The sequence below is a fragment of the Vicia villosa genome, linkage group LG3 (genome assembly GCF_029867415.1).
Source record: "Vicia villosa cultivar HV-30 ecotype Madison, WI linkage group LG3, Vvil1.0, whole genome shotgun sequence".
Lineage (NCBI taxonomy): Eukaryota > Viridiplantae > Streptophyta > Magnoliopsida > Fabales > Fabaceae > Vicia > Vicia villosa.
The window spans coordinates 40697496-40769584 of NC_081182.1; the positions used below are offsets into that span (position 1 = coordinate 40697496).

At 32.6% G+C, this 72089-nt stretch overlaps 3 protein-coding genes across 5 annotated transcripts; 1 reads left to right on the plus strand and 2 right to left on the minus strand.

The window, feature by feature from the left end:
* Window positions 1–2302: 2302 nt before the first annotated feature.
* Window positions 2303–17525, plus strand: LOC131661101 (DNA polymerase delta catalytic subunit-like). 3 transcript variants are annotated; one of them, XM_058930521.1, is made up of 31 exons: window positions 2303–2726; window positions 2847–2957; window positions 4731–4837; window positions 4949–5108; window positions 5402–5597; window positions 5699–5834; window positions 5923–6060; window positions 6387–6464; window positions 6604–6695; window positions 6946–7012; window positions 7105–7176; window positions 7547–7633; window positions 9086–9205; window positions 9299–9397; window positions 10705–10812; window positions 10945–11040; window positions 11164–11229; window positions 11379–11435; window positions 11603–11690; window positions 11799–11878; window positions 12123–12236; window positions 12360–12474; window positions 12545–12717; window positions 12865–12936; window positions 13760–13834; window positions 13928–14017; window positions 14087–14247; window positions 15447–15520; window positions 15621–15708; window positions 16010–16115; window positions 17136–17525. In XM_058930521.1, the coding sequence occupies exons 1-30, from the start codon at window positions 2480–2482 to the stop codon at window positions 16095–16097; spliced, it is 3255 nt and encodes a 1084-aa protein (XP_058786504.1). In that variant the 5' UTR covers window positions 2303–2479; the 3' UTR covers window positions 16098–16115; window positions 17136–17525. The 3 variants fall into 3 exon arrangements, with proteins under 3 accessions (XP_058786504.1, XP_058786505.1, XP_058786503.1); XM_058930522.1 differs by having other exon boundaries at window positions 17240–17524; XM_058930520.1 differs by having other exon boundaries at window positions 17150–17523.
* Window positions 17526–18192: 667 nt separating this feature from the next.
* Window positions 18193–21220, minus strand: LOC131661102 (E3 ubiquitin-protein ligase RGLG3-like). The gene is made up of 12 exons (XM_058930523.1): window positions 20992–21220; window positions 20587–20883; window positions 20389–20473; window positions 20166–20306; window positions 19977–20090; window positions 19802–19899; window positions 19620–19699; window positions 19437–19542; window positions 18964–19091; window positions 18744–18882; window positions 18606–18662; window positions 18193–18422 (listed from the first exon to the last, which is right to left on the minus strand). The coding sequence occupies exons 2-12, from the start codon at window positions 20872–20874 to the stop codon at window positions 18339–18341; spliced, it is 1320 nt and encodes a 439-aa protein (XP_058786506.1). The 5' UTR covers window positions 20875–20883; window positions 20992–21220; the 3' UTR covers window positions 18193–18338.
* A 9331-nt stretch (window positions 21221–30551) lies between these two features.
* On the minus strand, window positions 30552–31902 carry LOC131657927 (uncharacterized). Its single transcript, XM_058927273.1, has 3 exons — window positions 31159–31902; window positions 30724–30863; window positions 30552–30615 (listed from the first exon to the last, which is right to left on the minus strand). The coding sequence occupies exons 1-3, from the start codon at window positions 31900–31902 to the stop codon at window positions 30552–30554; spliced, it is 948 nt and encodes a 315-aa protein (XP_058783256.1).
* Window positions 31903–72089: the final 40187 nt, after the last annotated feature.

The window sequence follows — 72089 nt, forward strand, 5'->3', positions numbered from 1 at the left end:
TCATAAAGGTCAGAAGTGATCATGGTGGTGAATTTGAGAACAAATTCTTTGAGAAGTTCTTCAAAGAAAATGGTATTGCCCATGATTTCTCTTGTCCTAGAACTCCACAGCAAAATGGAGTTGTAGAGCGAAACTCAATAAGTTGATTTTTTTGTTGGATCAAGAATAACACCAAAAGCCAAGATAACATTATACTCACTCCAATACTTGTCAAAATTTTCCCTCATTTTTTTAGTCATGTCTTAAGATAAAGTTAGTAATATTGTAGAGTGGCTTCAAAAGTTCACACATTATTTTGGATCTTGTCCACTCTTCATTTGAAAGGACAACACTTGAAATTTGAATCTCGTAAACTCAAGCTATAAAAGGCACGACGACAATTAATCACACTCTTGAGCATTATAAAAGTGGAGTTCTATCTAGTAACACAATTGGATCTTAATCAAATTATTGTATCGATCTCACCAACATTACTAACACATTCATGAAATTGTAGTGTTCTACTTTCGGTTACCTTTACATAAGCCACACTTTGTTTAATTTTATGCAATGCATCACCAACCACCTTCAATCCATCTTGAACAATGAGATTCAAAATGTGCGCGCAACAACAAATATGAAATAACTTTCCCTTAAATAACAAGCTATTTGATAGTCCTAAGTGTTCTTTCAAGAATCTTTGCATGCTATCTTTTCCAGGGGCATTGTCCAAAGTGATGGAAAAATCTTTCTTCTTTATACCTCAATCACTTAATATTTCCAACACCTGAAAGGCTAATTCTCGCCCAGTATTGAGGGTGTCATATGAACAAATGCTAAAATATTATTTTGTGACTTCCAATTCACATCAATATAATGAGCAATTAAAGAAATATAACATTAATTAGTGCATGCAGTCCAACAATCAGAAGTCAAACAAACTCCCTATAATTTGAGAAAATTGTGACTTAAGCTTTCATTTCTCCTCATAAGTTTTCATAACCTCGCTAGAAAAAGTATTTCTAGTAACAAAAGTACAATCGTCATTCAAAAAAACTTTTGATATTTCCTAAAAACCCCATATTCAACAAAATTAAAAGGTACACCGTGTGTAATTATCATTTCAGTTAAGATATCACGATTAACCTCATGATCAAATTTTTTTCTTTCTCAATCTTCCTTCGGTATCAAGTATCATATCACTCACATCATAAAATTTTAGAATAAGCCTACAATTGTTAACATGACGAGTTAAATGAGAAGTTTCATTTGTTGCAACACAACTCATGAATTTTCCACAACCCTTACATTTACATTTTTCTTTACCATATACAATCCCAACCTTTAAAAAATGTTTCCACACTTCAAATGTAAGGGCCTTTTATTTGTTGGTAGTTGGTTCAGAAAACTCTTTTTTATTAATCTCAATGTCATCAAGATCAATTACATTAGACTGAGCGAATAGTGGTACATGTGGAGTTGGTCTAACTTGCCTAGCATTAACCTCACTATCATTATAATTTCCATAACTGAGATCAACACAAAGTTTCAATACCAAATGTGAAAAATCAGAACAATAATAATTAGAATATATTCACAATTTGTGCAAAATAGTGGTCAAACAACATCCACAAATCTTTTGACATAATTTTCTCTTAGTTTGCGAGTAGTTCGCACTTGACCATAAAGAAACCATTATCAACGTTCATGATCTCAAAACCTTTGATAAGTTTTCACATTTTCTTCAACCTATCATTCATCAAATCGCCCACGTTCTTCCCAAGGAGTTTAATGACTAGCGTCTCCTTCCAAGAATTGCATTGTTTTTGGAAAAGCTTCTCATCCATCGCGACCTTTGGTAGAAATCGATTTCCTCCTTAAAGAGAGACTTTCATAAGTCCCCTTTCAACCATATCCACTTTCTCCTTCACAATATCAATTCATTGACCTTCACTGAAAATATCCTTGAATGACGGTCTAGGATACTTGGGTGCACCTCCATCCTTTGGCTTGACTGACAGTGGCAACGTGAAAGCGGCAAAAACAAAGGGATCTAGTTAAACAGACTCAGTTGATAGCTGTGTAGAGACATCTGATTATAAGAGTACGAGTTCGAACTCGAAATATTTCAGTTATTCACAAGTTACAAAATTTGAAATTAAAATTTTACTATTTTTTTTTTTTGACAATTTTTTTTACTATTAATATAATTAATACGTTAATGAAAAATTGAATGCATCTTTATTTTTATAAATTAGTTTCTTAATTTGTGCTCTAAAACCACAATATAACATTTTCCATATTATATTTCATTAAGCAAATTTTCTGGATGGGTTTTGATTAGAGTACCATATAGGTGAGATCACGCCACATGACCCGCAAGCGGGAAAATCATTGGGCTCTATAAACTCGACAAGAAGTGGCGGGAACCATCAGTAACCTCTCACACTCAAACTCTCACACTCAAACTTTCTCTCTCTTCTCCAATCCCAACTCTCCGATGAACAAAAGCAACGCACGAAAGCGTCCGGCGCCGCCGTCGCAACAACCGCCGACAAAACAGGCACTAGCACCAGAAGATGAGTTCGTCGACGAAGACGTGTTCCTGGACGAAACCCTCATCTCCGAAGATGAAGAATCCGCAATCCTCCGCGACATGGAACAACGTCAAGCCCTAGCTGCTCGTTTATCCAAGTGGACGCGTCCTCCTCTCTCACAGGACTATGTCTCTCAATCTTGTAGCATTCGTGAGTGATTCTATTGCAGTGATTTCTGTTCAGTATCCCCTTTGAGTGATGCTAGGGTTTTGAGTTTGTATTTGTTTTTTTGCTGGAATTTGATTTTTTTTACGTTCTTCATTTTAATAGTTTTTCAGCAGCTAGAGATTGATTACGTGATTGGAGAGAGTCATAAAGAGTTGCTACCTAGCTCGTCTGGACCTGCTGCCATAATTAGAATATTTGGAGTGACGAAGGAAGGTTAGTTCGTGTTTCTTTTTTCTTCGATACTGCTAAATGTTTAGTTGCTTACAGAAATAGAACTCGGCAATTTAGGATTTGTTTGTTTACAGTGTTGAATTTTAGTAAAAAAATACTGTAGAGAAGTAAACCTAAATGTCTATCTTAACTAGGGAACCATTGATCAGTGTAGTTCAACATTTGAGCATTTCTGAGTGTAGTTCAACATTTGAGCATTTTTGGTTTGGTAGGGGAAAAGGCATCATATGTTCCCAACAAAAGTAATATTTTTGAGTGTAGTTTTCTTTGTAGGCTCAAAGGAAACAGGTAACAGGTTTTCTTTGTAGGCTCAAAGGAAACAGAAAAAGTTATCCATCATAAAGTAAAACACAAATTTATCCCTGGTCTTGAGAGAATATGAAAAGCCTTCGGAAGGATTTTCCACAATCTTTGTTTATTCTATTATTTTTGTCATGTCTTGGGTTCTAATGAACTGAACGTTTAACACTTGATAGCTAGCCATAACTCTTGATAGCTTACAACTCTCACATTCGAGCAAAACACTACTGTTCTTTTTGCTACAATTGTTTTAAAGGCAACATCTGAATGTAATAAAGAACATTAGAGGTAGAGTAATAAAGAATATCAGAGGTAGCGGAGTGCCAAAATATTCAACAAAACATGTATATCTAGAAAAGAAGCTTATTCAACAAATCAACATGAAGAAATCCAATGAAATTAAATGTAGATGTCATAAGTTATGGTTTCTAAGTTCTTGGAGCTAAATGTAGTGTAATTAGCTAATGTCTTCTAAACTTTTGGAACTGAATGGGAAGGTTTACCATCTAGTGTTGGGTCGTGGTATCCCTTATCTCAGAATTTGGTTTAGGCCTAACTCATCCCTACAAAACCGACTTAAACCGGTTTGTAGGGTGAGAATTGCCCCCACTTATAAACACAACACAAACTTTATCTCTAAGCTATTTGGGACTAAATCCACCCCTTAATAGCAACACAATGAAGGTGTTGGGGGCTGCAATGAGGCAAGCCAAAGTGCTGCAATTAAGGCGACTAGGGGCGGACTGCAATTAAGTCCAACACCTAATATTTTTGCCTGATCTTGTAATGATTTGGCAAAATAAACATCGCTTGCTTCAAAAGCTTTCCATTCTCTCTTTTAGGTTATTTCCAGTGCTTATGTAATTTGGCTGAATACAAAGTTAAACATATTTTCAAATATTTCTAAAATTTTGACCCATGTTTTATATATATTGAGAATGAGAACCTATCGGTTTGGTTCTGGTGAGGGGGTTTTGATCATCCTCTATTTTCTTTAATAAATCCTGATTTGACATTGCTTTTGTTCATTTCCCTGACTCACCCAACAAGTTTGCCCAAACATTTTACTGAACATATAATCAGTAGATAGATAGAACAAACAAATCAAAAGAGTCTAAAAAAAATGGAAGTTTAATAGTCAGTAAATATGTAAACGATACATGACAGGTTAGTATATAACTAATATATGGTCTGTTCAGTTTGCATTGCTTCCGCGACCAAATTAAGATTTACCAACTTACAAGATAATTACCTTTCAGGCTTAGTTTACTTTCTCACATGCAATTTCTTTCTAATGCAAATCACTTTGAGCCTCCATGACATATATCAATATAAGTGTCCAGAGATCACCTTTGTTTCAAGTGTTTACTTGAAAAATTGGTGCGAAAGTATATTCTATGCAATGCTTTGCAGGAATTCTATAATAAACTTGTATTTTGTTTGTTTCTTTGTTAGGACATAGTGTTTGCTGCAAGGTTCACGGGTTTGAACCATATTTCTACATCAGCTGCCCTCCTGGAATGGGACCAGATGATATCTCCCATTTTCATCAAATTCTCGAGGTATCCCGCTTAGTACTTGAAAGTAATTGTTTTTAATCAAGAAAATGGATTCTTTATTTAGCTTTTGGATTTGCCTTATTGTACTTACATTTACATCTTGTGATGCTTTAGGCTAGGATGAGAGAAGCCAATAGAAACAGCAATGTAGGAAAATTTGTTCGTCGTGTTGAAATGGTGCAAAGAAGGAGCATTATGTACTATCAGCAATTAAAATCCCATCCCTTTCTCAAAATTGTTGTTGCACTCCCAACGATGGTTGCTAGCTGCCGTGGTAAACTTATATATTATAGACGTTCTAAGTCCAATATATTATTAATCTTATTCAAACTCATTTTGCCCGATCAATATTTAAGCTACATCGGTAGTTCTCATTTGCTGTATTTTGATACAATATTATGTCTGGGGAGTGACCATGAAATGCACCACACTGTGCTGTGTTAAGTTTGAGATTTTTGCATCTCCTAAGTGATCCCAATGTTAGAGTTTTGTTTTGACAATTGTACTTCTCAACTGCATTTTGTTCATGCTTTAAGTTTTTCTTGCTAAAATTTGAAAACATGGCAGGTATTCTTGATAGAGGTATTCAGCTTGATGGTCTTGGCATGAAAAGCTTCATGACTTATGAAAGCAATGTACTTTTTGCTCTTCGTTTCATGATTGATTGCAGCATAGTTGGCGGAAATTGGATTGAAATTCCTGCTGGAAAATATAAGAAGGCAACAAAAAGCTTGTCATACTGCCAGTTAGAGTTTGATTGCTTGTATCCTTTTTCTCACGGTAAAATCAGAATTCTTTGTTTAAGATATTTATTGGAATGCCAAACTTTTAGATTTTTCTTTTATCCCCTTAACAATCTCTTAGGTATTCCGACTTGACTAGTCATGCTCCAGAAGGGGAATATTCAAAGATGGCTCCGTTTCGGATTTTGAGTTTTGACATTGAATGTGCTGGTCGCAAAGGACATTTCCCCGAACCTACCCAAGATCCTGTGATCCAGGTCCATCACGCTATCTTTTCATATATGGCTATCCTTGATCATTGATCGGTATTATTGTTTTTGAGCTGAAAAATTCATTTTCTTATAGATTGCGAATCTGGTAACTTTACAAGGAGAAGACCAGCCATTAATTCGTAACGTGATGACTCTTAATTCATGTTCCCCTATTGTTGGTGTTGATGTGATGTCATTTGATAAAGAAGAAGAAGTCCTGCTAGCTTGGAGGGTACATTTTTTTTGCCCGTGTGCACACTATGTTACTAGTTATCTTGAATTAGAATGTTAATAACACCTGGAAATTTGACTTGCCACCCCTGAACAAACTAGTCAATAATATATGATAATCACATATCTGACATCCTACCTGTTTGATATATGATGATGGTTTGCAGTGCTTTTAACTTGATTAATGGTTATTGGTATGAAACATCATCATCTTTATCTCGAACATTAGATCACGAGTTTATTTGATAGCATGCAACTGTTGAGTGAACCCTCTTTCTTTTATCTATTATGCTCTTATAATATGATGGAGTGTTTTTTTATGTGCAGGATTTCATCCGTGAAGTAGACCCTGATATTATTATTGGATATAACATCTGCAAATTTGACTTGCCGTATCTTATTGAGGTGTTGATTTAACTTAAACAGTACTCTTAGAATTAATATTTGACAGGTTATGTTTTATAAATAATAAATAAATAAAATTTTGCATTTGGTTATGATTACTTTGTTAATATGATGTAATTTTTTCCTGTCTTTATTTCAGAGAGCCGCTGCCCTAAAAATAGCTGAATTTCCAATTCTAGGCCGTATCAGGAACAGTAGAGTTCGAGTAAAAGATACAACTTTTTCATCAAGGTAAAGGGATATAATCACCCGATACATCTTCTTGTTATTTTTGCAGTAGTTGACTTTATGGTATTATGGTGGGTAGGTAGGTTGCATCGTCAACCATCCAAATAGGAATGCAGTTCCTAAATTGAGTACATTATTCATTATACACCCTTAACATTTTCTTTGAATTTTGGAGTTACTCAGTTTGTCTTTTTGGATTTTGGTTTGTCAATCATTTCGACTATCGACCTCAGTGTTCTTGATGGTCTTGTAGGCAGTACGGGACCAGGGAAAGTAAAGAAATCTCCATAGAAGGGAGAGTTCAGTTTGATTTGTTCCAGGTTCTGTCAGAATTTTTTGTTTTGATTATCGTGTACTTGAACGATCAAGATCTATTGCTGAATAAGTTAATTTGTTATTTTTTTATTTGCAGGTTATGCAAAGAGACTACAAATTAAGTTCTTATTCTTTGAATTCTGTGTCGGCACATTTCCTTTCTGAGCAGGTACCGTTGCACTTTTGACATTATTTCAAGCAAGCATATTTTTTCCTCTATTCTTTTCATTCAAATGCATCTGGGAAATCATAAATATATTTATAGATTTACATTCATAAACTTCATGACTTGATTCAAGGGCTTGCCTCATACTATAGTGATAACACATTACAAATTTACAAATGTGTTGTAACTTGGGAAAATTGATTTAGATTGTTTCTGTTATGCGCTGTTTGTAAATTTGTGTGTAAGTTTGTGTTTGGGGCCTGTTCTTATGACCAACGTTATCCAAACAGCTTTTAATGAAATCTTGTTTTTATTCTCGAAAGTTTAAATGAACAACAATTATTAACAGTCACTGCACTCTCTTCTACTGCAGAAGGAAGATGTTCATCATTCAATTATATCTGATCTTCAGAATGGAAATGCAGAAACACGAAGGCGCCTTGCAGTTTATTGCTTGAAGGTTCATACTCTAGTTCCTTTCTGTTTCGGCTGTTTTTCATTGCTACATTGCTTTTTGTTTAAATGTTTATTGTTCAGCAGTTTTTTTTTAATCTTTTCTTCAGCAAGTTCTCATTGATAGGTAAACTTTATGAAAACAAAATTAGAAGTGAACAGTAATTATCCAAGATTAAGATTTTAGTTGGAACTCTTGATTGGTGACAAGAGTTATCCCTATAGATATACGGTTTACCAATTCATCTCTTGATCTGACTATGATAAAGCATAACATTTTTGGTTTGCATTGTCAATTGCATAGATACTTTTGTTACAGAAGGATTTATCATGTTGCTTGGTGGCCTTTGACTTCTATCATTAAAGTTGTAAATTAAGCTCTATCATACGCTTTTTTATTTGTATAAAATGAGAATTTAACCGCGTCATTTTATTCTGCATTTTTGCTACCTTTTATGAAACCTATTTTTTTTAAGATCAGCTTAGTGTTAAAATCATATTGAATGTTTTCTTTTATGGTAATATATTCATCATTATTAGGAAGAACCCAAGCCCCCCATTTAATAGAGATACGGTCTGAAACGAGTTATTAGAAGTGGCACTTCTCTCTCACCTTACAAGTTAGTTTTATACGAATGAATTATGTTTAATATAAAAATCTATGGTATTAGAGCCTCAGGCCACCTATTTTTATATACACACATGAAACCCAATTGTTTGGGAGTGAGGGGGGAGTATTGGCAAACCGAAGTCCCATGTTGAATAGAGATACGGCTGGAAATGAGTTCATAATGAGTGACATTCCTCACTCACTTTACAAATTGATTTTTTGATATCGAGTTATGTTGAATATAAAAACCTAATAATCAAATTTGAAGTCCATTTTGGAACCTCTTTGCTCTCTGGTAATTTTTTTAGTGAAATTATTTCTAACAATACACTATGAATATTGAATATCAAGGATTTAGATGCACATAGTTCATACTTTCATACTATTTAATCTTAAAAATACGTGCAAAAGAGCTAAATAGAGTTAAGGCTTTAAGGTACCTTTTGACACATGGGCAAAACAAAACAGAACGAAATGGAACCACATGTTATCTTATGTTATTTTTGGTTCCGCCACTTCTTTTAGAGAAACCCAAATATATCACTTTTTTTATCATTTCTCTTTTTGAATTATACTTTTAATATGCATCAATGGTAAAACATGATTTATATAACTCATGTTTTGTTTTGTTCTGTTCTAACTTGTTTACGAAACACTGCCGCAGTATTTATAAAATCCTTAACAATGTCCTTAGGATATTACTCTAAAAAGTTTATATGCATGTTCTTTTACCTATAAATTTTTGTGAACCAAGTATAGTGAATCCATTATGGGTATCTTACTCATGAAGGAAAACCCAATGCAAATCATATTTACCAGTTAAAGTTCAGCTAGCTTGGCTGTGTGCAGGATGCATATCTCCCCCAGCGACTTTTGGATAAATTGATGTTCGTTTACAATTATGTGGAAATGGCTCGAGTTACTGGAGTTCCAATTTCCTTTCTACTTTCCAGGGGCCAAAGCATAAAGGTAAGCCTTATCCTGATTGGTCAAATATAGAAAATGAATGCCATGTTTAATTAGTCACAATAACAACAGTTTGTTTTTATTCTTCCTTTCTAGGTGCTTTCTCAACTTCTTAGGAAGGCAAAACAAAAGAATTTGGTCATCCCTAATGCCAAGCAGGCAGGGTCAGAACAAGGAACATTTGAAGGCGCCACTGTAAGTTCATTCTTTTCTTTCAGCTTCTTTATTTTGGATGATCAATTGGAGTTTATTCACTGGTTTTCCTTTCATCTATAAATGTTCCACATGCATGTTTGCATGTTTGGAGTTTTCTGAAGTGATATGAAAATATGATGCCTGCATGGGTCTTCTAGGAGTTTTACTTATATTTTCCGTCTCCATAGATTAGATTATACACTATTGATGCATGGATGAAGAGATCTAGAAATTCTCATGCTTAAAGCATCTTGACTCCAAAATTGGTTTACATGAATTTCTTATGTCTCAATGTACAATTTTTTGGTGGGGTTAGATATGAATACAGATATTATATTTCCATATTACAATTGGAGCACAGTTTGATGATGGCGCTGCAGATTATCATCACCTTTTGATCTAATGAGTTGGTTAGTTTTTATGAATCTGATATGAAGTAAATAGCCTGGTATATTGTCAGTGGGTCTTTCTAGTGACTACATTCTACGGTCATATTATTTGATGACTGTTTTCTGCCTTTTTTTTGAGAGAAAGTTCTGGTGTCATTTGTTGCAGTAAGAAATGGGTGTACTCTGAGAAGTTCTCTACTATTAGTTTCCAGCTATTAATAGTCGAGTAAGCTGTACTTGGAGTATCATCTGTTGTGTGTATGACCATATGTAAGAAGGTCAAGAGAGTTTTGACAGAGCCTTAGGTTGCGCACTTGCGCCTTGGTAGAGGAACTGATACTCGGTGTTGTAACTATTTATTTATCTATATTTTACACTCGTCATATGACATGCTTTTGCATTTTAAGGTTAATTATATTTGCTGAGCTTTATTATTAGTTAACTAAATTGTTTCGTCTGTGGTTTAGAGAAACTAAATTATTACAAAACTGTGTCACTTTTTCAGTATGATGCAGAACTGTAGATTTGTTATAAAATCAGATAGACCTTGTACTTTAGCCAGAAAAGCCATTGTTTGTGCAGAGTATAATATGAATTGTTTTAGCTACTGAAAGTGATTAATGCTGTTGTTAAAGATGGTTCATATATTATGCATTGTTCTTGCAAGCCCTGCAAACAAGCATTCTCATTTGCCCTTTGATATTCTTAAATATTGGTTATCCTTTATTGTTCTTTTTCTTCTTTTAATACAAAAAAGTTTAAAGCATGTTCAAATTGAAGTATCTTTATGCATGGTGATGTACATAGATTTTAGAGAAATTTATGATGCTACACCTTTTCCCTTATTTCCCCTTTGAATGTTTTAGTTGTCCAACTGGTTCCTTTCAATGCGTGACCGGTGAACTTTAAAACTTGCAGGTTTTAGAGGCAAGGGCTGGATTTTATGAAAAGCCAATTGCTACTTTAGATTTTGCTTCCTTGTATCCGTCTATTATGATGGCATATAATTTATGTTATTGCACACTGGTAATTCTTCCTCTACTAGTAGTTTCAACGTCAAGCTTGAATGCTTATATCAATACAATTATATACATTAGCTTAATCCAACTGTTCTTAGACAAAAGCTGGTAGACAATTTTATGTCTCTTGTTTTTTAAGGTGACCCCTGAAAATGCTCGCAATTTCAACATCCCTCCGGAGTCAGTGTACAAAACACCATCTGGTGAAACATTTGTTAAATCTAATTTACAGAAGGTATGTTGCTGGTTAAACTAACTAGTAACTACTTCACTCTCTACTGTTATGCCTAATGCCAATTTCATTATGATGTTAATGCTTATATGAAGTTGAGCACTGATTTAATGAAAATAAATTTAGGGCATACTTCCTGAAATTCTTGAGGAGCTATTAGCAGCACGTAAAAGGGCAAAAGCAGACTTAAAGGTATCCTTTCAGTTGGTATTAATAATATTACATACTCTGATTATATTGTTTTATTGTCAGATGTAGATTTTGATTAATTCAAAATTTATTGAGTTCTATATCTTATATCAGCTTATAACTATTTATTCTCTAATATTCTTGCACTACAGGAGGCAAAGGATCCCCTTGAGAAGGCTGTTCTAGATGGCAGACAGTTGGCCCTGAAGGTAAGATGTCACTGATATACGTGTTAATTTATGTCTAAGTCTTACTCTCCTAACCTTGCAGTTTTCTCTCTTGAAAGATATTTAGTTCTTTCTACCGTATAGTTTATACTAATTTAAAAATACGGTTAACAATTGAAATCCGTTTCTATTCTTTTTCTTCTTTTCAGATTAGTGCAAATTCTGTATATGGGTTTACAGGGGCTACTATTGGTCAGTTACCTTGCTTAGAGATATCGTCGAGTGTAACAAGCTATGGTATTTCTCCCAACTAATAATTTGATCATTTTAAAAAAAAATTATCCTAATGTTGGATTACATCTCCATTGCGTTCTTATTAATACACGGGTTGGCTGCATTGTAAAGGTCGACAAATGATCGAGCACACTAAAAAGCTTGTGGAAGATAAATTCACAACAACTAATGGCTACGAACACAATGCTGAGGTACAAATCTGTAGATTTTTTTCTTGTTTTGATGCCATCCATTTTGATTCTCTAGTTCTACAATGCTGTATTTTGGCATGGGAAATTTATAAATGAACAAACAGTGTCGTCCATCCTTCCCTGTATTTTTAGAATTGAACAAATAGTCTTGGTCTAGTTTTATGCTTTTCTAACACAATCAAATGGCCATACGTTCTGTCAGATTTTCATATGACTTCCAATGTGATTTTATTCTTGCTGCTAGGTAATATATGGAGACACAGATTCAGTCATGGTACAATTTGGTGTTTCTGCTGTAGAAGAGGCTATGAACCTGGGGAGAGAAGCTGCTGAATATATTAGCGGAACTTTCATAAAAGTAACAGTTTAAATTACAATTTCTTTAGACATTGTTCTTATTTTAACTGTGTTAGAAATTAATTGGTTCATTTATTTGGCATGTTGATTTTCCTTACGATCTTTTGTCACTTTAATTGTGAAGCCTATCAAGCTAGAATTTGAGAAGATTTACTATCCATATCTTCTGATTAGCAAGAAGAGATATGCTGGTTTGTTTTGGACAAAACCGGACCATTTTGACAAAATGGACACTAAAGGTAAACCTTAATCTTTCTCTTTCTGTTGCTTTTTTTGAAATACCTCACAAACTACATTTGCATTTTACAGGTATTGAAACAGTCCGAAGAGACAATTGCTTGTTGGTCAAAAACTTGGTAACAGATTGCCTTCACAAAATACTGATTGACAGGGACATTCCCGGGGCAGTCCAGTATGTCAAGAATGCAATTTCAGATCTTCTCATGAACCGTATGGATTTATCACTTCTGGTTATTACGAAGGTGAGATGACTATGAAGTCTGCAGACCCTATATTGATCTTTATCTTGCTATTTGTATTGTGTGGAGCATTCGGATATTTGATTTTAATGCCTTACTAAAATATTTCTGCTTTAGACTTTCAATTAACATGCATGCTTGCTTTGATAGGGTTTGACAAAAACAGGAGATGATTATGAAGTAAAGACAGCTCATGTTGAACTCGCTGAAAGAATGCGCAAGGTTGGCTGTGATATTCAAATGTATTGGTTGTTGTGCTTTTTTCCTTTTTATTTGTGTAAAGATGAGACTTATTTGACAAGAGAAAAATAATTTTATCCACCAGATGATCATAGGCTCATATGTGCCAAAAACAACTTACTGGTTTTAATGATAAAACCATTTCTCAGACTGTAAGATGACTTTCCTATTAGCTAAGTCATTTGTGGAGCTATGCAGTTTTCTTGTGTATAGGGTTGTATTTATTGTTGTAGGCTTATTGAATATTAGTCTTTTATATTGGGCCTAATTCATCCTTACAAAACTAGCCAGTAAGGTGATGAGTGCCACTCTTTATAAACTAATTTCGGGCCTTCTCTCTTTTCTATGCGGGATTTAGGTTTTTCCCAATACAACCTCCTCACGCCCAACGCTGTTGGGCTTGATGCGTAGATTTAAATGGCGGGTGAAACAAATATCCTTACAAAACTAGCCTGTGAGGTGATGAAGGCCACTTATAAACTAATTTGGGGCCTTCTCTCTTTTCTATATGGGATTTAGGTTTTTTCCCAATACAACCCCCTCACGCCCAACACTATTGGGCTTGGTGCATGGATTTAAATGGCAGACGAATCAGATCATTAGGCTGTGATACTATATTAGGTTTTTATATTAGGCCTAACTCATCCTTACAAAACCGGCTTGTAAGGTTAGGGCCACTACTCTTTATAAACTTATTTCAGGCCCTATCTTTATTCTGTGCGGGACTTGGGTTTTTCTCAGTATTGAGTGTCACGTTTCTCTTTCTTGGCCATTAATGTATTCAATTGGATTTTATAATTGACAGCGAGATGCTGCTACTGCTCCAAATGTTGGAGACAGAGTACCTTATGTTATTATTGAAGCTGCCAAAGGTGCCAAGGTAATTTCAAAATACCCCCTATGTCCTTTTATCCGTTGGCAAGTTTTGTAAGCATTGAAATTTTCCCGGGACTAACCTGTGCGAGTAAATCAGGCTTACGAGAAATCAGAGGATCCTATCTATGTGCTAGAGAACAACATACCAATAGATCGTCAGTACTACCTTGACAATCAAATTAGCAAGGTTGGTTTTATTAATGTTTATGATTTCTCCAATGTCTACTATTCTTTACTGGATTCATTCATGTTGCAGCCAATTCTAAGAATTTTTGAGCCAATTCTAAAGAATGCCAGCAAGGAACTTCTCCATGGAAGCCACACAAGATCTATTTTTAAATCTACTCCGTCAAACAGCGGTATAATGAAATTTGCCAAGAAACAGTCTACTTGCATTGGTTGCAAAGCTTTACTTAGGTATTCTTTTTCCTTCAGTCTCCATATTGTATTGACACACTAAGATTTTCCTGGTTGATTTTATTTTATGCATTCCCTTTCTATGGGTTACTTCTTTTGGTTATAATAAAGAAAAACAGAAAATAGAGAGATTTACTATTTATTCACATCATAATTTTTTCATTGGTTACAATGTATATTGAGGTGCTATTAATCCGTGTTATTATGAGATCTTAAATTCTCTTCTCGATCTTGCATCTTAAGTTTTCAAATGAAAACAAGATTCTTAGGATGATACGTATTAATCAATTTTTGTCTAGTAATTGAGATGAATTACTTTGCACTTTGAACACTCAGTTATAATTTGCACCAGTAGTATAGCTGATAATACTTAGGTCTTGCTTTTTATGATTGTTTTAGCACGTTTAAAAACACCTTTGGATTATGCAAATAAGAGTTTGAGTCTAAGTGTTGGTTTAAAAAACTAACACAATATTTGGTAAAGCTTTTAGAACTTTGATTTTTCTCTTCAAATTAGAGTTTAAGCAGAAGCAGGGGTTTGTTTCTTTTGTAGTGGATTTTCCTGGTTGCTTTTCATTCAACATTGATAATTTTTTACTTTTTTACGCATCTAATAATTTTTTTACAAAATAATTTACAATTTATACCTTTTGTACATACTCATCAAAATCATAACTAGCGAAACAACTTTACTATTTTAAATTTTATTCACTTAAAACTTCTAATAAAATTAAGTTGACATCTCCGTTTCTAAGTCTAATTCAACCTATCAAAACTGATTTGTAAGGTGAATATTTCTTACGTTTTATTTGATCTATCTAGGCCTAGTCAATGTGGGATTTAGATATTTCCTAATAACCCTCATGCCCAAGAATATTGGGCCTAATGCATGGGTGATACGAGTGGCAGGCGAACGGATTTAGGATAGGGTTTTGTTTAAACTTAGATTTTGGGCCTAACTTTATTCCACAAAATTGAGTTGTTAGGTAAGGACTGCATAGGTTTTGTAACCTCTATTTATGCCTTATTATCTCTAGCCAATGATGGACTCGGGTGTTTCCCAATATTACAAAATCAAGTTTGCAAGTGCTCACCCAAGCACACATTTAATCTTTTGGTTCATTTTTGTATATCTTGATGCTTATGACAGTTATTCAAAGGCCTAATAATAATTTTTTTTTCTGTTATATTTGAATCAGTAATGGAGACCACACTCTCTGCTCACATTGCAAAGGAAGGGAAGCTGAATTGTACTGTAAAACTGTAGCTCAAGGTAGCTTCTACTAAGCTCCCTCTGTTTAATTTCAAATGGTACTAGCTGTTTTTTATTGGACAAAATAAGTGATGGTGTGAGTGTATGGCTGCGCCTGCAGTGTCGGATCTTGAGAAACTTTTTGGGAGGTTGTGGACACAGTGTCAAGAGTGCCAAGGTTCACTTCATCAGGATGTTCTCTGCACAAGGTATTTTCATTGGGTTTGTATTTCTGTGAAACTTATGTTAAGGGATACTTAGGTGGCTTGAGTTTCTGAATTGTTTTGTTTTAAGAGCCGCCATTTCTTAATGTCAAATAATCATGTCCTTGAGTAAAGGCGGCTTTTTTTCTCCTTCTCCCTTGAGTTGTTTACTATTCATGTAATATTTGTCAAGTAGTTGTAGTGCCATTATTTCTATTTACCCACTATGAGTTTTGCCGAAGAGCTTTAAATTTATTTGTAGTTACTCATTGTCATCACTGATTTATGCTTCATGACTGTTTTGTAGTCGAGATTGTCCAATTTTTTATCGACGCAAGAAGGCACAGAAAGATATGGCTGAAGCAAGGTTGCAATTGGACAGATGGAACTTCTAACTTCTAAGGCTTTTCTAGGTCGGTTATTTGGCTCTCAGCGCTTCTCTCTTTATCTTCACAACAAGCTAGTCAATACACTAATAAGGCCCCTTTATCTTTCTCAAATCTCAAGAAAAGGGGTTAAGTTTTGCTCTATTTTAGATCCCGTACCTTCAGATCAGCATGTAAGCTGATGGAAATAGGGCTAACCAATCTAGGGTTTAGGTTTTTTTTCTCGTATAGAATAAATAACATTTTTCTTGCATATTCTATGGTGACTGATTTATAAAGACAAAAATTGACGTGATGAACATTGCCCCGAATTATTATATCAGTAGGCTACTAACTACATCTTTTAAATTACAACTCTTTTTTAAAAGAAAGAAGGGTCCCCATGTTTACCCTCTAAATTTGTGTCCAAAATGTGTATGTCATTTTGTGACAACTTTTAAGCATTCATTTTCTTTAATAGGCATTCAGTAGAGATTTATGTTTTTAAGACTTTGAATTTGAATAGTGTATTCAAATTTCTTTTCTAAAGTATAATAGCGTTGAAGGTTTCAAATGCATGTATTTTCTAATCTTTTATTGCTGTACCATTAGGGAGATGTTATTTAATAATTGAGTCAATATTTCTTAAATATTTTTTCGTTGTATATGTTGAGAGGACTTGAGCTATATGTTAATGGGGTCGTCACAATATTTTGGAGCTCAATACTTGGGAAAAAAACATGAGGTTGCTGCTGCTTTGAGCTTATGCTTGGGACAATATGGAGTTGACCTTTCTTTTATATACTTCGTAACTATGAACCGGTTTAATAATGAATTAAATTTTTTTCTCAGTGTATTATTTGTTAATTGCTTGTCGAACGAAATATAAACTATCCAACATCCATCGAGCCACATAAGATCTGTGCTTCTTTTTGACTCTAATTCTACAAAACAGTTCATTTGCTGTACTGTCATAACAGTTGTATCTACAATACTTGTGCATTGTATGCCATAATAGGCAGTATATGTAAATATGTGCTAAGTCTGGTTATCTGGGGTTGACACCAGTGTTACACTTGTAGGCTTATTTATGGGAACTGACAGAACATATTTGGAGGTGGAGTCCTGGGACCTGCACGTGTGACTGATTTCGTATCCCCTTCATGTTGCAGATGGCTGAAGTTTTTGCATAGTAGATATTAAGAGAAGCCATTAAAGAAGAGGTGTGGTGTTGTAGATTTAGGATTTTCGAACTTAGGACTCTAGTAAGATTGCTCTAAAGTTGAGAATTTTGTTTGCAATCTTTAAAAAGTTTGTAATTTGTAATCTTAATCTGTTGCATATAGTAACTATATAGTTAAATATATTTAATGAGAAATGCTTCTTTGTACTATTTATCATGAAACTAAATCAAAGAATGAGTTATATCTACTGATTTGATTTAATATCCAGTTGGCCCATGTATTCGTCCAAAAGACCAAATGTATAATTATTTATTTGCTTAAGATATTCTGCAACGTGTTAATTCTTGTCATTCTTGCACAAATCCCTTTGTAATGTATAACAAAGATCATATTTAATGGTGAAAACTATTAGTCAACATTCACAGCCTTTGTAGGTGGTGTATAGCGCCTCCAATGAGTTTAATATCAATGTGTAAGCATATAGTCAACTGCCTCACCCACAATATGGCGCAAAGATTGACCAGCTGTTATAAGGAAAAAAATGGTTGGCGAAGCACATGTAAAATGGATTCTTCCTAAACACTTTTCAATTGTAGTATTTTTTGACCATCTAAGTCCACGACTTAAACATGTTTCAATGTTTATATAAGACTTTTGAACTTTGCTACTGTTGTGATATTCTATCGATAGTACAAAATGTTGTCAAATAGTGCTAATTGCATATTAAAATTTCTACTATTTTTACTATCCACAATTGACAACAAATGTAAGTTAATTAACACGTGAATTCATGAAATGTATAAGTGCATGACTGATGGCTCTCAAATTTAAGGGAAATTTCAGAATGTCAAAATGTATAGCAACGTTAGAGGATTTTTTTTGGGTTAGATTTATTCTATACACTAAAAATAATCAACATATTTTTTTTTTGGGTACAAAAAAATCTACACATTAAGCATTACATTTACACTCAACATTTCTATACATCTCATTGCTAGGCTGAACTGTAAAGAAATAATGGTACTATTTACTACTATAACCATCAATGTAATATACTGTTATAGAATAAATTAGCAAGAAATTTGACTCAAGTGTATAATCTCAAACGAGTTGTAATTTGTTGCCTGCACATAGGGCATGAAGATAATGTGGCTCCACACTCCTTGCAAGTCTACACAAAATATAAAAGCAAATCAACACTTGGCGGGTGAAAATAGAATCTGTTTTCAGCCGTTTTGTTAAATAGATTTTTCAAAAGAACTGTGCTTAATATAATGCAATTATTTTACTATTGTATGTAATTCCACACATATGACAAGGTGTACTATTCAGACTAGCATATAAACAGACTTACAGTATGACCGCATCCAAAAGCCATGTCCTTCGGATTGGTTAAGCAAATGGGGCATACCTTCAATAAGAGAAAGATGTTAATCTCATAGCTTGGTTATTATGGCAATAGAAAGATAAATGGAGTAGCAAGAAAACATACCGGTTCTGCACTGGCTGGAGCTGCTGGTTCAACCAGATCGAAATTTGTCACGCGTGGAGTCGCTATGAATGCATTATCGTGATCTATTACTTCCTTTGGTGGAGGGAGGGGTCTTTTATGCTGATGACGAACATGTTCGCTACAGTATGAAGAGGATTTTACACTCAGTTATGCTTGAATGTAGTAAAATAGAATCCTGTACTTGAAATCTAGAGCTTACTTGGAAAGTTGTATACTTTGAGCTGCCCGGTACTGAAATGGAATCTCCATTAGGGCAGCAAGTGCAAATGCTGTTTCCTTCTTGGATGCTTCTGTGTTCTCAGACATGATCTTTGTGAAGTTTACAAACTAAAGGAATGAAAATGGATAACAGTTGATTAGTAATCAATTTCAACAGAAGGAAAATACGGAATGCGGAATCTGTTGCAGCATATGATTCTCCTTAATCTACCCATGAACTAGACACTGGGTAACACAATTGTAAGTCATTTTAGATTTTTATAAGGTAGAGCTTTATAGATTGTCTGTCTCAAGTCTCAACCATGAGAACAACTTCACAGAACAGTTCAAATTAGCTGATAAAATGTCGTATTTGTTATTTATTCGAGGTCCCGACCTTCTAATTTCTTACTATCAAAAGTAAAAGCTACCATATACTCGGATGATATTGAATGTTCAAATGCTATTAAGTACCTGAAAGTTGTCAAATAAGCGTCCAGTAATGTTATCATCAAAGTGCTTCATCTCGTCCCATGGACCATCTCCAACTCCAACCAAAATAATGGAGAGAGGATAATGACTGAAAATCACAATAGCTCGACATAAAAGATAGATACCACAAACAGAAGCAAAAAGACTACAGAAAAGTTACTTTACCTTGCAGCAATTATGGAACTAATCGTTGCTTGTTCTTGCGGACTAAACTTTCCATGCGGTGTACCAGGATTTCTAGAAACCTAATGAAAAAGAAAGAAATTTCAAAAAAAGAAGAGAAATGCAGTAAATGAAACAAAGAAAGCATGTTATGAAAATAATGCGGAAAAAAAAGTAGTTATAACCTGCCCATCAGCAATAATGACAAGAACATGATATTGACCGTTGTTACTTTCCACAATGTCAATTGCTGCATCAATTACAGGGGCAAATGATGTTGGCCCTAAAACAAAAAAACGAGGCATTATGTGACTGATATATACTTCTAGTAAATTTGATAGAGAATGTTGCAAAGCAAACCTGACAATTTCAAGAGTGGAGCAATCTGTCTATAGCGCGCAAGTACTTCCTCAAAACCATGACAGACTCTATTCCCCGGATAAAAACTGAACACATTCTTCTCGTGCGTAGAAGCTACAAAACGAAATGCACTGAAATCAACAAAACAGAAACCACAACATTCTTACAAACTCAGAAACAGATACTCACCATCACCAAACCCAAAACACGGTATCAAATTATCTTCATCAAAAGTAGACAGTGTACGCCCAATTATCGATATTGCTTGCTCATATGGATTAGGACTGCTTCCGATATGATGAAGGCTCTTCCGGTGAAACGCATACTTACCTATAATCATCGAAGTGAGAATTTTCTACAATCATATTTATACATGAATGTACAATAATTTCAAGTTTAAAAAAGGAATAACCTGTCCACTCATTGCTTTTGGTGAAATCAATACCAAGTATTAAATTCGAGGATTCCAAACCAGCTTCTCTCAGAGCAGAAACAACCTGATAATAACATAAACCTTCTATAATAAGCATGCAATTTCTATGATCATTGAAGTCTAACTACTGATTATCCTTTCTAAATTTAATCAATAATCAAAACTAGCAGTAAAAACCTGTTCCAATGAGCTGAAATTGTCAGCTATATATGTGGGTTGCTTGTTCCGACGATCGTAAGTATTCGTCGAACTCGTAGCAGCAGCATATGAAGACGGTTGATGATGGTTAGTAATAGTATTCCCTGAACTTCCAGTATAAGAAGAGGGTTGATCATTATCCAAACTTCCAGCATAAGAAGAAGGTTGATGAACGCTATTACTCACAGAACTTCCATCATAATTAGCAGGAGGGTGTTGATAGTAAAATTCATGTTGAGGTTCAGACATTGATTCTGTATTTCCCATATTACAAACCTGCTTTCAAAAACATCAAATCAAACCGAATTAAACTAAAAACTACATCACCAGTTGTAATAAAAATAAAAATCAAAGCTAATACAATTTATGATAAACAAAGTTCACCTTGTTGAATTAATTTTCTTTGCTTGATTTTGAGATTGATTGAAGTGATAAACAGAAAAGTAATTAGTAATAGGTTCTCGGTTCTTTGAAATTGAATACTATATTATAATGTTTTTGTATTTATTTGCGTATGTATGATTTGTTGTCAAACGTGGTGGTTTTTTTATTTAGATGCGTGCACTCCACTCGTTGAAAACTCGTTGTTTCTATTTTCAAACCCAAAGCTTTCTTACCTTCTAAGCTGTTTCCATATTGTTACTTGCACCTCACTTTTTCTAACTCGGATCCAGTTGGATTGAGATCGTTATTATAAACTAATCATTGTTTATGAGTGCAAGAAATCTTTCATTTTATTCAGCCATGCATTATTTGTGAGGAATCAGGATATTGTATTATATTTAAATCTCCTAGTTTTACTTTTTTGCTTTTATATGGAGACAATGATAATGGTATCATCGTGCTTCTCTTTAAACGTTTGTTACAACAACAAACGACAAGTATAATAAATCTGATAATGCATTGTTCCAACGTCAGAATTAATCTGTCACCCCCTTTTATATGTCACACCCCACTTTATTTGATAATTCTATAAGTATTCCTGTTCAAAATTGCATTCAAAATGTATGTACGAAATTTCCGGTATATAATTCAAAATTTCTGATAAAAACAAAATTTTCGATAGTGTATTCATAATTTTCGATATGAACTAAATTTCATGATTTTTAAATATTTCTGGTACGTTTGAAATATTATCTGTATTTTCAAAAAATACCATGTTATACCGGAAATTTCAACAAATGTGAACTTTCCGGTAGTGCAATTTTATAGAATTTTCAACTATTAGGATTTTACCGATAGTTTTATACATATGTGATTGCACCGACTGTTTTATGTGGGTCCATAATAAATTCAAAGTTATATAAATAGGGGTCATCAGTTGTTGAGAAAAACATCTCAAAATGTCCTTTGTAGAGTTTCGACTTTCGGATGACACCACATCTCTCGCCGCCTTGACATCCATCTAAGTTAAATGAATTATTGTCTGACACCGGCGATAACATAAAGGTGAGAAAGATTGAGTTTCGTGAAGATTGGATTGATATTGATGGAAGGGTAAAATACAACCTTATTGAATTGGATACCAATGAAGATTTGACGGTTATATAGAGATCATTTCACCGTAGGCTAACTAAGGGGCCGACCGAGTTTGGTGCGAAGATTTCAAGAACTGTTGATGACATGATTAAGACGCTGAAACGTCCTGAATCATCTGGTAGTGTCTAGGTCTCATGTTTCGTTATTGCTAATTGTAATGTCTTAAGTTATGTTCATCTTCGAAACATGTAATTGACAAAATATTATGTAATAAAATGTATGATGTTAAATAGTCTGATCGCAAAATATACCAATAATACAACTATAAAATCAAATAGCTAAATAGGTGTCCCACGAACTATGTGTGCTGCCCGCAATAATCTGGTAAAGACCTCACTATTTGTGTTTACCCAACCCATGAGGTTATCCATAATAACAACGATCATCTACAAGTGCTGATGGTCAACAACATCAGGTGGAGGTAGCAGTGTCATGCCATCGGCAGGTCCCCAACATCGGATACACAACATCATCCGTATGCTCAAAAAGTGGGATGATGCGAGGATGTGATACAATGAGGTATCACTCAAGGTAACCATCCCCACACCACAAGTCGTGATGCCACATGGTCAGTATACTCGGTAAGCAGTGATCGGTCACCGGGTTTTCCTGAGAGCTCTTCATCAGTGTGCACAAATGACTCGGTCGTAGCAGGAGTCGTAACATCCATATCACCAGTAGTAGTAGCCTCATCAAAAATAGGGACTGAATCTGTGGCAGCCACCTCATCAACAATAAGGGCATCTGTGGCCACCTCATTAGAAATAAGGACCACATATGTCTCGACCACCTCATCAGCAACATGTAGCGCATCTGTATCATCCCCCTCGTCGTAAACAGGGGCCACATATATCTCGGAGACCTCATCAGCAACATGCACCACATCTATCTCGACCACTTCATCGGGGTCAATAACAACTTGAAAATGTACCTCATAAGCATGAGCAACCTCAATATCATCTCTGGGACGCTCGTCTAATCTCATCGTTCGGCGCCGGGTGCTACGCGGTGTGCAGAACTGCACCTACTTAATCAACCATTTCTAGTGAGAACCGACCCGAACTACTCGTCCAGTCCATAGCAAGGAAAACTCTACTTCAATAGCCCTAGCCCAGGCTGCCACTCTATCCGTAGTCCTTCCTGCAATGGTGTCGTCCTTTCCCTTGGTTTTCACAGCAAAATGAAAAAACACAAAAATCAATGAACTACCGCCAATTTCAAAATTTCTTACATATCACCGGAAAATTTTGAAATTTTCGGTATGATTTTCAAAATTTAACTACCGAAAATTTTGAAAGGTGTAAGTTGTTACTAGGTCAAAGTCTTCATCTTTTGGGTGTTAATGCCTACACATAGGGTTAGGTTTAATATATGCATAATACATATAATTGGTAATCCATGTCTGTATATCAAAGTTGGAACATAATGCTGTTATATTTAATAGTGTAAGACATCCACTATTAGCTGATACAATTGATCTCACGTCATTGAGTAAAAAATGAGATACAATGAGAGCAACATGCAATAATATTAATAGCTGAGTAGTGGATTATATTACGAATTAAAGAAATATGCATGGGTATAAAGATGATGAACTCTTTCCCTATCAAGTTTTGTTAATGTTAACACCAAAATCTCCACTTATTTTCTGTCATTTACTTTTCATTCATTTACTTTTACACAACAAAACAACTTAAAACCTTGCTTAGAATCATAAAAGTTATTGAAACTATTTTTAAGACCAACCAGTCTTTGTGGATACGATAATATTATACTTGTTATTTGCATTCGAGGTATTTCTTGTCTTCAGGAAAATGACTAAGGTATTTCTAACTGGTCATCTTCGATTCACCAAGCCGAGCTCAGACACAATGAAATGCTTCATTGTCCACCTAAGTTTAGACCTAGTCCTCTCTAACTCATCAAAAAATTTCCCCTCCCTTAGCGTGTGAGTACCACTAAGATAAAGGACATGACAAATCAAAGTCGTTATTTTAGCCATAAATGGGATGCATCCCACTAGTACATATTGACGACCAATATGCTTCAAATTTGCAACCTAGGAAGAATCCACCTTAGGGATCAGAGCATGTAGAACATATGTGTATGAAAGTAGGGTCAGGTTGAATGTAGTAGGAATAGATGAACCACTCGATTTTCATGAGAGACAATGACCAAAGATTTCTTAGTTGTCGAGGAACCATCCGTTTGATCCTGCTTCAAAGATGATGCAACCTCTATCAAGAATTCTTGCCTGACATTTTTACAATTTTTGAAAAATATAAAATTAATTCGACTGCCTCGAGGAAGCACCATATCCAAGAGGGTCATTCCCACGCTACCTACCACCGACCATCCTTGATTTTAGAAAAACAAGAGAATGAGTAACAAATATAAAAATAGGTACAACGTGTCATATTATTAAAAAAGGGGACAACTTCTCTACCCATCATAAAAATATGGGTAGTGTACCTTCAGCCAATCACATAATACCATTTAACTATTACATATTTAATTATTTATTAAATAATACATTTATTCATTGTTTTCAAGATATTTTACACTAAGGATAATCTTACCCAATTTTTTGAGTTGGGTAAATAAGAATTCACCATTAAAAAAACATACAATAGGAGGCTAAGGTTTTCTCTCGAGGTAGAAAATAATTACAAATGATCAATAAGACACAAGTGATTACATCTAACTAAAGAGTCAGAGTAACTTTTAATTTTTTTTATAAAAAAACAAGAAATAACCATCTAAGTTCTCCGGGCCAAGGTAAAATCCTAAGAAAGAAACGAGAAGTGATCATTGGACCAACATTGAAGAAAATGAGGCCAACAAGGGTCACCGAAAACATATATGGACTCATGAGCAGTATGAGACAAAGGTTAAAGTACTAGGAACCGACATCAAAAAATCTTCAGCACGCGAAGAAAGATGCTTGAAAAGAGAGAAATTAGGATCCAAAGTCACGAAACATTGGTAATTACCTGAGAAGCTCCCACTTGATATGAAAGATGGAACAGAACACCGCAACCTAGGGCCTTATTTAAAGGTGGGCGCACAAGTGTTAAAAAGATTGAACAAAACTTCAGGAAGAAGGGAAAATCATAGAAGAAGCCAACCACAAATTTGACAATAAATGATGTCAAACAAGGAAAAAGGCAGGAGAAAATCGTAGTCCTTGAAATTTATATCATACTTAGGAAAATGTCATGAAGGAAAATTTTCACATATTCCATCATTAGGTTTTGGAAGGACCACATCCCATTCCTCAGCCTTCCAAAAGAAGTCTAAGAATCAAAATGGCGCAAACCTCTAGAGACTGAACTAATAGACCAATACTCTATGTATATTTTATTTGTGTTATCCCCCAAGTGAACCAATTCTTTAGGAACGATAAAACCACCAGGAAGAAAGCATAAAGAGTCACCCATGATCACTTGTCCAAGAAAGGGAGAGTGTCATTAAGCATTTTCCTAGAAATTTTCTCACTAAAAGTTTCTTGCAACACTTATTACGAACAAATACCAGAACATGGCCACATTGCATGGCAAATTAACTTGCCTGTCAAACGTAAAAGAAAAAAAAACTGCTGACAAAGTCATACCCTCACAAAACCCTAATCTTATGATTGAAGAAAACACCCTGACAATTAAAGGAACCACCTTCCTTTAAAAAAAGTATTTCAAAGGGGAACATCAAGTTCATATTAAATTAGTATGTGAAAGAAACTTACTAGAACAAAATAGCTCCGCAAGCAACGAAGCAACAAAAATGGAGGAACCTCACCCCTACGCCCACTAGAGAAATGATTAAAGTACATTACAATAAAAAACAAAAGAAAATAGATGATCCAGACTAAGGGAAACACATTTTGAATCCAAGGGAGAACACGAAAATTAAGACTGACATCCAAAGTTAAAATGCGACATAGAAAAAGAAGCCCAGACCTAAAAGACGAGGAAAGACAATCACAAACCGGTAGAGATTTAAGAACTATAGACTCTAAAGACATATAAACAATGTTGTTAAATTTTCAATTTATAACCTAAACTTTATAGATTTCATGTTTCTAGGTCACCATTTCGTGTTAAATCGCAGGTAAACACTTTTTTTTTTATGTAAAACCGTTTCCCGGGGCGATTTTAAACGATTTAAATCACTCTAAAATTGGTGAAATCATGTATAATCATTGGATTTTACTCTTTGACTCAATTTTACCTTTTTTTTATAAAATTTTTAAAAACTATTTTATTTTTTGACCCATGATTTTGAAGATCCTTTATCATATGGAGATGAATTTGATCAAGTTGAAAATTAAGACACTAATAAATATGATGTTGTAGAAGGATTGAACTTTCGATTAAGTTGAAGATGAGGATGAAAACACTTGTTTTTTTAACTTGAGAATCTTATGGAACTCTTGTTTTTTGGACACTCATTTGAATGTTACTTTTTATGATTTCAAGGATAATTTATGTATTTTGATATAAGTTTATGAATATTACACTTTATTATGGTGATCGTAGTATATTTTTTCTTTATAATTAAGTTAAAATTTTAAATTATTGATACATCTATAATATTATATAAGTCTAAGTATATTTTGTGTATATAAATTTAATATTATTTTAATATGAGATAAACTCTACGGTTTTACATTCCATTTTACCTATGCAATACAAGTTAAGGTAAAAACTCGATCCCGACAACTTTACATATAAAAATATTATGAAGTCACAAGACTTGCCCATACTATGCCAAAACAGACTTAGGAGAAAATTGTTCCTACCCGTTCTCACCCCAAAGTTGACCTACTAAAAAAAAAGCCTATAATAAATGTAGTAGAAATGATATGCTTACACCAAAAAGTATACACTACATTGTAAAGTTTAAAATATACACAATACAAAAATGATAAATGATAAGGTTCACATTTTTCAAAAAGCTGTACTAATTATCCGGTTTGTTATCTTGACACCAAAATCCTACACTAATACTTACGGATGTGTACACTGTTCACCGTATTTATACGGTAAACCGTGTTTTTTTAATAAAATAATATTATTTTTACAAAAAATATTTATTTTATAAAATTTATTTTATAACACAAAATAAGATTGTGTCATTAACCAATTTCACAATTGTATTAACTACAAATATGTACGTCATTAACCAATTATTTTACTTATAAATTGTATTAACCAAATTTTAATATTCCATTAATCAAAGTAGTTTTAAAAAAAAATTAAAAAGTTAAAATAATAAGAAAAATACTGTTCACTTATTTGTGAACAGTGTATACGGTGTAGTGTCAATTTTTGATGTCAAATATATCATTTTTCATTAATTATTTTTGTAGAAAAGAAAAACTTTATAAGGTGTAGTGTATGAAATAAGTGCATTATAGCAAATCTGTAAATATAAATACCAAAGATAAATATATTTACGTCATGAATAACGTCAACTGAAGGTTCTAAAACCTAAAGAACTAACATATACATTGTCTAAAAAAACACCTGATCTAAACATGAAACAAGACAAAGCCGTTAGATAACAAAAATATTCTGATTAAAAAATGTATAAAATTTTCAATAAATCATAATGATTTTATTTGACTTTAATCAAATCAAAGTTAAAAGGCATGTAATATGCACAACTTGAGATTGATTAACTAGAGACATATTTAGTCAATATCAAACGCCCTAAAAAAAATAGTAAACTAAATTTTAATCAGGTTTGGCCTTTCACACCTATAATATTATTTTGATTATTAAAAGCACAACTCAATATCACATACATCCTTGTAAGACAATTTACGTTGTGGTCAGTAGGGAGTGTAATCAGATTGGTTTGGACTAATTTTTGGTCGAAAAAAGGTCCAAGTTAATAATATCTTCATCGGTTTGGTTTGATTTAATTTTAATAATTTTTAAATATGGAATCAAACTAAACTAACCGATTTAGTTCGGTTGATCAGTTTACAATATTTTTTTAAAAATTATATTCATCAGTCTATTCTTCACTATCATGTTTTTCAGTGTATTTTATGTCATTTTAAAAATAAATAAATATATTTCATGTAATTTATTTCATGTTTTATTTTTCAAACAAATTACAAGTTGCTCTTAATTCATACGAAACAACGTTATGATTTTTATTGCATCAATAAGTTCAATATCAATTATTAAAATTGACATTTGACATCATAAAATTGGAAAAGAATTTGAAAGCTTAACAAACATAACACAATAAAACACATATCAATTAACATGTTTCCCAACTCAAACACACATAAAAACCATTTTTTAATAACAAACAAGACTAGAAGGAATTTTATAGAAGAAGAATCAAAAGGTAAATAAAATTATGTGTGAAAATTAACGAAGATAAATTTAACATGAAAAAGGTGGCCATAACATATAAGAAAGACAGTAGAGAGAACAACAGTTGTGGCAACCAGTGAGAGTAGCAGTTCAGTGATTTTTGTTGTTGTGATTTATAGTTTCTACTTTCTATGTCATAGAGTTTGGTTCTAGATGTGTGTTTTATTGAAAGGAAGAAACTGTAAACAAAGATGGCGAATGTTTGAACTAGTACAAAATTTAGGCTTAATTGTGGGTGAAATTAAAGATTAAAGCGTAATTATATCCATTGGTTCGGTTCATCGGTTTAGCGATTCCTATAAATTAAAATCGAGAACTGAATCAAACTACATCGATTTTCATTGATTCAATTTTATTTCAATTTAGTTTAGTTTAGATTGTCGGTTTCATTGATTTTTTCTGATTTATTTACATCCCTAATGGCCGAATTCTAATCACCAGATTTCCATTATTGACATTTTTACTTATATAGTAGTGTTGGTCGCATGCCATGCCAGTACAAAAAATAAATCATAAATACATTTATAAACAAGTTATAAGCATATGTTTTTAGTAGCCACTTTGATCATCAAATATATTTTTAGATAATCACTTTAATATTTAAATTTATATTTAAATGATCAATTTATTTCATAAACTATGGAATTAAGAATATTTTAGCAATCTCCAATTAAATCAACTTAATTGATAGTTATATAGAGACATTATATATAGAAATGCAACTTTGAATCATCTTACTCATTCATCTTTATAACTTGAATTCCAGCAATTAAATTACTTAAAAAAAACTCTGTTAGCAAATTCAATATATTTAAAATCTATAATATTAATAATAATACTAGTAATCATAATAATAATAATAATAATAATAATAATAATAATAATAATAATAATAATAATAATAATAATAATAATAATAAGAAAATCTATCATCTCATTTCTTGGGGTTCTCACGCACCATGCATGTTTTCAAAAATACCCTTTGCTTCCGTAGGTGTATCTACGGAAGCATTTTTTTTTACGTTGAATTCTTCCGTAGATACATTTACAATTTTTTTTACACGTTGTTTAAATGATTTAGTAGATACATCTACGAAAGAATTCAATGTAAAATAAAAAAAAAAGTGTGTTCGAAGATACACCTACGAAAGCAAATGACAAAAATGAAATTTCGTCAGGTGCCCAAGAGTATTATGAGGTGGATTGAGATATTCTCAACAATAATAGTAATAATACCAATAATAATAAATAATAATAATAATAATAATAATAATAATAATAATAATAATAATAATAATAATAATAATAATAATAATAATAATAATAATAATAATGTGTCACATACTCCTCCACCACTACTGTGAATTCTGTTTAAATTTTTTCAGTATAAAATGTACATCTGATTGTTTTTAATGTTATACAATTATTTAGTAGTATTATTTAACATTGTTATATGGTTTCAAATTTAATACTACTTCGATGACTACTCGCAGGAAGGGAAGCATAAGAGTCGAGATTTAAAAGGTAAGGTCAGAAGGAAGGAGTTTGAATTTAATGAAATTTTTTCCTAAAATACCATCAACTAATCCGCCAATGACTAGAGTCGAGATTTAAAAGGTAAGGTCAGAAATAAGAAATAAGGAGTTTGAATTTAATGAAAACTTTTCCTAAAATACCATCAACCAATCTGCCAATAACTAGAGTCGAGATTTAAAAGGTAAGGTCAGAAGGAAGGAGTTTGAATTTAATGAAAACTTTTCCTAAAATACCATCAATCAATCCGCCAATGACTAGAGTCGAGATTTAAAAGGTAAGGTCAGAAGGAAGGAGTTTGAATTTAATGAAAACTTTTCCTAAAATACCATCAACCAATCCGCCAATGACTAGAGTCAAGATTTAAAAGGTAAGGTCAGAAGGAAGGAGTTTGAATTTAATGAAAACTTTTCCTAAAATACCATCAACCAATCCGCCAATGACTGCTGTTAACATTGTAATTACCAGGAAGAATCTTCATCACATTGATGGAGAAGATAAGAAGAAATTAGACAAGGCAAGAAATTCACTACCATTATCAGATCTTAAACATTTCAGAGAAGTGTTAAATTGGTTTTCAATGTAAGCTATAAACTCCATTAGACTATTTTTAGCTTGATCCTTAGTTTTAAGAAAAATTACCCAAGTATACCTTGAATAATCATCAACTAATGTTAAAATATATTTGTGTCCAAGAATGGATATAGTAAAAAAGGGACCCCAAATGTCAGCATGTAAAATTTGAAAGGAAGCAGTAGATTGAGTAACACTATTTGGAAATGGCAATTTCTTCTGTTTGCCAAGATGGCATGAATCACGAGGAACATTATTGTGTTTGTAAGGAATAAAAGGAAATTTTTTTATACACTTTGTAAACCTATATCAGATATGTGTCCAAGTCTGAGATGCCAAAGATTGGAAGGAGACTGACTTATTGAATGACCGACAGATGGATGCTTTGAAGAGTCAAGGACATAAAATACAACCCCCTTTGAAGACTAGCTATACCAATCATTTCCTTGGAATGATTTTGCAGTATTTGACAGGTATTAGTATTAAAATGAACATGACAATTATTGCTACACACCAGTTTTGCAATGGAAATTAAATTGACATGAAAACTTGGTATGTATAAGACATTGTGCAAGATTAAATAAGATGACAATTCTACACTTCCAAATATAGTAGCAGTAATCTGAGATCCATTTGGTAAGCTAACATGAACAAGAATAATGTTTTTATGAGAAATGAAAGATGCTATGTTAAAACAAATGTGGTCAGTGGCTCCTGTATTAAGGATCCAAAGGAAAGGGTTCTTACCATTGCTGTTGGATGAGTGTGAGTTTAAAACAAAAGGGGATGTGGAAATGGAATTGGCCTTAGGAGAGGTCTTTGACTGTTGGAGCAGCTCCAAGAGACTGTTGTACTGATCTTGAGTGAAGCCAAAACCAAATGAAGTTGAAGTAAACTGAGGAGAGTCTAATGTAGCATTTGCAGATACAATGGTTGTAGGAAGCTTGCCTATTTGCTTAAAACCTGGTGCATAACCATGTTTAAGGAAGCATGTTTCAATGGTATGGTTAGTCCTGCCACAATGTGTGCAGACCCGATTGTGTCCTTTAGCTCCACCATAACCCCGAACTTTACCCTTGTAAGCATTGTTTCCAGACTTGCCAGCCTGATTTCCTGAAGCAGTCCGAACCTGGAATGCAACAACCTCTTCACCACTAGTATTAGGAACATTAGTAGAACTTGAGAAATTCAATTCCCTTTCTTGTTGAATAACCAAGGAAAAGTCTTTATCTATGTTTGGCAAATGACTCATCATCATGCTCTAGGATTTTGAATGAGTAAACTTTTCATTCAATCTCTTGAGAAATCTAATGACATAATCTTGCTCACGATATTGGCGAATGGATGCAGTAGCACCACATGAACAAGGGATAGCGCATAAGCAAGCTATGATAGGGCGATAGTTCTCTAATTCGTCCCACATTACCTTCAGCTGAGTGAAGTAGGTGGAAACATCAAATGTACCTTGACGAAATTTATACAATTCTTACTTAATGTCAGATATGCGGAATATATCACTGTGAGAGAAACGAATTTGCAAATTTTTCCAGAAATCAACAACACTATCAATCCATAACACGAATTTTTCAATTGATTCAGAGATGGAACGATGAATCCAGTCGACTACCATAGTGTTGCAACGGATCCAAGGAGCATACAAAGGATCTGAGATAGGAGGTTTAGTGAGGGTTCCACGATGAATTTCTCTTTGTTCTTGGAAATGAGAGCAATATGCATTAACCGAGACCATGTATGGTAGTTCTTATCATCAAGTAAAGGAGAAACAAGAATCAATGCTGGATTTTCATTAGGATGCAAATAATATGGATTTGTAGAATTCGTAGAAAAATCAGCGAAACTCTGGTATGCCATTGTTAACAAAGCAGAGAGAAAACAGATAAACAAGAACAAGACACAAGCAAGGAGTAGATTTCAGAACACAAAATCAAGAATCACAATAGAAATCACAACTCTGTGCGTGAAAGATATTGATATCAAGATGTGTGAAATCAAGAAGAAAAGGGAACGCCAAAACATTCACAACAATCACAAAGAATGAATGAGCGAAGATAATTACAACAATCGCAAAGAAAGCAAATCAGCAGAGTGATGCGAAGAGAAAAATAGTAAGAAAGAAAACGATTACCCGTGAGATTGAAGATCTGGGGAAGAATATAATGGCTACCAGAGCTTGTTAAGCTCTGATACCATGTTAACATTGACATTATCAGGAAGAATCTTCATCACATTGATGGAGAAGAAGGCATGGGAGCATAACAGAACTAGCAAGCTATAACAGAAAAAGAAAAGTAGTTATGAAATTGTTATATCCTCACTAACCTTTCAAGGTGGTACAAGATACAATATATATAGTAGATAAGGTCCACTCCTATGTACAAGTGTCTGTCTGCTAGGGACATGGAGACAGTGGCGGAGTCAGGTCCAACATTTTGAGGGGGCCACAAATATAAATAATATACATAGCATAATTTTAAATTATAATTTGTAATCATAATTGTTATTGTAATATCGCTAATTTAGTAGTCTTTGTAACCACATAACTGCAACAAATTAAAATAATGCGTCTCGTCGTCATTAGGAATCACATCAAACAATTTTGCTTATGGTTCTTCAAGTATTTCTATCGAAATACAAAATTTCATAATCTCAAAATTCAATTTATTTTCTATTTTTATATAATGAAAAAATTTAACATGAAATATTTTTAAACAATACTAGTATACTTCAAACACCACCCAACTAAAAATCAATTGCAACGACCGCAATATGCAATATAGCAACCGCAATAATCGTAATTACAACACCCACAATCACATCAACAATTTAAAACTAGAATAAATAGTTTTATTTTTGATAAATAATATATATAACTTCAATACTAATACTAGAACCATATAATTTTTTTTAATGCATTTCTACTAAAAAGATTGTAGTGGTATAAGCTTTTGAAATTAAGTTGCAAAATATCTAGTCAAGTTCTAGTATTCGCACTACAGTCAAAACGAATATAATAAAAATAGTAAAATGGCTGAATGTAGATAAGGTCCACTCTTATGTACAAGTTGTCTGCTAGTGGACATGGAGATTAATACTATCTGTATACAACACATAGTACTTTCTCGGCCTTATTTATAAGCAAAGATTCCTTTTTTAGGTTCATTGAATAATGAATGTATCTGGTCTACTATGTATACCAGATACTTTCATTATTCAATGAACATAAAAAAAACTCTATTTATAAATAAGGCCGGAGTAGTATGAAACTAGTATAAAGATATATATATATATATATATATATATATATATATATATATATATATATATATATATATATATATATATATATATATATAAGCTAATAACTGCCGTGTTTATAGTGACAACGACTGAAACTCCATAAGTCAGATTTTCATTATGTGTAGCCTTACCCATAAATCTATTACATGATTTTGTGTCCATACAACAAAAAGAAAATAACAAAAGGATGAGGCAAAAGAGAAAATAGTTGAATTTTCGGTATGAAATCCATACCAAAATACAAATTAATAGTAGAAATTTTAGTTAACATCAATATAATTAAGATTATACAAAAAGAACAGACTAACGAACAACAAATTGCGCCACTATTCCTTTTTAATTGTGATGTTTCAAGGTAGTCATTCACTTTTTGATTCATATATACATTCCTATTGTTGGAAATTATTAATACTTAATAATATTTAATCACCATAGATGTGTTCCAAAATGACAAGAAAATATTTATATGAAGTTTGTATTTTGAATATGAAAATAGGCAACACTTCGTGAAGTGTTGCAATAGGCTGTTTGTAGTTTAAATCAGAAGTAGGCAATACTTCGTGAAGTGTTGCAGAATGAAAACATGCAACTCTTGGTAAATGTTGCAATAGGCCAAGCATTGTAACTTTTGGAAAAGGAATCGTTTTACGAAGGGTCGCCACCTTATGAAACAATACTAAAGTGGCCTATAAAAAATTCATTCTAGATTCAGAAATCAATAACAAAAATTGTACATATGATAAGCCTATTATCTTCACTAAAATTCCAGACACTCTTCGCTACATTCGAGTTTTCGTCGGTCTTACGCAAACTCGATAAAAGGCTGAATTATCCTGGATATTCCTGCGTTCCAACTCTAATACATATTGAGAGTGCTTGAAATACTTATAAGGAAAGTGATTTCGTTCACGATTCTAGCCTCGACTCCATTCGGTTTAAATTGATTTTTCTAACAATCTTATAAGTATTCATAATGGCAACCGAGGCTCCCGTATCAAGAATGATAATCGTCATCATAAATTCGGGTATGTTCTTATTATTGTCTTTTAGAATTAGAGCACCGTAAAATAAAATTTTCTAAGAATTTTGTCTTATTGAGCAAATCGGTAATAATTGATATCAGAAATTTATTGTTGATATTGTGATCTTCCAGTAGTTGTTAACTAAAATATATCAAAACTAATTTTGAGATATAATATATAAATAGTTTTTATAGTGTATTAATAAACAGAGACTTATAAGACTTATTCATAATTGAAAATTAATATGCACGTGCCCTTACCGCATAATAATATGATCCATTACGTGTTCATAAAAGTAAAATAAAGTCGTATAGGCATGGTAATTACAAGTAATTGGTTTCATAATTCATATATGCTGTTTTCTCTTGATGTGCATGATAGTTTTGTAGCATATATGCAGCGAATATGAACTATATACTGGTAAAGCATCAGCAGGTGCAATATATCTATGGATATATGTTAATAAGTAGATACATTGATATGTTAAATATTTGAAATACATGAACATGATAACTAGTATACAATTAAATTTTGATTTGATGCTATATAAATAATATGTTTATGTTATATAATATGGATTGGTGGATTTATTTTCTACACCAATGAGAAGAGATTTATAGTCAAATATGTTTATATATTTCTGTCTGAATAATAAATTTGAAATAAAATGTTAGATATGGAAATAACATGTTTATATTCAATAAGATTTATTATTATAAGAAATATGAAGATTATTCAAAGATAGTTCATAATGTCTCTAAAATTTGAGTCTTATGTAACTATTAAATTCTGAGATGTGAAATTTTGGGAACCTTATCGTGGAGGATAAGGAATTCAAGTTTTTGACAAATGAAGAACCTTGTGAGGAAAATTATCCGCGGATTGTTGAAACACAAATCAAAAGTTCGTCAATGATTGTTGAAAAACAAATCGAACTTAGAATAAGCAGAAAGTTTAAAAGGCTAAGGATCTATTGTCGGCATATTTCTTGTATCCAGTAGAAGAAAAATGTGAGAATTTTGTTCGTAAGATTCCTATTATTCTTCGAGCGGAAGATGATCCTAAAGAGTTACAATGAAAATGTAATTTCAAGGGACTTCTCTTGGAATGATGTTATCCAAGATGAAATGCATTTAATAATGTCAAACAACACTTGGGAACTTGCCACTCTACCTAAAGGATAAAAAATCGATTGGATGAAAATGGATGTTGAGAAGGAAGTATCATAGTGATGATACACTAGACACCTACAATGATAGATTAGTGGCAAAGGGTTTCATACAAAAGGAATGTGTTGATTATTTCGACACATATGCATTAGAAGCAATCACAACGAAAATTAGAGTTTCCTTTGCACTAGTTTCTTTGCATGATCTTTTAGTTCATCAAATAGATGTCAAAATGACATTCCTAAAATGTAGAACTCAGTGAGGAGATTTACATGGAGAAACTAGAAGGTTATATGCCTTTAGATAATTAATAAAAGGTGTGCAAGTTTGTCAAATCCTTGTGTGGATTAAAATATGCACCAAAACAATGGCACCAAAAGTTTGATTATATCATTGTAAGATTCACAAATTAAAAGGGAGACACACAACTTAGGGGGACTTTTCAATCTTATCAAAACAATAATTCACAGAGTTTGTCATCATCAAAAATAGGGAGATTGTGAAGAATATATCTTATATTTAATTTTGATGAAGACAAAGGTTATCAAAGAAGAAAAGGATCAAAAGTGTCATGCACATCAATGATGTAGTTAATCAAGAAGGTTGAACATAGAAGTTCAAGAGAAGATTTGAGAGAAGTGAACATAACTAAGGTATTCATTGCAATTCATACTATTTATTTTAAATTGCTCATAATTTTATCTCTCACTTCATCTAAAAACCTTCTTCATCTAATTCTTGTGATAAGTGTTTGTACACAAAGTTGTGTAAGAATATTGTAATATTCCTTTGTCTCTCCATGTTGATTACATGTTAATCATTATCAAAGAGATGAATGAAATCTTAGAAACAAAGAGGTTTCTAACTTCCACAACCAAGATGAAAATCTTGAAATAGTGGACACTCTTTTCGATCAAAGTAAAGCGAAAGAGTGAGGGTTTAAAACATAGTCAAACACACTATATTGAAAAAACTTCCACATTCAAGATGAAAGATCTTGGACTAATTGATACTCTTTTTGGGATCAAAGTAATGCGAAAATAGTGGGGGTTATGAACTTAGTCAAATACACTTTGTTGAGAAAGTTCTTGATAAGTTCAAATTGTCACGTTTCAAAAAGTGAATATCAATTTGATCTTAGTGTCAAAATGATGATGGAAGAGTTATGGCTATATTAGAATACACAAGTGAAATTAGTTTTATAAATGCAATGTACTATATGCGATATAGCAGTTGCAAATAGTAAATGAGTAGATTTACTAGAAATCCAAATGGTGAGCATTCGAAGGACATCACAAGGATTTTGATTATCTTTTAAAACCAAATATGGACCTCCATTATGGTAGATTTCCTGCCATAGTAGAAGGATATACCAACATGAGTTGGATATCGAGTATTGGAGATCATAAATTTATAACTGAGTTGATATTTACTCTAGTTGGAGGTGAGATTTCTTGGAAGAGCAAGAAATAAAGATGCATCACTCTCTTGACCATGGAGCCATGGTGTGTGGATCTCGCTTCCACTGGTCAAAGAAGTTAAATGATTGAGGGACCTTCTTTCAGAAGTTCCATTGGCTAAATACAATGTTTTAAAGGTGTTAACACAATGTGTTAGTCAAGTCAATTTAGCAAGAAAATTCAGATAAGTGTAAAATGGAAAGTCTGGGCACTGAGGTCTTAGACATTCGTGAGAAAATTGATTAAAGATGTAATCATTTACTCGCATATATACGATCAATCTATAATTTGAGAAATTCATTTACTAAGCCACTGGCCAGAGACTTAGTAAAAACAACCTCGAGAGATAGGAGGTTGAAACTCCTTGAGTAAGAGTTCCGACAGCGGCAGCAACCCAATCTTACGTTAACAGAACATTAACCTCAAGATTTTCAATGGGTAACAACAAGTTGTTGATTTGGATGATTGTCAAAGATTTCGTGGTAATGTTGACCTTAAAATGAGGGTTGAGTTTTATTTCAAACTCTTAATGAAGTTCAATACCGAGGGTACGTGTCTCATGGAAAAGGACACAATATGAACTTCACCTATGTGAATTTCGAGATGGTGCCGTCTCAAAGTGAGAGTTGGAGTTTCTCTCATGAAAAATTAATGAAACAGGATAGCATATGGCCATAAATAAGTGCTAGGCGAGAAATGTAGGCGAAGAACCCTTAAAGAATGTGTGTAATGTAACGCCGGTATAATCATATGGATTAATGGTTTAAAAGCATTGCTACCTAATATTCCGATTAGACTTTGCGTTATCCTTACTAAGATTAAGTTTAAAATCGAAAGATACTTAATTGTATTAACATTCTTTGTATCCTTTTTTTCTGGAATTGATTGAAGGATAGAAAAACACTTAGAAAGGGGGGGGGGGTTTGAATAAGTGTAGTCTAAAAACTTGAACGATAAAAACAATATGCACAGTTATTTTTATCCTGGTTCGTTGTTAACTAAACTACTCCAGTCCACCCCCACGGAGTGATTTACCTCACCTGTGGATTTAATCCACTAATCGCAACAGATTACAATGGTTTTCCACTTAGTCCGCGACTAAGTCTTCTAGAGTATCCTGATCACAACCTGATCACTCCAGGAACAAATGCTTAGACACAAGCTAAGACTTTCTTAGAGTATCCTGACCACCACGTGATCACTCTAATTACAACTGCTTAGACACAAGCTAAGACTTCCTAGAGTATCCTGATCAACACTTGATCACTCTAGTTACTTACAAATTAATGTAATCAATTCTAAGAGTATTACAAATGCTTCTGAAAAGCTATAATCACAACAGTGATATTTCTCTTAACGTTTAAAGCTTAATCTCACTAATATATTACAACAGCAATGTAGTGAGCTTTGATGAAGATGAAGTTTCTGAGCTTTGAATTTGAACAGCGTTTCAGCAAGTTAATATTCACAGAATTTGGTTTAGAGTTGTTAACCTTGCTTCTCATCAGAACTTCATATTTATAGGCGTTTGAGAAGATGACCGTTGAGAGCATTTAATGCTTTGCGTGTTCCGTACAGCATTGCATTTAATGTTTCACGCTTTTGTCAACTACCTCGAGCCTTGTTCACGCTGTGTCTACTGACGTTGCCTTTAATAGCTTCCAACGTTCCTTTTGTCAGTCAGCGTAGCCTGCCACCTGTACTTTCTTCTGATCTGATGTTTGTGAATATAATATTTGAATATCATCAGAGTCAAACAGCTTGGTGCATAGCATCTTCTTGTCTTCTGACCTTGAAGTGCTTCTGAGCGTGATACCATCAGAACTTCAGTGCTTCTGCTTCTGATCTCAAGTTCTTCTGATGCTTCCATAGACCCATGTTCTGATTCTGCCTTGACCATCTTCTGATGTCTTGCCAGACCATGTTCTGATGTTGCATGCTGAACCTTCTGAGACAAAGCTTCTGAGCGCTGATTTGTGCATACTCTTTATATATTTCCTGAAAGGGAATTTGCAATGTATTAGAGTACCACATTATCTCACACAAAATTCATATCCTTGTTATCATCAAAACTAAGAATATTGATCAGAACAAATCTTGTTCTAACAATCTCCCCCTTTTTGATGATGACAAAAACATATATAAATGATATGAATTTGCGATCAGAAAGAGCAGACGGCTAAAGACAAATTACACAGCTATAGCATAAGCATGTGAATATGTCTCCCCGTGAGATTAACAATCTCCCCCTGAGATGAATAATCTCCCCCTGAAATAAATACTCGAAGAACTTTAATAATAAAAGACTTCCCTGATTATTTCGGTAGAGACGATCACATAAGCTTCTGTCTTCTGATAATTCATAGCTTCTGATTTCTGCTTCCATTGGACAGCTTCAGAACTTGAATTTCTTTAGATCCCTAGAACACTCACAGCTTCTGATTCCTGCTTCCATTTAGGACAGCTTCAGAACTTGAATTTCTTTGATCTTCAGAACATTCACAGCTTCTGATTCCTGCTTCCATTTAGGACAGCTTCAGAACTTGAATTTCTTTGATCTTCAGAACATTCACAGCTTCTGATTCATGCTTCCATTTAGGACAGCTTCAGAACTTGAGTTTTCTGGATCTTTAGAACATTCACAGCTTCTGATTTCTGCTTCCCTCGGATAGCTTCAGAGCTTTGAATTTCTTCTTACATCACTTCATGCTAGATTGTATCAGAACATTGTTGAATGTACCAGAGCATCATCAGAGCATCTCTACATCCTGAAATGTTACAGAACAAAACTAAACGACAAAAGTCAGCATGAATGAGTTAGAACATAAAATGTGTATCAGAACACAAAATATGTATCAGAGCCATATAAGCCATATAGAATATATCAGATCCAATAGACAATGTATCAGAGCAAATAGACAATGATTTGGATCATATTCTATTATCAGAATTTCTGATCATTCTTCCTTCTTGCTTCTGATTCTGAAGCTTCCTAGCATTCAGCTTGCTTCAAGAATCCAAGAGCTTGATTCATTTTGTTGCTTCTTATGTTGATCTTGAATCTTTGATTCCTGCAACAACACAACTTAAAAACATAGAACTTTGCATACTCGGTAACTGATAATATTAATCAGATCATTTATCATATATTTTCTCCCCCTTTTTGTCATAACATCAAAAAGCATAAAAGATTCAGATGTAAAGCAAGAGACAAAAGGAAAGAAACATAAATAACTTTTCATTGATTTCAACAAGAAGGATTACAAAAGGTGTATGCAGAAAACAGATGCAACAAGGAAAGAAAACTACAAAGACTTAAGAACTACAACCCTAGCTTAGACATAATCCTAGCTAACATATCATGAATCCCAGCGTTGTTCTTGCTCTTGCTTGGTCATCAAATCTTAAAACTCTGCATGCCTGAGCAGCTCCCAGAGAAAGAAGTAAATGAATACAAAAGAGGAACTGAGAACAGTTCACCAGGAGAGAGCGTATTCTCAGATGGGCTTTCCCTTAACATAGAAGTTAAGTCCTTATTGGAACCTAACTTCATCCAATATCTCAAGAAAGTCTTCTTCCTTTGGATAAATGTGGATAACAACATCAAAGAAGAGATCTGACTTAAGAAAAACTTGGAATGCCATCCCGAGAGATGTTTCTCATCCTGTAACCGATTAACCCTTCCATCCGTTCTATTCAAATAGATCATCCACTTTTGAGACTTAGTTTCTTCAACAGGTTTAAAGTTTTGATGAAGGGAATTGGGCGAAGGATTCATATTGAATGCTAGATCGATGAAGAATGAACTAGGGTTTTTGCAAAAGATATTCATAGAAAAGTGAGAGGGAGCGCAAAGATTGATTGAAGAATGCAAAGAAATGGAGAAATAAATAGAGGGAATGTGGGGAAGGAAAACGTTCTAGGGAAGGGAAACGTTTGACAGATATATAAAAAAAAACGTAAAAGACAATAAAAGAAATGATGAATGGCATTTAATGTTGCATGACGTGAGGAGAGATAATAATGACAAAAGACGAGATTTGCACAGTTACGTAAGTAGACGTCCCCTCAACTGCACGCACGCTTGTCCAGAAATAGTAAACACGTGTTTACCATCTGGATAGCCAGTTACAGCTGTTTTGCTTTTAAAGAGATTCTGAATCAACTTAGACAATGAAACGTTAGTAATAACTGAATCACAATTTCTAATTGATTTCAATCAGAACTTCTTATAAAAAAAAATCCAATTTCATTTCAGAAGATACTCATACATAAGATCTTCTCATCTTCTCATTCTGGGCATAAATCCATACTGATATTCTTCAGAATGAACTTAAACCTATCTTCAGCAAGGGGTTTTGTAAAGATATCAGCCCATTGATGGTCTGTATCCACAAAGTTTAAAGATATAACACCCTTCTGAACATAGTCCCTTATGAAATGATGTTTAATCTCAATATGTTTAGCTTTTGAATGCAAAATAGGATTCTTAGATAAACATATAGCAGAAGTATTATCACAGAAAATAGGAATGTTACTCTCATATATCTGATAATCTTCCAGCTGACTTCTCATCCAGAGTATTTGTGTGCTACAACCAGCAGCAGCAACATATTCTGCTTCTGTTGTTGAGAGGGCAATAGTAGCTTGCTTCTTGCTGTACCATGAGATCAGATGACTTCCAAGAAATTGACAACTTCCAGAAGTGCTCTTTCTTTCTATTCTATCTCCAGCATAGTCAGCATCGCAGAATCCTACTAAGTTGTAATCTTTAGATCTTCTGTAAACTAAACCAACATTAGTAGTACCTTTCAGATACCTTAGAATTCTCTTAACCGCTGTTAAATGAGATTCTCTTGGATCTGATTGGAATCGAGCACACAAACAAACACTAAAGAGAATATCAGGTCTAGAAGCAGTTAGATATAGAAGAGATCCAATCATACCTCTGTACAACTTCTGATCTACCTTCTTACTTACCTCATCCTTACCCAGTACACATGTTGGATGCATAGGAGTTTTGGCTTCTTTGCTTTCAGAAAGATTAAACTTCTTCAGAAGTTCTTTCACATACTTCTTTTGATGAACATAGGTTCCATCGGAAGTTTGGTTGATTTGAATCCCAAGGAAATACTTGAGTTCTCCCATCATGCTCATTTCAAATTCAGCCTGCATAGACTCAGCAAACTCCTTTCCAAGTGTAGCATTAGATGTTCCAAAGATAATATCATCAACATATATTTGACAAATTAAAATATCCTTTTTAAACGTTTTACAAAAGAGAGTAGTGTCCACTTTTCCTCTAGTGAAATCATTTTCCAGAAGGAAAGAACTCAAACGTTCATACCAAGCTCTGGGAGCTTGTTTCAATCCGTATAATGATTTCTTTAATTTGAAAACATGATTTGGAGACATGGAGTCTTCAAAACCAGGAGGTTGGTGAACATAAACTTCTTCATCTATATAACCACTTAAGAAGGCACTCTTGACATCCATCTGATAAAGAGTGATGTTGTGTTGAGTGGCAAAAGAAATTAATAGACGAATAGATTCTAACCTGGCCACTGGTGCAAAGGTTTCTGTATAATCAATCCCTTCTTGCTGACTATAACCCTGAGCAACCAGTCTGGCTTTGTTTCTTACCACTTCACCTTTCTCACTTAGCTTGTTCCTGAAAACCCACTTAGTACCGATGATGTTAAATCCTTTTGGTCTAGGAACCAAGTCCCATACATCATTCCTTGTAAACTGATTTAGTTCTTCTTGCATGGCAATTATCCAGTCTGGATCTTCTAGAGCTTGATCAACAGAAGTTGGCTCGATCAAAGAAACAAGACCTAATTGACATTCTGCATTGTTCTTAAGGAATGCCCTTGTTCTGATGGGATCATCTTTCTTTCCAAGGATCACATCTTCTGAATGAGCTGAAGCAAGTCTAGGTGATCTTCTGACTGTAGGTTCTTCAGAGATTCTCAGATTCTCTAAAGATGCAGCAACTTGATCTTCTGATCCATTGCTTCTGAGACTGCCAGCCTCTGCAGCTTTGCTTCTTGATTCTTCAACTTCTGATATATCAAAATCTGCAAAATTCTCAAACTGCTTTGGTTTTTCAAGACCAAGCTTATCATCAAACCTGATATTGATTGATTCTTCTACAATCAATGTTTCAGTATTGTATACTCTGTAGCCTTTAGAGCGTTCAGAATATCCAAGAAGGAAACACTTTTGTGCTTTGGAATCAAACTTACCAAGATGATCTTTAGTATTCAGAATAAAACATACACATCCAAAAGGATGGAAATAAGAAATGTTGGGCTTTCTGTTCTTCCACAATTCATAAGGAGTCTTATTTAGAATAGGTCTTATAGAGATTCTATTCTGAATATAGCATGCAGTGTTTATTGCTTCTGCCCAGAAATGCTTAGCCATACTGGTTTCATTGATCATGGTTCTGGCCATTTCTTGTAGAGTCCTATTCTTTCGCTCTACAACTCCATTTTGCCGTGGAGTTCTAGGACAAGAGAAATCATGGGCAATACCATTTTCTTTGAAGAACTCCTCAAAGAATTTGTTCTCAAATTCACCACCATGATCACTTCTGACCTTTATGATCTTGCATTCCTTCTCAGATTGGATCTGAGTGCAGAATTCAAAGAACACTGAATGAGACTCATCCTTGTGTTTCAAGAACTTTACCCAAGTCCAGCGGCTATAATCATCAACGATGACTAATCCATATTTCTTCCCTCTGACAGATGCTGTTTTGACTGGGCCAAACAGATCAATGTGCAAGAGTTCTAACGGCCTTGAGGTAGAAACAACATTCTTATACTTGAATGCAGGTCTGGAGAACTTGCCCTTCTGACATGCTTCACAAAGAGCATCTGATTTGTATTTCAGATTTGGGAGTCCTCTGACTAGATTTAGTTTGTTAATTTGAGAAATCTTTCTCAAACTAGCATGTCCTAATCTTCTGTGCCAGACCCATTGCTCTTCAGAAACAGACATAAGATAAGTCACCTTCTGCTTCTCAAGATCAGAAAGATCAATCTTATAAATGTTGTTCTTCCTCTTGCCTGTAAATAGGATTGAGCCATCCTTCCGACTTACAACCTTGCAAGACTTTTGATTGAAGATTATATCATAACCATTGTCACTTAATTGACTTATGGACAATAAGTTATGCGTTAATCCTTCAACAAGAAGTACATTAGTTATGGAAGGAGAGTTACCAAGACTTATGGTTCCAGAGCCAATGATTTTGCCCTTCTGATCTCCTCCAAACTTGACTTCTCCACCTGGTTTAAGCACCAGGTCTTGGAATGTAGACCTTCTTTCCGTCATGTGTCGCGAGCACCCAGAGTCCAGGTACCATGACATTTTGCTTTTTGTCCTCTTTTCCGCCAAGGATATCTGCAACAGAAATTATCTTCTCCTTAGGTACCCACAATTTCTTGGGTCCTTTTTTGTTAGTTCTCCTCAAGTTCTGATTGAACTTGGGTTTAGCAAAATATTTAACAGGAGGAACAGTATGATACTTCTTATTCTTAGTTCCATGATATTTCTTAGGTTGTGTCACATGCTTCTTGGTGTGTGTTATGTGAAAACTTTGTGCATGTGATGTGTGCTTAATATCATGGGAGTGGCCAAATTTAAATTGGTTATACAGAGGCTTATATGATATTTTCATATCACCCACAGATTCAAGCTTGTATAGGATTTCACCCTCATAACCAATGCCAACTCTCTTGTTCCCAGACACAGCATATATCATAGAAGCTAGCTTACTTCTGCCAATACTTCTAGATAAGAACTTCCTGAAACTTAAATCATATTCTTTCAGAATATGATTCAGACTGGGAGTGGATTTTTCTGAATCAGAAGGAGATCCAACATTGTTGGATAATTTTAAAACTTTTTCTTTTAATTCAGAATTTTCCAACTCAAGCTTCTTAGTTTCAAATTCAAATTGCTTTTTCAGCTTTTTGTATTTGATACTAAGATGAGCTTTTAATTCAAGAAGCTCTGTTAGACTGGAAACTAACTCTTCTCTAGATAGTTCAGAAAATACCTCTTCAGAATCTGATTCTGATGTAGATTCTGATCCATCATCTTCTGTCGCCATCAGCGCAAAGTTTGCCTGCTCTCCTTCAGAGTCTGATCCTGATTCTGATTCAGAATCATCCCATGTTGCCATAAGACCTTTCTTCTTATGAAACTTCTTCTTGGAATTCTCCTTCTGAAGTTTTGGACACTCATTCTTGTAATGTCCAGGCTCATTGCACTCATAGCAGACAGCCTTCTTCTTGTCAGATCTTCTGTCACCAGAAGATTCTCCACGTTCAAATCTCTTTGAACTTCTGAAGCCTCTGAACTTCCTTTGCTTGCTCTTCCAGAGTTGGTTTACCCTTCTGGAGATCATGGACAGTTCATCTTCTTCTTCAGATTCTGATTCTTCAGGATCTTCTTCTCTAGCTTGAAAAGCGTTAGTGCATTTTTTAATATTAGATTTTAATGCAATAGACTTACCTTTCTTCTGAGGCTCGTTTGCGTCCAGCTCAATTTCATGGCTTCTCAAGGCACTGATAAGCTCTTCCAAAGAAACTTCATTCAGATTCTTCGCAATCTTGAATGCAGTCACCATTGGGCCCCATCTTCTGGGCAAACTTCTGATGATCTTCTTTACATGATCAGCCTTGGTGTAGCCTTTGTCGAGAACTCTCAATCCAGCAGTCAGAGTTTGAAATCTTGAAAACATCTTTTCAATGTCTTCATCATCCTCTATCTTGAAGGCTTCATACTTCTGGATTAGTGCAAGAGCTTTGGTCTCCTTGACTTGAGCATTTCCTTCATGAGTCATCTTCAAGGACTCATATATGTCATGGGCCGTTTCCCTGTTAGATATCTTTTCATACTCAGCATGAGAGATAGCATTCAGCAAAACAGTCCTGCATTTGTGATGATTCTTGAAATCTTTCTTTTGATCATCATTCATTTCGCTTCTCGTGAGCATCCCACATGTAGCTTTAACAGGATGTTTGTAACCATCCAACAAAAGATCCCATAGATCAGCATCTAGACCAAGAAAGTAACTTTCCAGTTTATCTTTCCAGTATTCAAAGTTTTCACCATCAAATACTGGTGGTCTAGTATAACCATTGTTACCATTGTATTGCTCAGCAGAGCCAGATGTAGATGCAGTTGGATTTGATTGAGATTCACCAGCCATCTTTTACTGAAGCGTTTTTCTCTTCCTGAATCTTTTCTAAACACGGTTAAGTGCTTGCACCTTAGAACCGGCGCTCTGATGCCAATTGAAGGATAGAAAAACACTTAGAAAGGGGGGGTTTGAATAAGTGTAGTCTAAAAACTTGAACGATAAAAACAATATGCACAATTATTTTTATCCTGGTTCGTTGTTAACTAAACTACTCCAGTCCACCCCCACAGAGTGATTTACCTCACCTGAGGATTTAATCCACTAATCGCAACAGATTACAATGGTTTTCCACTTAGTCCGCGACTAAGTCTTCTAGAGTATCCTGATCACAACCTGATCACTCCAGGAACAAATGCTTAGACACAAGCTAAGACTTTCTTAGAGTATCCTGACCACCACGTGATCACTCTAATTACAAATGCTTAGACACAAGCTAAGACTTCCTAGAGTATCCTGATCAACACTTGATCACTCTAGTTACTTACAAATTAATGTAATCAATTCTAAGAGTATTACAAATGCTTCTGAAAAGCTATAATCACAACAGTGATATTTCTCTTAACGTTTAAAGCTTAATCTCACTAATATATTACAACAGCAATGTAGTGAGCTTTGATGAAGATGAAGTTTCTGAGCTTTGAATTTGAACAACGTTTCAGCAAGTTAATATTCACAGAATTTGGTTCAGAGTTGTTAACCTTGCTTCTCATCAGAACTTCATATTTATAGGCGTTTGAGAAGATGACCGTTGAGAGCATTTAATGCTTTGCGTGTTCCGTACAGCATTGCATTTAATGTTTCACGCTTTTGTCAACTACCTCGAGCCTTGTTCACGCTGTGTCTACTGACGTTGCCTTTAATAGCTTCCAACGTTCCTTTTGTCAGTCAGCGTAGCCTGCCACCTGTACTTTCTTCTGATCTGATGTTTGTGAATATAATATTTGAATATCATCAGAGTCAAACAGCTTGGTGCATAGCATCTTCTTGTCTTCTGACCTTGAAGTGCTTCTGAGCGTGATACCATCAGAACTTCAGTGCTTCTGCTTCTGATCTCAAGTTCTTCTGATGCTTCCATAGACCCATGTTCTGATTCTGCCTTGACCATCTTCTGATGTCTTGCCAGACCATGTTCTGATGTTGCATGCTGAACCTTCTGAGACAAAGCTTCTGAGCGCTGATTTGTGCATACTCTTTATATATTTCCTGAAAGGGAATTTGCAATGTATTAGAGTACCACATTATCTCACACAAAATTCATATCCTTGTTATCATCAAAACTAAGAATATTGATCAGAACAAATCTTGTTCTAACATTGATCTTGTCATTATTAGAACTAGTGGGGGATTGTTGGAAATTATTAATACTTAATAATATTTAGTCACCATAGATGTGTTCCAAAATGACAAGAAAATATCTATGTGAAGTTTGTATTTTGAATATGAAAATAGGCAACACTTCGTGAAGTGTTGCAATAGGCTGTTTGTAGTTTGAATCAGAAGTAGGCAACACTTCGTGAAGTGTTGCAGAATGAAAACATGCAACTTTTGGTAAATGTTGCAATAGGCCAAGCATTGTAACCTTTGGAAAAGGAATCGCTTTACGAAGGGTCGTTACCTTATGAAACAATACTAAAGTGGCCTACAAAAAATTCATTCTAGATTCAGAAATCAATAACAAAAATTGTACATCTGATAAGCCTATTATCTTCACTAAAATTCCAGACACTCTTCGCTACATCTGAGTTTTCGTCGGTCTTACGCAAACTCGATAAAAGGCTGAATTATCCTGAGTATTCCTGCGTTCCAACTCTAAGACATATTGAGAGTGCTTGAAATACTTATAAGAAAAGTGATTTCGTTCACGATTCTAGTCTCGACTCCATTCGATTTAAATTGATTTTTCTAACACCTATATGATTCAGGATCTTGCAATTGTAATTTGGAAGGAGCATTGCTTTAGGCTGCAACACTGACATGACTCATTTGTTTTTTCCTATATTATTCTGGCCTATGCAAACTAAAATGTTGAAGTTTAGGATACATCAAGAAAACCTACATGCATACTTTAATTGGTATTTTGGCTTGGCTCAGGTCTATGTTGTTCACTATATTTCTAATGTTGAAAAGAACGGCAGTGTAAATATTTTGTTTTATTTAATTTTCTCACTAGTGCAAAATGAACAATATAATTTTAAAATTTACACCCAATATACTAAAAACGGGTGTAAATAAGAAACACGGTGGCACTTTTGTAAATAAAGTGTAAGTTTATGATTGATCATGTGAAAATATGCACCCGATTTTTTAAAAACGGGTGTAAATTAAAAATATTATTATATTTAAATTTCAATTACTCCCGTTAAACTAAAAATCGGGTGTAAATTTAAATTGACTTAAAAAAATATTTATTTTTATAACGAAAATATTATTCTTAGTGAATATTGTGAATATTATGAATAATTTCAATACAAGATTGATTTGAGAACGTTTAGTTTGGCGCTTTCTACGCCCAAAGCAATGCCACTCTTGATCTTTGAATCATTCTTCACTCTCTCTCTCTCTCTCTCTCTAAAAAACCTAACTGTTCAAAATCCACTCTCTCATTCCAACAATGAAAATCGAATGTGTGTAAACGCGGTTTCTGTTAGATCCAGATTCATGGGGATTTGCTTCAGCATTGAAGAAAAACACGTTTCCCATTCCGATTCTAAACCTAAACCATAAATAATCGATTGTTTGAGCCTAATGGAATCGGTGTATGCAGCTTTTTTCTGGCAGTGATGATGGGGTGATAATGCAACTGTAAGGGTTTGGGATTTTTCCAAGAGCAAGCGAAAGAATAAATGCATTGCAGTCCTAGATAATCATCACTCTGCAGTGACCTCCATTGCAGTATCTGGAGACGGATGGACCCTGCTCAGTGCTGGAAGAGATAAGGCAAGATTTTTAACACGTCACTTTCCTTTCTGTTTTAATTTACCTGTGATACAATGGTTTGGTGTTGCTAAATAACTGGTATAGCATTGCTATACTGCTATTACACAGAGGGGTTTAGATCAACTGCAGAAAATGAAACAGCACTTCTGTCACTTGTTTGAGCTGTTGCGATTTTGAGTTTTTTGTTAGTCACCTTTTTAATTTTTGTTTATGCAGCTTTTATTTGTGTGCAGCATGCTATATTTTATTTTTAGTTATTTATTTTAACCACTTTGCGGCTTCCGCTATGTCCTTTTTTTGCACCATGAGCGTTTTCTTTTCTTCATTTTATTTATTTTTCTTTAGAGTGAGACTTATCCTTAGTTTTACACATTGCTTAATTTGTCTGGATGGCAGTTTTACTAGTAGGCTCGTCAAAACCGCGGTATGGTTACCATTGATACATGTTCCAATTTATTGAGTTGCGACAAAAAAACAGTTGTAATTTATGAAGTTGAAATAAATTAGAATGTGATTTTGATGGATGTGGATTTTGTCAATGATAATGTAAAATTGTTTTTTTTATTTTATTTTAATAATTAATGGATTAGTCATAAAAGATATATGGGCCCGTTTGTTTTGGCTTTTTTAAAAAATGATTTTTATAGTGTTACAAAATTTTACAAAGAAATTTTTTATAAAAGCTTCAAATGAAAATTTTGTTTGAATAGTTATTCTTAAAATGTGATTTTAGGTATTTCATATATTTATGGGAAAAAAATTTGGATATCAAAATTTCATCTATTTCAAATAGATTTTCATAAAAATCATTTTTGAAATACAATTTATTGAAAAAATTACTATTTTGACTAAGTTTTTATTTTCAATAATCTATATTTATGTTCTAGGATGTCAAAATTAGTGTTTCATTTTAGAAAAAACGAATATAAAAAAACTTGTAATATTTTGAAAAACGGTTTTGAAAAATCTATTTTCAAAAATACAAAAAAAAAATCCATTTTTTTAAAGCTGAAACAAACAGGCCCATATAAATATGAAATTGATTTTTCGTTGAGTTCTAATTCTATTAGTAGAATATAAGTTTAAGAAATTTTTATTAATAATGTAATATTTGTTTATTTAAACAAATGCTTATTTGAAATAGTTATAAAAATGTCAATTTAGCTTGAGATTTTATGTGATTATCTTGTGGTGATATTGCAGCTGGATAGGTAGGAAACATAAATTTCAGCCCGACAATTTACTACAGTTTAGTTGTAGTTTTGCTAGAAATATTTAAAATTAATTTGAATTTTGCTAGAAACTTTTGATCAAGATAATTAGCGCCCAATTCATACTACGGCATTTATTGTGGTTATTCTATAATACCAATTATATCTATTTGATAGAGATTAGTTTTTCTTTTCATCCAAGCTAATTACTAATTTTTTTGTAGTACAATATAAAGCATTCATGTTTTTTAATAAAGACTATTGTTTGTATATATTCATCTCTTCTTGATACTTTCTCTAGTCATACCGACAAACAAGTGACATCGTAGTTTGGTCTTTTCATAAAGTTCTAACCACCTCAAAAGTATATATGACTAGTAAAGATTCAAAGAGTGTATATAATTAGAGTTGGAAATTGAATGAATTAAAACAAAACCCATCCAATTTATCCGTCAAATAATTCATTCAATACAATTCATTCATCACATAAAAAGAAAGTTATCAAATCGAACAAAATTTAGGAGTGGCAAAACGGGTCAGGTCCGCCGGGTCGGCTCATTTGACCCGCTATTTTGAGCGGACTGGGCTGAGATTTTTAGTTCGGTACCTTAAATTGGCCCGTCCCGCCTAACCCACTTAAAAAAGCGGGCCGAGGCGGGTTTTGTCCGCGAGCTTTTTGTTAAAACTTTTTATTTTATTTTTTAGTTAGAATTAAACTAACTTTAACTATAAAAATAACATTCTTCTCTTAAGATTATGTTGATTGATGATTGAATTATAATTATACTGTTCTTTCTATAACTTTTTAATACAAGTGTTGATTGGAAAAATTTGAAATAAAAGAACAATTGTATGGCATGCATATTTATTAAATTCTCAATACATTAGCTTACATGTATTCTTTATAAATAGATGTTGATTTTAAGAAAATGAAGGATTTGATTAGTGTATACGTGAGACAAATTTATAATTTAACTATTAAGAAATCGGTCAATATTAGAGTTTATATGATGTAAACATTGAGAAAGTTAGGTGCTGATATTTTATGCAATACTATTTTATGCATTGTGATGTATTATGCAATTGTTATCATTGTTTGTCTTGTGTAAATTCTTAATTGAATTCTTTTAGTAGTTAGTTTTTAAATAGGATTATGATTATAAGTATTGTTTGTTTATTTATTTTGATACTTTTTTTATTGTGCTTGAGTTTATTTTGTTGTTTTGTTGTAATTGGTCTTTAAGACATGTTGAAGTTCTATTGTGCGTTGTTAAAAAAAAATCTTTTATCGACCTCTTTGGTAATAATTAAGAAATTTACAAATTATGTATTAAATTAAATTGTAAAATAAAAAAATAAAATTGGCGGCCAGGCCCGCCAACTCGTTAGTAAACGGGGCGGTCTTAACTTTTGAGCTCGGACACCTAAGTTAGCCCGCCCCGCTCGCTTTGCCACCCCTAAAAAAATTCATCAATTTATTTACATGGATTGATCCAATCCATACCACATATTTTAATGATCAATTTGATTATTTTTATTATATACTTTAAATCCATTAAATAAATAAATAAATGTTTTTTCAAAAATAAAATATTGATTTTTTTGAATATATACATAAAAATCGAGTTTTTCGGGAAAAGAAAAAAATAAAGTATTTTAGAAAAAGGAAAAATTTGAGTTTTTCATAGAAAAAGAAAATTCAAGTTTTTTTCGAAAATATGATAAAATTGAGTTTTTGAGAAAAAGGAAAAAATCGATTTTTTTTAAGAAAAACGAAAAAAATCGAGTTTTTTTGAAAAAACGAAAAAAAATCAAGTTATTGTGAAAAACAAAAAAGTCTTGTTTTTTCTGAAATATGAAAAAAAACCGATATTTTAGGAAAAACGAAAAAAATTGAGTCTTTTTTTCGGAAATACGAAAAAACTGAATTTTTTCAGAATTACGAAAAAAAATCAAGTTTTTTAAAGAAATTTAGAAAATCGAGTTTTTTTGGTTATACGAAAAATTGTTTTTCTTTCGAAAATACAAAAAAACTATTATTTTTTTCCAAAACACGAAGAAAAATTAACTTTTTTCGGAAAAATAAAAAAATGAGTTTTTTGAGATACAAAATATATTTTTCCAGAAGATACAAAAAATCAATTTTTTCAAAAACAAAAAATCGATTTTATTTCCTCACCTTTTTCTCTTCATTTCTGCATTTTTCGACAACAATGTTGAATATCAAATGTTTCTTTCTATCTTTAAAATTTAGTTTACTTTAATTATAGTTTTGGAATAGTTTTGAACATCTTTAATCTTTTGTTCATATACGATTTTAGATTTTATTGTTACTTCAAATTTTAGGTTAGTAATGTTTCAGATCTGTGAAATTAATAATGTTTTTTAAATCTGTGAAAAAGATAAATGATTTTTTTCAGATCTGTGTAATAAAAAAATATATAAAAAATTTGAAGGATGAATGGTGTTTGTTAGATTGGTGAAAGCAAAAAATTCCTCTATTTATTCTGTCACCTCATCAAAAAAGATATTTAGGAAAAAATCTATAATTGATCTAAATATTTTTATATACGAAAATTTACTATTCATCCAAATATTTTTGTAAATGATACCTAAACCAAATTAAAATTTTTACACAAAAAAAAATCTATTATTGATCTATATATTTTTATACACGAAAAATGGTATTTATGATAAAAATATTTTTTATTCAAAAATGGTATACGGGAAAAAATCTACTATTAATCTAAATATTTTTATATACGAAATTTACTATTAATTCAAGCATTTTTGTAAATGATACCTAAACAAAATGAATTATGTATACAGGAAAATATCTATTATAGATTTATATATTTTATATACGAAAAATATTATTTATGATTCAAATATTATTTATTAAAAAATGGCATAGTAAATTATGATCCAAATATTTATAATTGATTTTTTCAGATCTGTGAATTAAAAAAAGATATAAAAAATCTGAAGGATGGATGGTGATTGGTGAAAACAAAAAACTCCTCTATTTATTCTGTCACCTCATCAAAAATGGTATACAGGAAAAAATTTATTATTGATCTAAATATTTTTATATAGGAAAATTTACTATTGAACCAAATATTTTTTGTAAATAATACCTAAACAAAAATAATATTTAAAGTCTATAATTGATCCATATATTTTTATATACGAAAAATGATATTAATAATTCAAATAATTTTTATTAAAAATGGTATACGGAAAAATATATAATTGATCTAAATATTTTATAGACAAAAATTTACTATTGATCCAAATATTTTTGTATATGATACCTAAACCAAATTAAAATTTGTTCACAAAAATAAAATCTATTATTGATCTATATATTTTTTTGTATACGAAAAATGGTATTTATGATTCAAATATTTTTTATTCAAAAATGGTATATGGGAAAAAATCTACTAATGATTTAAATATTTTTATATATGAAATTTATTATTGATCCAAATATTTTTTTGTAAATGATACATAAACAAAAATGAAGTATGTATATGAAAAAATATCTATTATAGATTTATATATTTTATATACGAAAAATATTATTTATGATCTAAATATTATTTATTAAAAAATGTCATAGGCCAAAAAATTTATTATTAACCTAAATATTTTTACATATGAAAATTTAATATTGATCCAAATATTTTTGTCAATGATATCAAAACAAAAATAATATTTGTATATGGAAAAAAATCTATTCTTTAAGAAAAATGATATTTATGATCCAAATATTTTCTATTCAAAAATGGTATACAAGAAAAAAATCTACTACTGATCTAAATATTTTTATATACGAAATTTACTACTGATCCAAATAGTTTTGTAAATGATACCTAAACAAAAATGAAGTCTGTATACGGAAATTTTTTTTATTATTGATCTAAATATTTTTATATGAAAAATTATATTTATGATCAAATACTTTTGATCCAAAAATGGTATACCAAAAAAAAATCTATTATTGATCTAAATGTTTTTTATATACGAAATAATCAATTATTTATCTAAATATTTTTTCTTCTTTAACATTTTATTTAAAATAAATGATGTATTCAAATGCGCGTAACAGAACATAACCCCCGCGCGTGTACGAATTTGTTACTAGTTTGTATTTGAAAACGTAATAAACACATTAATTATCAACTTTTAATATAAACAATACAGAATTTTTAATTTTTTTTCCACATTTAACTCTTAACATGTGCCCTAAGGACACTTGTTAGCATTACCCCAAAAAAAATTATATACAAAATATTATTTAAAAAAATAAATGAATATAATTAAATTTATTTTTTTGGATGAATGGTTATCGGTTGACAAATAATAAATGGAGATTTAATTTGACTTGTGGTTTACATAACCATGATTCATGTGAAAAATCATGTATTGTTGATTTTATGATATTGAAGTGTAATGTTTGATCTATATTAAAATCTCTTATTTATTGTTGATTTTAAGATATTAATGATATTTTTATTTAGTCAAATTGTTGTTTTTCCATTTTATTTTTCAGTTTTTACTTCATAACATTCAAGAAATATAACTTCGAAAGTGTTACGTAAATAAATCTTTAAAATAATTGATTTGGTGCGTTCATATATATATATATATATATATATATATATATATATATATATATATATATATATATATATATATATATATATATATATCGAACACCGGATTGCATTATAACATTTTTACGCTATACGTTAGAAATTTACAAGGTGCATTAAGAAATCAGCAAAATATATAGTATATAGAAAAACAGTTGTGTTAGTGGCACGTTGTCTTGTTCCAACTTCATTGTGTCCCCTGCCTGACCTGGCCTGCAAGGCAGTGCATAAAACATGTACACATGGGCAACACTGACAGGCCTTTTTCAGCCACAAAGTACCGAGGCCCACGTACCTTCCATTTACTAGTAAAATATAATAACAACAAATATCTTGATAACAAATGCTTTAAATGCATGAATCAAAGATATAAATAATTTTAAAAAATAATATTCAAAACAACATTTATGATAGTTTTCATTGATAAAGAATGTGTGTTAGAGAGTGTAATGTTAACACTTCTCTCTCTTAAAAATTGTGTATTTAATAATTTATAAATTTAAAGCGGTTATTTTCAATCTTTGGGTTTTTAACATATCTCTTTAAGACATTTATTAAGTCAAGCTAGATATGACAATTTAGAATTGAGATGAAAGATTCCAGTTTTGTCCGCAAGTGTAAAATAGCAAAGTTCACGTTTGTAATGAAGAGACCTCAACAAAACAAATTTCTAATTAAGTTAATGAGACAAAAATATGGTCCCCTCAGTTTTGAAGTTGGTTTATAATTAACAACCACTCATACCAACCTTGAGATGGATCTAGAAGTCAATGTATATGAATGAAGAGGGTATACTGATTTATGAATGAAATCATTAATTTTTACTACATACGTGCTAATTTTATATATAATGGATGATAATTGGACTTATATCGTCGGTCTAGAAATATTGTCTCAAAGACTTGTCGTGGCATGTGAGAAGTTTTTAAAGGAATTAGGTTGGACTAATCGTGTCGGGATCCTCGTGCTAGGAAGTGGAAGAAATTCGCGGAACAAACGCATTAAATGGTAGTCTCATTATTGAAATATTTTGAAGGACTTTCTTACAAGTCACCATAGGTTTGTAGGTTAGGGCGTGACGCTTCCCCTTGGGTGCTCGAGTGTACTCAAGTGCCAATTATATTTTTGAGGTGAAATTTGACCGTTGTTTTTTCAGCGTCTCATTTTCTTTCACTCTGCACCATTAGTTTATCTATCTTTCTCCACTTTATAAAGATTGTCTTGGCCTTTCAAATAATTTTCATTCTCTTTGACAACTGAGACTTTAGTTTCTTCGTAAACTCTTTCTTCATTTCCTAAGCTTCGATGACTTAAAATTTCCCCACCTTCTCTTTCTATTTGGGTCTATTATTCTTGATTCATCCTCATTTTCGAGTTATTCTTGCTTCTAATTGTTTCTTCGTTTTGCTTCTTTACTCAGGTACCATTTCTAGCCTATTTCACTTACATTGGTGTTTTTTTTCTTGTCCTTAGTATGGGCAATATAGAAAATATTCTCGTGAACATGGTAAGCAACCCTAATGGCGAGGATTCTTCATCATCTACGATATTTAAAAATCCAAACATTTCAAATGTCGAGCCTTTAGTGATTGACCGACCCAATCCTAACCTGCTTATCCTTAGAGATAGTTCTTGGCCCAATGAGGGTTCTATAAAGATTAGTGATGGGCCCCTCAATGATTTTACTTGGGGAAGTAATGACAAATCTTTTGAATAAGATGGAGAGGAGAATTTTGGCAACCTTAGTATTAGGGATGTGGATATTCATCCTTCTTCCTCTATTAGGTCTCACAAAAATACAAATGTTGCTATGACGGCTCAAAAAGAGCGACGAGCTCATTATTTGGCTATCACCTTTAGGGAGGCGCATGTCGAAACCCTAGTGACATAGAAGGATCACCTTACTTTTTGGAGCCGCTGTGCAGTTTCTGATCGACATTGCCTTTTTCATAACAATCGCAAGGGCATGGTTCGAAGGGGATGTGCGGGTTTAATGGAGCTGGTAGATCCCAAACTGATAGGGATGATCTCTTATTTTGATAGAGCAGACCAAGTGGATGAAACTCACGTAGAAATGGGTCAGTCCTCTGATTGGTCGGTTTCAAATATTGATATTGGCAAGAGGATCTACAACTATTTTGATGGGTGGTCCATCCCCTTCTATGAATGTATCTTTTCTCATCTAAAACCCAATTTACCCTTCTATTTTGATGGGTACTCCATCCCCTTCTATGATTCCCTCCACGAACATAGGTTAATTTCATTGTGTTAGGCATCCAATATGTTCTGAGTATTATGAAAGGTCCCTAAGGGAGAATCTACCTCAACAGGTCCTTTTGTCTCAAAGTTAGTCAAATGTAAAGAAAGGATATGAAAATGTTGGTCTAATTCCATTTTAACTGGAAATTGCAAAACTATGTTGTCCTTTATGAATCTCTAGACCTAAAAGAAGTGTCAATGAAAGAGGATCTGCTAACCTTCTGGGAACACTTGCATTTTGAATAAGGTAAAGGTCCATTTGGGGCCCATTATGCAGGAGAGGCGACTCATTAACACATAGATCATAGTTGACGCAAATGATGCCCGAGAGAGGAAATAACTCTCTGGTGAGGAAAAGAAATTTATTTACATATTCGCTTTTGAAATTCCTTTGATGTTTTCTATTTGTTTTTGCTATTTTTGCAGATACCATGGCTTCTATAAAAAGTATTTTCTTGAAGAAGAAGGCAAGAATGATGGTTGTTAGGCTCCAGGATTCTCTTCCCTCTCTTGTTCCTACTAAATTAGAAGCGGTGATGAACTAACCCTCCGCAAGCACTAAGGTCATGCCCGCCGCTCAAAACCAACTGACTCATTTTAAGCAGGATGAAAGATAGAGTAAAAGGTCCAATGATGAGCCTGCTTCAACGACCTACAATAATAATAAGCGGGTTCAAGATAAGAATCCTAGAGAGGTATAAGGTATGGACAAGAAATCCAAATCACTTGCCTCTGGCGCTACGGGGACCTCCCTTACTGGCCCTAAAATCACCCCTCTCATGATTTCAACCACTCTCCCTTCTTAGGTGCTCTAGACTTATTAGGAAGTTCAAGTTTATGTCTTCAAGAAAGATGTTGTTTACATTCAAAGCCTCTCTAACAGTGATAAATTAAAGCTGATAGTTGAGACTTCCTTCCACATGTTTCGAGGCACTTCCTTGATGACTCTAGAAGCTGTTGGCCATTGAGAAATACTTTCTCCAAGTAATCCTTATAAAGAGAATGATCAATGGAAGGGTAAGTATGAAGCTATTAATAATGAGTAGACTCAGATTCAAGAGAAAGTGTCCTGGCTTTGGAAGGAGATGAACATGCTATAAAAGGAGGTGGATAGGCTATCTTGTATCCAAAAGAAAATGGATGCCCATGGTACTCCTTCCAATTTGGCTGCCAAGGTTTCCATCCTACAAGGGTCTTTGGATGATAAATAAAATTCCCTCGAAAAGGCAAAGACTTCCGAGGAGATGTTGTCCTCATGACTTATCGTAGTAGAGTCGGCTCTAGAGAAGAAGAAGGAATCCTATACCGAGCATGTGGCGGTGTTGAGGAAATAATTTGACAATTCCATTGAAGAAGGTATAAAGGGAGTCTTTTATGCTTTCAAGAACTCCCTCGACCAAGTGGAGGTGTTGTGCATGGGCATCTAGATTCCTCGACATAAGATGCACCTATAGAAGATGGTTTTTGATGGGGAGATTGTTAGCGACCATAAGAAGAGTGAGAAGGAAGATGTAAGATTTTGTAATCTTTAATGCTCTTTTAATAACAAATTTATTTCAATTAAGATAATTGATTTGCTTTCTCTTGTTTAGTATTTATACTGCTTTTTTCCTTTTGTCATTTTGGTGATATACGACTTTGTTTATTCTTTATTTCCTACAATTTTGTTTCATTATTTTTGTCCATGATTTATTTCACCGTTTTCATCCATGATTTAGTTTCATAATTTATCCACCTATGATTTTGTTTCATCATTTTTTCATCTACGGTTTTGTTTCATTGTCTATCAACCTACGATAGTTTCATCATTTTTGCCTTTGTGGCTTTGTTTGATTCTTACTAGTCCCTTTGTTGGGAAATGGCATAAGCTTCAACATCACCAAGGAGCGTGCTCGGCCAAGAATCAGATCCTCTTCTCTTCCACCAAGTTTGAGTCTGGTTTGAGGTCAACATATCTTGGGATCTACCGTCTACGCTCTAGAGTGGCTAGTTACTAAGAGGAGATTGTACCAGTTATGGCTTAATGAGTCTTAGCCGCATTGCTCCCTATTTTCTTTAATAGAAAGTAAAATAATTCCAAAAAAGGTATTGCATTTTTCATATTAAATTATTGCATGGGAGGATAAGTAATTATAATATATGGGTAGATTTTGGAATACTTAACTATAATATCTCTTTAGTTTTGAAGTGTTCCATGTCTGTTGTATGGAATCTTGAGTCAAAGTCTCCAGGATGTAGGCTCCTCTAGCAATACTGATATTGATGTTGTAGGGTCCTTCCTAATTGGCTGCTTCTTTCCCGTCCCTATAATTCCTCCATTCGATGTTGGCCACTCTTAACACGAGGTTCTCAGGTTTAAATTCTCAGAATATATTCATTTGTTGTATTTGAATGTTAATTATTGCTTGTTGATGAAACTTAAGAGAGAGGTGGATGTCATATTCTATTACAAGATATCTACCTATTATATGATTGCTTATGCAATGTCTTTTTCTGATAAGGGGTGTGATGTCCTCAAGTTTAGTTCTTCTACTTTGACAGGGATGACAACTTCGGTCTCGTAGGTCATCCAAAAGGAAGTCTCGCCGGCTGTTGAATGAGGCATAGTTAGATATGCCTAGAGAACACGTGGGAGCTTATCTACCAATTTCCCTTAGTCGTTTCAAGTCTTTGCTTTAACCCCCCAAACCTACCATATTCTTCGCTTCAGCTTGTTTGTTGGTTTGGAGGTGCTCTTTTGACGTGAAAGGTTTTTTGACCAACAAGTCTCCTAAAAGATTCTTGAAGTTTTTACCTACTAGGGGCCCGTTTGTTTTGGATTTTTTTAAAAATGATTTTTATAGTGTTACTAAATTTTGTGAAAAAAATTTTTACAAAGAAATTTTTTATAAAAGCTTCAAGTGAAAATTTTGTTTGAATAGTTATTCTTAAAATGTGATTTTAGGTATTTCATCTAATTATGGGGAAAAAATTTGGATATCAAAATTTCAAAAAATCACTTAATTTTGAAGCTATTTCAAATAGATTTTCATAAAAATCATTTTTGAAATACAACTTTTTGAAAAAATTATGATTTTGACTAAGTTTTGGTCTTCAATTATGTATGTTTATGTTATAAGATGTCAAAATTAGTATTTCATTTTAGCAAAAATGAATATAAAAAAACTTGTAATATTTTGAAAAACGGTTTTAGAAAATCTATTTTCAAAAATACAAAAAAAAAATCCATTTTTTTAAAGCTGAAATAAACTGGCGCTAGATTCCGTACTTGGCAAGAATCTTCCTCTTGAAGAATTTCAAGATGTTGGGTGTTGTGATCTTTTCCAATGCTTCTACTATAATCCACTTGGTGAAGTAATCTAATGTCTTGATAAAAAAATTAAGTTATCCAGGTGCTAAAGGAAAATTGCCGAGAATATTCATCCTCGACTATGAGAAAGACCAAGGTGATGTCAACATGTGTAATTATGACTGACTGGCATTATGAATGTCTCTATACCATTAGAATTGATCACATCTCTTCACATACTCCTTAGCATCCTGGACCATCGACGACCAATAATACTCGACTTTGAGGACTTTATTGATCAAAGCTCAAACACCTAAATGTTTTCTAGCTATACCTTTATGCACCTCGGTGAGAGCGTAAACGACTTCTTCTCCTTCTAAGCATTTCAATAGAGGGGTCGACAACCCCCTTTGTAAAGGTCCATTCTATCAAGGAGTATGAATTGACTCTTCTTTTTATGAGGGCGACATCAGTTGGGTTAGTTGACAATATTCCTTTCTCGATACATATTGCAATGGGTGACATCTAAGATGGTCGTGTGTTATCGTCTATTTCCATCATCATGGCTCTTGGATTTTATATAGTAGGATTTCTCAGAGTTTCTTGGATGAAGGAGTGGCTTGCCCCGGATGTCCTGGTACTGGCCAATTTGGACATGATGCCAATTTGAGTATTTTGCTCTCTTGGAACATGCAATATCTCTAACGTCTTGAACTTTACCAACTTTTCCATGACCAAAATGACATATCACTGTAGCAACCACTCTTTGGAGTCTATCCTTAATTTAATGCTCTCTCACCCCATTCTCAACGGCCAATGTAACACCAGTTATAACCGTTTTAGACTCGTCTGAATTATTAGTGGTAGCAATCTCAAAACGCACTCTTTCAAAATAAAACATAAAACATAAAAGAACAACGAAACTCTACTTCAGACATACTTCTCGATGAAATAAAATATTTGATTAAATAAGTAATTTAACACAACGACATCATAACAAAAATAAAATGTCTCAATCCCAATGTTACAGATGAGAGCACCATTAACAACTAAATAACGCAGAAAAATAGTAAATAAATGAAGAGGCATCAACGCCATCCTCTAGCTCAACAACAACTACTCTTCTACTTGATTATCTATACTCCGGGAGAGTATAGAACACCACAAACAAACATACATGGGGTAAAAATAACTTCACATATGTTATTGGTGTATAAAACAACAAGGATAGTTTCAAATAACAATAACATCAATTATCTTTCTCACACAATAATTTACAACAAGAACAACAATTACAATTGCAATGCAAATGTATAATGCAATATACTCCTCCTCCATTATGCACGAGGTGTCAAGTTTTTGGATGTTAGAGTTATGTTACTTATGATCGGCATTTGTTCCTCTCTGAACCCACAATTTTGCCAACATGAGGCCAGCTTTGTAGTTTCTATATAAATTATCCAACACAACACATTATATAATTACAACTCAAATAATCATATAAATATTCACAATTATTCATCAATAGAGTAAAAATATATTATTACTTATGTCACCACATCAACATGGTAATAAAATAATTACTCATAGACATATCAACACAACTCTAAACATGTCAGAGCTACTCAGTTTTAACTCTGATAACTCATAAAGTCTTACTCTACGAATTTCAACGACTCAAAATTAACACTTTTGGCGGGAGGCATTACTCAAATAATAATATAACTCAAAACGACTTTAAAGAGTCAAAACCTTCAAATTTAACTCTATGGCTCATAAGATTTTACCCTAAACAACTCAAAAACAACTCTGACAACTGTATAACAACCTTATAACAATTCTAACAACTCTATTGACAACCATAACAACTCTATTGACGAATATGACACAATAAGAAAATAGCTTAAATAGAGACACAATTCAAATTATTTAATATTTTCAAATCTAAATCAAAACTCATCAAACAACACTGAAAAGTCACCACACCCAAACTACCGAACCGCCAAACCGCCGCCCACACCTAAACTACCGCCACCCCCGCAGCTCCGCCACCATTGCGCTTTCTAAACTCAGGCGACTATGGCCTCCTCTGTTGCGTGACACTTGATTTCCGGTGGCTCCGCCGCCGCGCGGTACTGTTCACGAGTGTCGCCGATCGCCAACGCGCCCCCTGACTTCCTTATTTTTTACAAATTTTTTCGATTTCTCATATGTTTCTATAAAGTATCCAATTCATAATCCAATTATTAAGAATTTTCCCAAAAAGGGACACCCACAGATTATCAAACAACAATCATTTATCAACATAGATTCAAATAACAAATATTATACAATTTCATAAGATATTCATGAGAATAAGGAAAACCTATCAAACGATGCCTCAAAGGGTTTTGCTCAAACCCTTTTTAACCACAAACACAACAATCACAAACACAGAAAGGAGAAGAAGAAGATAGGAGGGTAAGGATCTCTCACTATCTGACTACCTAAACACCCATATGTAAAGAGTTTCCACTTACCTCAAAATTATCGATCGATGAAAGCCTTTGGCCTTTTGGGATTTTCCTCGCTCTCCAAGTTTCTCCTAGATCTGCCTCTCTTTGCCTCTTTTTCAACTTTTGTACGTACTGTACAAAAGCACCCCCTCACTTTATCTATTTATTCTAACCTAATATTTCAATTAATTCTATCACCCCTCAGCTCTTCTCACACCCTCACTAAATCTCTATTTCTATTATTTTATTTTTAATTCAAATAATACTCTAAGTTTATTAAAATAATAATTATCTAATTATCCTAATAACTCAATTATCTCAATAACAATTCTATTATTCTTACTAAATCTCACCACACCCTCAACTTTTTACTCAAATAATCTCTTTCTCTCTAATTTTAAATAAAATTCTATTTTCTCCCAACTCTAAAATATCTCTAATTTTCTATTAAACTCAACCGTCCCAATAAATTAATTAAATATAGTTAATTTAAATACTCAAATAATTATTTAAAATACTCCAAATCCCAAATAATAATTATAATACTAGTAAAATAGTCACTATTACAAATAATATATTTTATGAAAAAGTTTTCACCTCAGCCAAAATAAAACCGGAGTATAATGCCAAAGTGCGCCATGTTTTTTTATATAAAAAACCATAGTTTCCCTCGATTTTTAATATAAACAAGGAAAAAACAATTCAGAACATGCTTCGAATCCCACCTATTGCAGTTTATGTTTTTATATATTTGTTTATAAGTGTATACTAAATGATCCATCCCTTTGATTTCCTTAACAACCGAGGAATAAAATAATCAGATTTTACTATAAAAACACTCGTTAAACAGATTTTACCCTAATTCTAACTTATATGTAACCGTCCTAAACTCGTACGCATCATTCTTTGAGATGGATTGTAGGACAGAAAAAATCTTCAACGTTCTTCTATCCATGAACAAAATATTTTTTATGCCCTTGCAATCTATCTCACATAATGGTGATGATGTTGTTGTTGTATATTTGGAACAACGCTTAGTTAAAGAATGTTGGAAAAGTTCTCTATGATAGATTGCAAGGGTAGAAAATCATTCTTACTTCAAGTTATACAAACAAAGGGAGTTCAACATTTGAAAAGATTAGAAGTTGAATGCATACAAGATATGCAACAAAATCTTGAATTACAGGGACGATGATGAACTTGGTTTTGTTTAATATTCTATGTAAACAATGTAATGTTTAAAAAAAGATTATTTACCTCGGTTTCTTCTAAAACCGAGGGGTAAACATATTTTACCTCAGTTTTTATGAAAACCGAGGGGATAATTTTGGCGTGGTTATGAGGATATTGATCATTGTCCTTAAATAAATCCTTGTCGTTCATTTCAGGAGTATCAACGCTAAAGACACTACCATTAGTGATCCGTGTGAAACATAAACAAATTCAATTATAAAAGCATTTTTAATATCAAAAAGTAAGTGAAGCATCATGAAGCGCTTGAATTTATCTACATCCACCACTTTACTGTTTTAAGAGCATTTGCCATGAAAAGATCTCTATGATGGATTGCAAGAGCAGAAAATTATTTGGGTTTAAGGTTTGTGTTCTTATATATTTATTTGAGCAGTAAATCATTTATTTATCTAACCTTTTTTTATTTCAGAAACAAATGCATACAAAAGCAATTGAAAATATCCTGCATCCAATATTTTCTCTTTCCAAAAATTATATGATTCGAAGATCAAAAATCTAGATTTTTAGAGAAATTAATTTTTACTTTAATATTCTGTGTAAACAATGTAATTTTTACTTTAATATTCTGTGTAAACAACGAGTTTAAAAAACAATCTATCTTACCCCTCAGATTTATTGATAAACTGAAAGGTATGATGTACTAGTTTTGAAAATAATTAAAATGCAGATGCTGGGGTTCAAACCCATGTGCAGAAAACTTAACCCCTCGGGTCAGTGGCGGATCTAGAAATATTTTTTATTGGAGGCTTAAAAATAATTTAGATATTTTGACTATAAAACATTATGAATAAAAGATATATAATTATAATGAAAAGTTTAATTTAAAATATATAAATTCTTCCAAAATTACAACCTTCCTTCATAAATTTTATATTTTAAAAATACTTTTTATATGTAAGTATATAATATTTTTCTATTTCTAACACACCAAAAATATATAAAACTTATGTAAAATCAAATACTATTAGCATGTTGTTATGTTAAATTAATAGCAAAAAAAAATTATATTTATAAATACTATAAGATGATTTATGCAAATTATGTTTATGAAATTGTAAATAAAAAAACGACCACATGATTTTATAAAATAATAGAAGTATATGTACATAAATCTTTTGAAAATATTTTTTGAAAGACATCTATTTTAAATATCTTAGAAAATTAATGTCTATATTATTAAAAAGCTTTAAATATTTATCATTTTATAAAATTTTGTCACCCGAGACACCATCAGTCCATGCATTTTAGCATATTTCTTTCCAAGGACAGAAGTAATTATCTATAAAAAAAGATGGGAAAAAATTACTTATTTTGCTTTATTAAAAAAAATATTAAGATTTAAAATAAAATGAAATAAAAATAAAAATGTGGTTAAAAGAGATACTAAACAAAAGACTAGAAAAGAAAAATATGAATAGTTAAAAGTTAGAAAATTAAATTGTAAAGTTGAGTGAATAAAGAATATGCTATTTGTCAATTTAATGGGAGCTCATAAACAACTATAGTAGTATTACTATATAATACTTTTGCTTGTTTGTGGGGGCTCATAAACAATTATACTAGTAATACTATATAATACTTTTGCTTGTTTGTGGGGGCTTGAGCCCCCAATGCATTGGTAGTAGATCCGCCTCTGCCTCGGGTTTTTATTAACTGAGGGGTAAAGTGGCAGAATTTTCATGACGTCATTCGTTATCTCGCTTCTGTTGGTCCCTATCTTCATTGCTTCTCTTCTTATGGATGAAGGTTGTTGATTAGGGATTCTTCAATAGTACTTCATCTATTTGCCGTGCCCCACAAAGTTTGGCTTTGACTACAACTAGTTTGTCGAAATCGTTTTGTTACTTCATCTTCAGGTGGGCGGGGGATGCCACTGGGTCCAAAGTTTCTAAGAATTGTTGACTGAGAATTCTGTTGTAGACGCTTTCACATGGGATCACAAAGAAGAAAATGTTCATGATCATCTTTTTTTCTTATCCTAGGGAAACTAGTAAATCTACATATCTACATATACATGTATCAGAATAATTTAACGGTAGGAGACTCTGGCTTTCAGACGGTCTCAAATATTGCTCTCTTAAGCCCATATTTGTGAAAATTATGAGATGTATCAAGTTACAAGAACATCTGTCATCGATGAGGATCCCTACAACAATGGGATTAGGATGGCAGCAGTAATGATCAACAAACATGCTACATTAGGAGTTCCATCCACTTTCTCGTGTTTTTAGAACCATAAGATAAGCCTTTTGCCCTCTCGCTTCTCACGTAGAGACGCTGATTTGAGAGAACCTTGCGATGGAGACTGGAGAATCTTCTTTATTTAACAAATCTCCACCGATAGCATCTATGACAGGGACTGAATATGATATTGAATGGGAGGATTTTAAGGTATTTTGGGAAGGATATTCGAAAATGCTTCCATCTTAGCGTAATTATTAAAGCGGTTAAGGTTTCAGTTGTACAAGATCTGATTGAATCAGGGAAGATATGCTAAAATCAAGAGAGATTTAATCATGGAAATTTGCAGGAAACAATAGTCGATTTCCACAGACATCGTCAATGTTCCAAACAAGAAACCAAAATTGTTGGCGTAAACTCTTTATATGATGGTGTAGATCTCTGATACGGTTGCGCAGGAGTGGACCTGCAAAGTTAGCACTCCAACACCCAATTTAGTAAATGGATAAAGAGGATAGAGTGAATTATGAATGAAATTATACCTTTTTACTACATACATGGTGACTTATATATAATAGGCGACAATGAGACCTATTTTGCATTGAACTTGTTCGCTGATCCATATATATATATATATATATATATATATATATATATATATATATATATATATATATATATATATATATATATATATATATATATATATATATATATATAGGGCATATCATATGAGAATGATTTTTTTATATGAGAATGTGAGAATGAATCTGAACCATTGGATTTTAAAATAAAGGGTGTAGATTATGTGTGAATCTTTTTTTCTCTCTCTTCCATTATTAAAATAGATGATGTAGGAGAGTGAAAAAAAGATCCACACATAATCTACACCCTTTATTTTAAAATCCAATGGTTCAGGTTCATTCTCACATTCTCATATAAAAAAGTCATTCTCATATGATATGCCCTATATATATATATATATATATATATATATATATATATATATATATATATATATATATATATATATATATATATATATATATATATATATATATATATATATATATATATATATATATATTGAGAATGAATTTTATATGTGAGAATGATCGATAAGAATACTATCAACCTTTTGATCAAGAGTAGATGATTGTGATTAAAAAGGCTCATATGTGATTCCGTCTACTCAATTATTTTTTTTAAATGTGATTCAATCTACTCAATTATTTATCATTTATGAGAAATGATTGACTAAATAGAATCACATATGAGCCTTTTTAATTACAATCATCTAATCTTGATCAAAAGATTGATAAGTATTCCTATGATTCTCACATATGAAATACATTCTCACTAGATATGTCTTTATATAGAGGACATATCAAGTGAAAATGTTATTTTTATGTGAGAAATGTTTATTGACATTTAGATTAAAATGGATGGTTGAAATTAAAAACTTCATTTTAAGAAACAGACATGTTCATCCCTACTCTATCAATCAAATTTATTGAAATTATTCAACTTTCACAGTCATCTTGTCCACCTATCCAACTGTTCATCTACATTGGCTTGATTTCCTCTGCTCCTATTAATAAAAGGTTAATAATTAATTTTCTGGGCAACAATCTAAAGACATTGAAATTGATTTGGCGTAATAATCGTGGGAGGGTCGAGGGGGAGCATTCTTACGTTTTGGGACTTTTCCGTTTGAGCAACACACATTTGTAAGAGACACACTACTTCTCCACCTAAAATCTTAAGGCTATGTTTGGGAGTTTGGAGGGGAGGGGAGGGGAAAGCTTCCGAAAACGAATTTGTAAAAAAATATAGAAAAATATTTGACATTTTAAAAAAAAAATAGTTTTGTTTAGAATGATAAAAGAGTCATTATCATTACAAAATTTTTAATTTTCAAAATAGTATAACAACCTAAAAGATATTTAGAAAATTTATGTATACCCTCCAAAATCCGCTTTCAATACAATTTTTGAGTTCCCCCATTTTATGGGGTTTTTGGTGTTATGAATAAAATCAAATTCTCCAAAACCCTCTTACCCAAAATGTTTTTATTCTTTTCACCAAATTCTTCATATTTTTCAAATGCTCAAGTCACCACATTCATATCTAGTGTGAGATTATTTCTCTTGTTATATTTTCAAGAACATTCACGTGAAACCTATTTGATGATTTAAAATTCAGCTTTATGTTTATGTTTGTGTGCTCTTCCTATTGATTTCCTATGTTTTTGATTTATGCATGTGAAATAGTTTTTATCGTGATATTATACTCCTTAATGATGGGTAAATACATGATGTAGTTGGAAGATGAAACCAAGGTCAAGACGCTTCAGGGAACGAAAATAGAGAGAAGTTGTAGAGAGATGTTGAAAATAATTTTTCCCAATTTCAATTTCCTCGATTTTTACTGTCGTATCTTCTGCCTATTAATCCAGGTCAAGATTATACTCTTGCCCAGATTGTGAAAACGGGTTTCATAGTCTTTCATTTTGTACTGCAATCATATATATATAGGAAAATGAATTATATATATATATATATATATATATATATATATATATATATATATATATATATATATATATATATATATATATATATATATATATATATATATATATATATATATAGGGCATATCATATGAGAATGCCTTCTTTATATGAGAATGTGAGAATGAATCTGAACCATTGGATTTTAAAATAAATGGTGGAGATTATGTGTGAATTTTTTTTTTATCTCTCTTCAATCTTTTATTTTAATGATGGAGGAGAGAGAAAAAAATCTTCACACATAATCTCCACCATTTATTTTAAAATCCAATGGTTCAGATTCATTCTCACATTCTCATATAAAGAAGGCATTCTCATATGATATGCCCTATATATATATATATATATATATATATATATATATATATATATATATATATATATATATATATATATATATATATATATATATATATATATATATATATATATATATATAAAAGGAGAGATATATTTACTCCAAGTAAGTGTTGAAGAATTACTCTAAATCTTAACCATTGATTATCATTAATCTAACGACTTTAATTAATTTTTTATATGGAAAAATATTTCCAAAAATAATTAAATTAAATGATCAATTAAAACTGTTAGATTAATGAAAATCAATAGTTAAGATTTGGAGTAAGTCTTCTCCACTTACTCTTGGAGTAAATATATCTCTCTTATATATATATATATATATATATATATATATATATATATATATATATATATATATAATTATAATTTTAAGAGTTTATTTAACAGATACAGTGGTGATGGTTACCTAGATTCAAATAATACAATCGAAAGAAAATTCAAATCAAATATAAATTTGGATAGAACATGGTGTAAAGACAAAAGAGTTAAGCAGAAATAATAGAACAAGAATAAACACATGTGTTTCTTAAAATAAAGTTTTTTAATTTCAACCTTCAATTTTTAATCTAAAAGATTGATAAATATTCTTTTCATATTATTTTAAATCAATGAAAGGTCTAATGTGGGCAAGGTCTAATGTGGGCAAAATCAAGGTAATCAGTCCAACTATTCAAAATCTAATTAAAATTAACCAATATATATATAATCAAATTCAATGTACATTTTTCATATTTTTATTTTACTATTCAGTTTATTCAATTATTCTATAAGTGACTTGAGCTTTGAAGTTCTAAATTTATAGGTCTATTTCGCGCCACCGTATTAGAGATCATCACCATCACCACAATTTCAAGAATCCAACATCGTCAATCGACATCAATTCTATTTCCCGTGCTTTATTACTTTTTACTTTTTAATTCTTTTTAGTTATGCATTATATTTTTATTTATTATTAATCGTGGTTTAAAAAAACTTTCTATAAACTGAAAACTAAAATCGATTAAAACAAGCCCTTACAGCTTTCAAAGATTTTAAATTGTTGGGTTTGGTGGAAAATATATATGTTGAAGAAGTCTCACATCGCTTAATTTTGTGATGGAAGAGAGAGTTCAAGGCTATATAAAAGATTCAAGTTCTTCATTACAAGATGCACCAGTTAAAAACACTTTAAGCTTGTATTTGACTTTCTTTGTTTTCTTATGCTCTTTGTATTGGAGTGTTGTGAGATGGAGTTAAATATTATTTTGGAGGGTATGGGTGTACTGGGGGCCTGGGTTTTTTGAGGGTATATCATGCTATAACAATTTTTACATAGTGTTATTCTCTGGTTGTCTATTGACAACGGTCGTGGTTTTTTCTCTAGTTTTGGAGTTTCCACGTTAATCTCTTGTGTTGTTATTTTGTTCCTCTTTTTTCTCTATGTTTGTTATTTTCTCAACAACTGGTATCAGAGCTTTTGGTTCGATCCGGGATATGAGTTCTTAGTATGCTCTGTCGCATCAGAAAAGAAGGGTGGTGTTGTGAAAGAGTTGTTGAGCTGCAGTCATAAGATCCATTGTGCATTTTGGATTAGAGAAAATGATGGAAGAATTATTTTTTGATTTGTGGAAAGTTCAAGTCAAAGATGCGTTGATAAAATCAAGATTACACAAGGTGCAAGATTATGTTGGTGGTTGAAGAGCTTCTTGCCAACATGGAAGTTACACCATAAGTTTTCAACCTGGTTTTCGGCATGTGAATTTTTTTGGAGTGATGTAGCTTCAAGTGAAATTTATTCTTCATGATAAAGTATATTATTGTCGGTGATGACAATGTGAAATTCTTGAAGTGGTTTATCTTCAAGTGAAATATATTCTTCATGAACGAGTATGATAGTTTTTAAAACTATGATTGGCGGTGAAGATAATGTAAAAATTCTTGAAGTGGTGTAGCTTCAAGTGACTATACTCTTTATGGTGGAGTATGATTGTCGGCGAAGACAATGAAAGTTATATTATTTTTTAATCAAGGTGGAGATTGTTAAGATTGATTAAAAATAG

Coding starts and splice junctions, on each gene's coding strand:
- LOC131661101 (XM_058930521.1), top strand. CDS start 2,480: ATGAACAAAAGCAACGCACGAAAGCGTCCGGCGCCGCCGTCGCAACAA. Junction 11,230..11,378: donor GGGCAAAAGCAGACTTAAAG/GTATCCTTTCAG, acceptor CTTGCACTACAG/GAGGCAAAGGATCCCCTTGA. Junction 11,691..11,798: donor GTCGAGTGTAACAAGCTATG/GTATTTCTCCCA, acceptor TGCATTGTAAAG/GTCGACAAATGATCGAGCAC.
- LOC131661102 (XM_058930523.1), bottom strand. CDS start 20,874: ATGGGAAATACAGAATCAATGTCTGAACCTCAACATGAATTTTACTAT. Junction 20,307..20,388: donor CAAAAGCAATGAGTGGACAG/GTTATTCCTTTT, acceptor CGATGATTATAG/GTAAGTATGCGTTTCACCGG. Junction 20,091..20,165: donor GTGTTTTGGGTTTGGTGATG/GTGAGTATCTGT, acceptor TTCGTTTTGTAG/CTTCTACGCACGAGAAGAAT.
- LOC131657927 (XM_058927273.1), bottom strand. CDS start 31,902: ATGATGATGAGTCATTTGCCAAACATAGATAAAGACTTTTCCTTGGTT. Junction 30,864..31,158: donor TAATTTCCATTGCAAAACTG/GTGTGTAGCAAT, acceptor CTTGGCAAACAG/AAGAAATTGCCATTTCCAAA. Junction 30,616..30,723: donor TTAGTTGATGATTATTCAAG/GTATACTTGGGT, acceptor GAAATGTTTAAG/ATCTGATAATGGTAGTGAAT.